General features: G+C 54.6%; 2 protein-coding genes and 1 long non-coding RNA gene across 6 annotated transcripts; 2 read left to right on the top strand and 1 right to left on the bottom strand.

The window, feature by feature from the left end:
* Positions 1-8,387: 8,387 nt before the first annotated feature.
* Positions 8,388-18,985, top strand: AGPAT2 (1-acylglycerol-3-phosphate O-acyltransferase 2). Of its 2 annotated transcripts, XM_075055876.1 has the most exons (6): positions 8,396-8,771; positions 12,844-12,977; positions 13,525-13,700; positions 13,904-13,999; positions 15,721-15,793; positions 16,729-18,985. In XM_075055876.1, exons 1-6 carry the CDS (start codon positions 8,584-8,586, stop codon positions 16,878-16,880), a joined length of 819 nt encoding a protein of 272 aa, XP_074911977.1. In that variant the 5' UTR covers positions 8,396-8,583; the 3' UTR covers positions 16,881-18,985. The 2 variants fall into 2 exon arrangements, with proteins under 2 accessions (XP_074911978.1, XP_074911977.1); XM_075055877.1 differs by lacking the exon at positions 13,904-13,999 and having other exon boundaries at positions 8,388-8,771.
* Positions 18,986-20,320: 1,335 nt separating this feature from the next.
* Positions 20,321-40,175, bottom strand: EGFL7 (EGF like domain multiple 7). Of its 2 annotated transcripts, XM_075055873.1 has the most exons (10): positions 40,008-40,175; positions 35,090-35,158; positions 28,807-28,992; positions 26,951-27,073; positions 26,595-26,707; positions 25,753-25,848; positions 24,136-24,300; positions 23,155-23,219; positions 22,637-22,799; positions 20,321-20,606 (listed from the first exon to the last, which is right to left on the bottom strand). In XM_075055873.1, exons 3-10 carry the CDS (start codon positions 28,884-28,886, stop codon positions 20,584-20,586), a joined length of 828 nt encoding a protein of 275 aa, XP_074911974.1. In that variant the 5' UTR covers positions 28,887-28,992; positions 35,090-35,158; positions 40,008-40,175; the 3' UTR covers positions 20,321-20,583. The 2 variants fall into 2 exon arrangements, with proteins under 2 accessions (XP_074911974.1, XP_074911976.1); XM_075055875.1 differs by lacking the exons at positions 35,090-35,158; positions 40,008-40,175 and adding an exon at positions 32,760-32,852.
* A 4,237-nt stretch (positions 40,176-44,412) lies between these two features.
* Positions 44,413-54,177, top strand: LOC142043964 (uncharacterized). Of its 2 annotated transcripts, none has more exons than XR_012654177.1 (3): positions 44,413-44,628; positions 45,008-45,173; positions 54,040-54,177. It is a non-coding gene; the product is annotated as an uncharacterized LOC142043964 (long non-coding RNA). The 2 variants fall into 2 exon arrangements; XR_012654176.1 differs by lacking the exon at positions 54,040-54,177 and adding an exon at positions 48,581-48,886.
* Positions 54,178-68,985: the final 14,808 nt, after the last annotated feature.

Here is a 68,985-nt window from a genome sequence, read left to right on the forward strand (position 1 = left end):
GTGGCAACTACAAGATTTTTTTAGCTAGAGTCATTAAGAGGCATTAATCAATAACAGGGGAAACAGAGAAAGAGAAACTGTTTGTTTCATGGAGACATATTCCCCGTGTGGATTTTAGCCCGCTGAGGTGCACATGTTTTATTTCCAGTGTCCAGGGAAGCCTGCCAGGAAAAGAATTCACCTTGTGCTTGGACTCTGGCACTTGGAGGAGATCCTGAGCCAGTTGCAACACACTGGCAGCTCCGGCCAGGCTGTGCAATGAGAGGGGACCCTCTGGGGAGTTCATGGCATCCAATTCCAGGTACCCCAGCATCCTACCTGGCACCCCAAATCGCCCAGACCCTCTGTTCCCACACAAGTACCCCAGGAAGAGCTGAGTACTAATTTCACCTGTCCAAAGTGCTGGGTACTGGTTTTACATCGTGCTTGTGCTAAATCCAGTTGCTGCCTGGCAGTGGTGTGATGGGTCCCAGCAGCTTGCTCAGGGATCCAGCCCTACGTTTGAGCTCAGGCCCTGCCCGGTGGCTTAGCTGGAGTTATTTGCAAGAGAAACGGTCTTTATGCTGGAAGTGCCCCAGGCTGCATCACTCCGTCCCGCCCTTCCCAACGGTGTCAGTACATTTCCATTGCTCTGAGGTGGCAACACCCATTTTTCTTCTCCATGCAGCTCCTGTGCTCAGCCCGAGCAAGTGTCTGTGCAGGTGCTGGAGCCCATTTTCCCTTGGAGAGCCAGAGAAGGAAGCTGGAAACGTGCTTGGGAGCAGGACGGGATCGCCTTCAAAGGTGACTGCAAGAGAGGCGGTGGTACCGGCTGCTCACCGCGAGCGGTGCATGCTGTTGCAGGCAGAGCAACCAGTGGCCCTGGGGCAAGCTCGGGCTGTGGAGGTGCTCTGGGCTCCCACATGGGCTGAGCCCAGCTTGGGGAATGGCCTGTGACACAGAAGCTGTGCTGATATTTCATTGCACTTGCGGTCTTAGCCCAAAAACCTTTTAGTACTGGTGCATCGCGAGGTGCTGGCACACCCTGTGGCACCGCACCGGCAGGTCTGGCAACATGGGAACACTACAGGGCATGCTGCTCGCTGCCTGTGTACTGGAGGGAGCACGGGGTGAGAGCACGGCTCTTGCTAACAGGACCTGCACCAGGCAGGTACCAAGTGATGCTTCAGAGTAAGGGAAATGCCCTTTTGGAGGTGGGGATGGAGATCCCAACAGAGATCGGCTTCCCTTTCCTCTCTGGTACACATCTTGCCTCGATTCCCAAAGCCCCAGTCTCCCGCTACTCCAGCTCTCACGGGCCACTGTGTGCCACTGTGTAGTGGTAATTACTGCAGCTCCCCGGGGGAAACGGGATCTTCATCTTTGCTGTAATTACAGCTACACGTCCACAGCAAAGGGATCAAAGGCAGCAGGAGAGGAGGGGATGAGGAGATTGCCATCTCAGAAGCAGGTTGCACTGGCGGTGCATGTAGCAGGCACACTCAGGCACACGCTGGCTGTAAGCACCTGACAGAGTCACAGCCCTGAAAAGACACACACACAGAGAGCTCAGCACCATCACCTGAATCTAGCCCAGATGGGGCAAGTTATAGTGCTGTCGGCTGGTGGCTCCCTAGATGAGAGTCTCTGATGTGGGAGATACAGCAAACCCCTCTTCAGTCCTAGGTTGCCCATCAAGAGAAGCCCTTGGGTAACAGTTTTGCCTTCCCTGTTCAGTCCATCAGCCTCCAGGTCAACCACCCAGCCCCTTCCATGAGCACAAAATCCATTAGAAACAACTTGATTTCCTTTATTTACACATGACGTTTGGGAAAAAGCCTAATACTATTGCAACTGGAAAAAAAAAGTAATTCCAATTTTACAGCCTTGGGCCTAGAGGAGCTCAAGTACTGCAGCCAGACGAGATGCTGTTTCCCAGGCTGTGTCCTGTGCTTGGTACGCTCTCATTTTACTCAGAGCCTAGCGTGGGATGGATGGTGCAATGTCTTGCAGAGAACATCAGGTGCAGGGGGATTTCCAGTCTTGGTGTACAAATGCAAATACAACAGTAAGATCTTGCAGCCTCATGTTTTCACTGTCTCCTGTTTTTGGCAAAGTCTGCCAGGAGAAAAAATAAAAACCAGTGCTGGGGGGCACAGTGGGGTGTAAGCCCTAGCAATAATCCTTGATGGATGGTGCATTGACTCTGCAAACACCCATCTCCAGCCTCACTGACAGCCAGAGGAGCAGTGCCCTGGCACTCAATGGGGCTGCTTGTGTGGCAGTCCTCATGTGGATAAGCATTGTGCTAAATCAGCCTTGTATCTTACGTGGATTTAAATAATTGATTGATTTTTTCAAGGCAGAGGTAAGACAAGCTCAGAGAAAGTAAGTCTTCAAAAAGCATAGCTGAGGAATAGGTTTAGGTGTGTTAGGAGTGGCAGGGCTGGGTGTCCCAAGGCACCTGCAGAGCACAGGGATGTTTGCTACGGGGCTGGCAGGGGCTGCGTGGGGCCTGAAACCTGCAAAACGCTCCAGTCCCTGTAGAACAGGACCATAAAACCACAGCCGGCTGGAGCGAACATCTGAGCAGATAACGCAGTTACTTTCTCAGAAGAGTCACTTGTAGGTGAGTAAAGATTACAGGAAGGAAAGCTCTGATTATCTAATAGACTTTTGCAATATGTTTTCTCTCTTAATTGCGTGTTCCCAGAGTCAGACTCCCTCAGGCTCTTTCTCTTTCCAGTGACCAGTGGAGGCTGTGCACGCAGAAGCCCAGCACCAGGGCAGTTTAGCAATCTCATGCTTCTGGTTTTCGTGCAACCCTGTTGCTACGTAGTCCTGAGGGTAACTGCAGCGCTCACATACAAACCACACTGAGTTAACAGCCTGGTTCCTCCCCAAGTGTTTACTCTGTTGTCACCACAGCGCTGACGTGTTATTACTTACACGCGCAGCAACTAAAGGGATGTGATCACGGGGCAGCAGGAGCCAACGCAGCAGTTGGGGGTCAGTCTGAAGCTCTGCCTGTGCAAGTATAGGTTCGGCCGTGGGCTTCCATGCCACCCACATGAGGAGTGGCAGGAGGGCTTCACCTCCCATGCACTGGTGCTCTTCTAGGCTGAAACAAGTGAGAGGGAAATGGGGTTCACCCACATCCTTTGCACAAACTGCTCTTAGCCGCCATCCTTGCCTTGCTGAGCAGCCTCCAGCAGGGCCTGCTGTGCACAGCAGTAGATACAGCACAGCCCAGGTCAGACCCCTTCGCTGTCTTTGCCAGGGCAACGCTTTCAGGAGAAGATTTCAGTGATGCCATCCTACTGGTGTCAGCCCTTAGGGCAGCCTTGCTTACCAATGCAAAGATGGTGCTGGTTACCAGCCCGTAGCCCTGGCTATGTGGGAGCAAGGTATAGCAGCGTAACTACATCCATATCGGATGCTGGTCTCTTTTGTGTACCCTGAGCTATGCAGAGGTGAGACTCAGCGACACCAGGCTCCGAGACATCTCTCAAAGTCAGCTGCTAGTTGAGACAGGTAAAGAGGGAAGAGAATGGATCAGTAGATGGATGGATAGACTGACAGAGGTCTGGAGGAAGTTATATCAGACGCATGGATCATCTTACTGTCCCCAGGTCCCTGACAATCGAGGCTGCTTTGCAGCACCCAGCAGGAGGGGTTGCTGTCTATGCGCTTGAGCAATCCGGGTCTTCGTGTCACCTGCACTATCAGCCCTTCCTGGGAGGGCTCACAAGCCATGCACATGCGTGCCTTGACATGGCCAAGAATGAAGAAGCCTGGCTGGTTGCTTCCTCCTCCCCTTGCTTTTAATGTCACCAAACCCAGCTGCTGCTTTCAACACATGTCCCTTGGCAGGAGGCGAAGAGAAGCAGGCCGCCGGGTAGAGCTGCCAAAGACGCCGTGGGAAGTCAAGGGCAGACGCACGGTGAGGCAGCGGGGAGCGAGATGCTGCTCTGCAGACAGACTCAGCCCTCCTTCGGCACAACCTCCCGGGGAGTCCTCGCCGAGCACCCACCCGCCTGGCCTTGAGCCTCCCGCTGCTCTACAACCTGCTCAGCCCTGCTTGGCGATGCCAGGCGATGGCCACGTCTCTCCTTCCTTCCTACCCCGCTGAGTGCTTTCGCTCTCTTCCCTTCTCCGCTCACCTTCTCCCTGCACGCGTGGGAGATATTCTCCCTGGCTCCATTTCTTTTCCAGTCAGAAGACAGTCATCAAAAGTGAGGTCACATGTTGTTTCCAAAGGAAGCAATAAGTTAAGACAAATAAAAGATAAAAAACACAGCCAGATTATTATAAGACATCATAAAACTAAGGCCAAGGGTAACGCTCTCAGCTTTATGGCTTTTCACGGACCGAGCCACAGAAATCCCACCATCAGCGATGCTGTGTGGACCCTTCTGCTCAGTGTGCTTTGCTGTTAGCAATCTTTTACCTTTTCGAGGTAGTTTTTTAAGGCAGCTTTTCAAGGTCCCCGCTGAGGGTGCTGGAAGGTACTGGGTGCCACACGCACCCTCAACAGGCAGCACCTGCTGTGGAGAATTTACTGCCTGCTCGGTGCTGGCTGGGTGCTTGCCCCTGCCAGTGTTTCTGGACCCCGCTCAGCTACCCTACCTGCAGGGTACACTTGCAACACATCTAAATAATTCAGTCAGTAGTTTAAATATGCAAAACATGCAGCAAAATCCAGTAAGCTGGAGTTTTTTTAAAAGAATTCGGAACTGCTTCGTTCTGGCTGCTGGAGTTTGGGATGGCAGGGAAGAGGTTGCCTTTACCTCTGCCCAAAACCAGCCATGTTTCAGGGGTGATGACGCAATTCCTGTTGCGTTACGCAGCACACTGAGGCTCACAGGCCCCTCTTCCATCAGGCAGTTTGTTATGATAATGTTAATGCACAGGGTGTCGTCATCTGGCAGCATAACCGCTTGCCTTATGAAATAACTCAGCGTGACAGCTCTGCTTGCTAGCAGGCAGGCCCATGTCTGGCTTCTAATCTGGCATCAGAAATCACTCCTCTTCCTTGAGATACAAACTAATATTAAACATTTCATCTGCAATACTCCAGCTAATCTGTTGGAGAGCGTGGGGAGAAGGGATTTACAGCCAACCTCCTTCAGAAGCCCACACATGAAGCGAACACGCAACTGCCATCCCCATCACGCCATCTCTGCTAATGCCGTTTGCCGTCGGCACTGTGGCCGTGCTGGAATTCGCAATTCAGTTTCCTAATGTCAGCTGGCGTTTGCGAGTCAAGCAGATCGGCTTGCACGATGCCCCAGTGACAGATCACCAGTGACTTTCTTCCCGTGTCAACAAAAGCGAAAGTCACGAGGATAATGCAGTATTGCTCCAGGCCAGCGTATGTTCAGCTGAAAAGGTCTCGATGACTTCCCAGGCATATGCTGGCTGGCACGGCACTGGAGCAAGGCTTTCTGAACAGCCTGCACGACGCAGGCCAGAGGGATTAATCTAATGCTGTGTCGAGATGCTAATACAATAAGGGTTCTTTGTGGCATTAGCAGGAATCATGAGACCAGCTCTGAGATGTCATTGCCTGGCAGCTGTAGGGAGTGCCGGTCTTGAGCTCTCCAGCAGAGAGAAGGAGCTTGTCTCCTGCTTCAAGCATTAAAGCTGCCGAGGGGCAGTGAAAATCCAGTGAGCTCCCCTCCGTTTTGGTGACAGCTCATTTGGGAACGGCCGCTACCTCTGTTGTTGAGTTTAGGGAGAGCCGAGGGAACCAGGGTTATTTGGAAAGGGACAATCACTTTTTCTTGAGTTTTCCAGAAGCTGCAAAGCTGTGGATGCCAAAAGGATGCTCGGGACCGCAGCGCCAGGGTCACATCTTAGCCCGGTGAAGTCACCGCCACCCGCGGGACTGGGGTTTTGCTATAAAAAGTGTTGCAAAACCTGCTGAGGCCAGTGAAACAGTTTGTGTCAGTTCCAGCAGACACGCTTTCATCTCCCCTGCCAGCTTCACGCCCACAAAGCTGTTGGGCCTGATCCTGCCTAACCCCAGCGCCAGTGGGGAAAGCTCCATCCTGCTCAGCACATTTGTGCTGGTGGAAAACCAGCATCAAGCACCAGTGGAGAATGCAGGCTAGACGAGGGGCAGGGAGATGTGGCGAGCGGGGATCTGTCACAAAAATTCGCAACTGACCCATGCTGACCTCGGTCAGCTGTGAATTTTCGCGACAGACCCGAAGACCCCATACCATGCCATGAAGGGGACCCCAAACCACCACGTAATGCCAAGAGGGCACCTGAAGCCCCCACACCATGCCATGAGGGGACCCAAAGACCCCACATGGCACCACGAGGGACCCTCAAAGACCCCATATGGCACTATGAGGGACCTGAAGACCCTACATGGCACCATGAGGGGACCCAAAGTCCTCCTCAGCAGGCCACGAGGGACTAAAAGCCCCCACACAGCATCATGAACAGACCTAAAGCCCCTACACCACACTGTGAGGGGACCCAAAGTCCTCCTCAGCAGGCCACGAGGGACTAAAAGCCCCCACACACCATCATGAACAGACTCAAAGCCCCTACACCACACCGTGAGGGTCCCAAAACCCCCACATAGTGCCATCAGGGACCCAAACACCCTCCCAGGGCACCATGAGGGGACCCCAAAGACCTTACATGGCACCATGAGGGGACCCAAAGTCCTCCTCAGCAGGCCACGAGGGACTAAAAGCCCCCCCATAGCATCATGAACAGACCTAAAGCCCCTACACCACGCCGTGAGGGGACCCAAAGTCCTCCTCAGCAGGCCACGAGGGACTAAAAGCCCCCCCATAGCATCATGAACAGACCTAAAGCCCCTACACCACACCGTGAGGGGACCCAAAGTCCTCCTCAGCAGGCCACGAGGGACTAAAAGCCCCCACACACCATCATGAACAGACCTAAAGCCCCTATACCATGCCGTGAGGGGACCCAAAGTCCTCCTCAGCAGGCCACAAGGGACTAAAAGCCCCCCCACACCATCATGAACAGACTCAAAGCCCCTACACCACACCGTGAGGGTCCCAAAACCCCACACACAGCGCCATCAGGGACCCAAACACCCCCCCCACGGCACCATGAGAGGACCCCAAAGACCTTACATGGCACCATGAGGGGACCCAAAGTCCTCCTCAGCAGGCCACGAGGGACTAAAAGCCCCCCCATAGCATCATGAACAGACCTAAAGTCCCTACACCACGCCGTGAGGGGACCCAAAGTCCTCCTCAGCAGGCCACGAGGGACTAAAAGCCCCCACACACCATCATGAAGAGATCTAAAGCCCCTCTATACCACGCCGTGAGGGGACCCAAAGTCCTCCTCAGCAGGCCACGAGGGACTAAAAGCCCCCACACACCATCATGAACAGACCTAAAGCCCCTATACCATGCCGTGAGGGGACCCAAAGTCCTCCTCAGCAGGCCACAAGGGACTAAAAGCCCCCCCATAGCATCATGGACAGACCTAAAGCCCCTATACCACACCGTGAGGGGACCCAAAGTCCTCCTCAGCAGGCCACGAGGGACTAAAAGCCCCCACACAGCATCATGAACAGACCCAAAGCCCCTACACCATGCCGTGAGGGTCCCAAAACCCCCACATAGCGCCATCGGGGACCCAAACACCCCCCCCACGGCACCATGAGAGGACCCCAAAGACCTTACATGGCACCATGAGGGGACCCAAAGTCCTCCTCAGCAGGCCACGAGGAACTAAAGCCCCCACACAGCATCATGAACAGACTCAAAGCCCCTACACCACACCGTGAGGGTCCCAAAACCCCCACATAGTGCCATCAGGGACCCAAACACCCTCCCAGGGCACCATGAGGGGACCCCAAAGACCTTACATGGCACCATGAGGGGACCCAAAGTCCTCCTCAGCAGGCCACGAGGGACTAAAAGCCCCCACACACCATCATGAAGAGATCTAAAGCCCCTCTATACCACGCCGTGAGGGGACCCAAAGTCCTCCTCAGCAGGCCACGAGGGACTAAAAGCTCCCCCATAGCATCATGAAGAGATCTAAAGCCCCTCTATACCACGCCGTGAGGGGACCCAAAGTCCTCCTCAGCAGGCCACGAGGGACTAAAAGCCCCCACACACCATCATGAACAGACTCAAAGCCCCTACACCACGCCGTGAGGGTCCCAAAACCCCCACATAGCGCCATCAGGGACCCAAACACCCCCCCAGGGCACCATGAGGGGACCCCAAAGACCTTACGTGGCACCATGAGGGGAGTGAAACCGCCCCCATGGCATCAGGAGGGACGCCCCCCCCCCAGGGCTCCATGAGGGGACCAAAAGCCCTCCTCACCGTGCCATGCGGGCACCCGAGACCCACACAGCACCATGAGGGACCCCCCCTCCCCAGGTCTCCACAAGATCCCGCCGCGCCCCGAGGAGCCCGGCCCGCCCTGAGGGGAGCGGCGGGGCGGCGGCGGGCGGGGCGGGCTGGGCCGTCCGCGCCGCCCACATAAAGGCGGGGGTAGCTCCACGCCGTTCGAGTGCGGCGGCTTCTTCGTCTCGGTCGTTTCCCCGCCGTTCATCGGGCGGGTTTGTGCGGCTCTTCGGCGGTCATGGAGCTGGGGTGGTTGCTGTGGGGGGCGGGGGTGCTGCTGCTGCTTCACGTCCTGATGGAGCTCAGCCCCGCCGTCAACTTCGCGCTGCGCATCGGCTTCTACTGCCTGCTGTGCGTCGTCGGCTCGGCGCTGGCGGCGCCCGTCTGCCTCCTCGTCAACGGCGGCCGAACCGTCAAGAACATGAGGTGAGGGAGGGGGTGGCCGAGGCGGCGTGGGGGAGAGCCAGCCCCGCCGACACGGGTGTCATGGCGGGGCCCAAGGTGAAACACAAACTGGGGAGATCGGTTTCAGTCCCAGGCTCTGGAGCGGGGGGGGGGGGCTGATGGTGGCCTCCTTTACCTCAGGGCTGTGACAGACCCTCAGGTGGCTGCTCGGGTGGCAGCGGGGTTGCCTTTTGGCTCAGGGAGGGGGCTGGGGGGGGGCTGCTCTGGCCCATAGCTGGGCCCTCACCTTCAGGGAGACCCGTTTGGGGATGAGTGCCCTTCAGAGGGGCCTGGAAGGTGTGAGGATGGTGGCGAGCGGCCATGCTCCAGGGGCTGGCCGGCTTTTGGGGGAAGTTACACGACAGCGGTGTTTGTTTGGGTTTGGTTTTTTTTTTTTACCCTTCCAGAAGCAGAGGCTGTGCCAGCAGGGCTGCCCGCTGGCAGACGGTGTTTAATATTCTGCCCTCGGCCTGGTGCAGCCACGCAGCCGCCCCGGGCATGCTTGTTGCTGTCAGGCCTTGCTGCCTGTGTCCTCTGACAGGATGCCTGGGGCGGTGGCTGAGGAGCTGCCGGAGAAAAGCAGCTCTTCTACATGCGAAGGCGCATTTTAAGGGCAGAGCCGGCACTTCTGCTGGCAGCACAGGAGAACTCGGGCTCTTTGCTCTCCCGTAGGCAGCTTTTTACCTACTCTAACCATCTGTGTCTACGCCAGGTTATAAGGGTGTGGCGGAAAGGGGAGCCCTGTTGCCTTTATATATCCTTTTGGATCAAAGGTTGGGCAGCGTCTCAGCTGGTGGAGCTGGACTTTGTTTTGCAGTGTGACTCTCGCAGGCAGGACTCAGGGTGGAGTGAATGGGCGCAGGGTACTGATGTGCTGCCTTGTGGGCTCAGCCCTGCCTGCCCAAGCTGATGGTTTGTGATCCACTCTGGTGCTGTGGCCCCAGACACTGGAAACAGCAGTCTGTCTCCAGCTTTGATTGCCTTGGCTCTCTCAGAAGCAGCTTTCCAATGCACAGCCAGCTTTGCAGCTGGGAGAATTTATGATGTCAGTCATAGAGGCATTCTTTTTTTTTCTTTTTCCTACCCCTAAAACTTTTTAAACCTCCTGTAAACTTAAAGGAATTCTTTGGGAACAAGAACTCCTTGCACTGGACATCTCCTCATGTTGAAACTCAGAGCTGAATTTTGGCCAGAACCACCCTTTTCCTGTAACTTAAGCCCATCGTTTCCATGTACTGGCACGGGGTGATGATCCTGGTCATGTATCCCAGCCCCTGGGAGGTCTGTGGCTGATCCAGTGAGCTCCTTTCTACAACATCCCAGTCTGCTTATTCCGGCTTGGGAAAGGGGGTTGGAGCAGAGCACGTGCTGGTGGACAGACAGTGATAACAGCGTCGCTGCCTGGTGCAGAACACCCCGTCCTTGCTGTGCTCCTGGCTCCAGTGCCAAGCTGGTGTGACTTGGAAGAGGTTGCCCTCTATGTCTGATAGAGCTGTTTATCTAGCAGCGAAACCTCTCGCAAGAGCTTCCAATCTCGTAAGCACACTTCATTAATCCTTGAAAATCAGTGTATCCTAAAAAGGCCTTTGTCACAGGCTGTGGAGCAGAGCACATGAAGCTGTGGGCTGTTGGCTTTCAGACTCAGGCTGTTACGGATGCACTGAAAAGGCACGTTCCCTCTCATTTTTTCTACTCTCTCCTTGTGTCTGGCAATAAGTGCATCAGATTTACAGCTCTCTGCAGCTGTGACTGCACCAAGTCAGGATCCTTCATACCAGCAGAGAAGCTGCTTGCAGGGTTGGAGGGGAGTAGGACCCATCTGCTTAACCCTGTGGATGATGTGGCCGGCTCAGCAGGGCTGCCAGTCACCCGGTGGTTCTTCACTTGCTCTAAGCTCTGCCCCTTTGCCTCTTTCAGTGGCTCAGGCCACATCTTGTGCAAGGAAACGCCTGCTCCTTACTGGCAGGAGGAAGTTGGATGGTTGGTCTTGAGTAATGTGTAACCAGCCTCTCCCGGCAGCTACTGAGCAGTGTGACTTCCAGAGCAGTGACCTCTTTTTTGGTTGGCAGTCAGAAGGGAGGAGAAGTGGGATTTAGGTCAGTCTGGTGGCATGGCATCCCCCATGACCTCACCGATTTATGTCACCCTGCCTCGCCTTACCTGCCCCCTCATCTCTTCACCTGGACTGCACTCCTCTAACCTTAGTGCAGGCCTGTGGTGCCTGGGGGCTCTGCAGCCTGTGCACCTCCCTGTGTCCTTTCCCTGAGTGCGGCCCTAACCTTTGCAGCAAGTTTGAATGCTGAGGGACCGATAGCAGCAGTATCACTCAGCTGTGTCACCTGCGGACGTTGGCCTGGCCTGAACTCTAGCTTCAAAGCCAGCGCCTGGACCATCTGCGTGGTGGGGCACCCCACAGAGCTGTGAACCCTGCTGTGGGTAGGAGCATGCTGGGGAAAGTTGTGTTGACAGAGGCGTGTGGTTGAAGATGGCAGGCATGGAGATACTTCTGGAGAGCAGATGCTGGGAGCTGCTGCCAAGCCAGGATGAGATGCTGGCCAGGTGCTCATCTCCCACCCTGGGTAACAGGGGTGCTTTCCAGGCTGGTGGTGCTACACAGCTCTCTGGCTGGATGCTGTGGTGGGGGAGAAGCTGACGCTGTCCCTCAGTCTCCTCCTGCAGGGAGGAAGGCTCCATCCCCTGTCTGCCAGGGAGAAGGTGGGCCCTGAGGCAAGGCATCCAGATCCTTGCCAGAGGGCAGGTCAGCTCCTGAATCTGCTCTAGGGGAGAGCAGAGCTGGTGGGTGCTTCTGGGATCTTTGTTCATGTGCATGTTCCTCTGCCTCCTATCCTGGCAAATGGCTGCTCCCCTGCCCAAAATAGCCCCTGTGTGCTGCCAGCTTCTGGCTGTGTCCTTTGGCCCAGTTGGAGGGTCCCCAGCTCCCACCTGTCTGGGGGTGGCACAGATGGGCCCTGCTCCCATGGGCTGGCAGGGTCTGGGCTCGTGAGCCTGGGCTGGCCGTGCTCAGCAAGGGCACAGCAACCTGCTTGATGCATTGGCAGGGCTGAGTGGAGCTGCTGGTGTCTCCTGCCAGCTGGGCCCCCCAGCCCTCGGCACAGGGGAAGAAAGCTGTGAGCTCTGTGGACAGACCTGTAGATCCACTGGGGAAGTGAACTGACAGGCAGAAGCTATTTGCTTGCAGGTGGGTTTGCCAGGGGCACCTAGCCTCTGCCAAGCTACGTGGGGAGCATCCTGTTTGCCGCTTGCATCCTTGTGTTGTAAAGGGAAGTGTTTTTCACTTTCATTCTCCTCTGTTCTTGGAATCCCCTGGGGTAACAGCACCCCGTGTTTGTTTGTATCATTAAGCAGCATCTTCTGGCAGTGCAAGGAGCGGAATTGGTGGAGTCTTCCTTGGGTGACGGGTATGCAGGCTAATACCCATGTGCTGGGGAGTGGCAGCTCCTAGGAGAAATGTTTGAAAACCTTGCGGGGCTCTGCTGATTTCAGGAAGAAAACATCGGTAACGTCAGAGCAGACTACAGCCATGGCATAGGGGGAAGCAAACAGCACTAAATGCCAGAAGCTGGCAGCACACAGGGGCAGCAGCAGGAGTGGTCCTTGATCCAGTGTTGAAACCAGTGTCCATCCCTCCTGGATGTTGGAGGGCTTCCAGTTTGCCCTGTTTGCAGGGCTCTTGCAGCTGCACTAGGCTGGACTTGCCTCTTCTGAAGAGCCTGTAGTGAGCCTGGTTGTGAGCTGATGCTGTCAGCTTGAAGGAAGCATGGACTGTCAAGTCTGGCTGTACTGGCCTCAAAGTTGCAATCAGCTTCCCCCAGGCTTCCTGTAAAATTCCCACACTGGGAGTGGACAGGGCTTAGCATGCAACTGATGAACCTCATGCACATGAGACCATGCAGGACAGACACCTAGGTGGACCACAGGGCAAATGAGACTGGATGTTCTCTCTCACAGAGCTCTTGTCTGCTTCCACCCACCCTGGGTATAGCAGACCCTGTGGCTTCCCTGCCCTGCTGCTGACTGCTTTTCTCTTCTGCAGAATCATCAAAACTGTGGTCAAGACTTTCAAGTATTTCTTTGGTGTGAGGTTTGAGGTGAAGGGACTGGAGAACTTCGAGGTGGAGGGCCCTGCTATCATTGTGTCCAACCACCAGAGCATCCTCGACATGATGGGTGAGCAGCTGGTGGGAGGGAGGGAGCAGTTCTCTTGCTCACCATCAGAGAAATCCTGCTCATATCTCTTGGCCAAGCAGCCCCCTGCCCTGGCCAGTCTGTGCTACTGAGCCAGCTGGTCCAGCTTTCTCTGTCAGTGCTGGTTGCAGGAAGGGTCTCCCCTCACTCTGAGCTATCACACCCCTGTGCAGCACCCCAGGTACTGCTTCAGGTGCTTCTCAGCTGCCTTTTACATCCCTGCCTTGCTGATAGCCTGGCTGGCCTAGCACATGTGTCAGTGTGCCTGGTGACCCTGCTGGGCACCCTGGGGCCAAGGAGCAAGCTGCCTCTTGAGGGGTCTTGCTATGACCTGCAGCCACCCTGCCCCTGTAATTCTGCTGTGTGCCAAGTCTCCTTCTGCTCTGTTGATGGCAGCAGAAGCCAGCAGAGAAACAAGGCACTGGCCTGACCCTGGTACTCTCCTCCACACTCCACGTTGTGTTTCTTGTCCCATCTGAGTGCAGGTGGGGGCGTGACTGCTGGGTCTCACCCTCTGTTGTCACGTTAGGGCTGATGGAGGTCCTGCCCGACGATTGTGTCCAGGTGGGCAAGAAGGAGCTGATGTATGCTGGAACTGTGGGGCTCATCATCTACCTCGGTGGTGTCATCTTCATCAACAGGAAGAGCACAACCAGCGCCAAGATGGTGATGGCAGAGGTGGCCAAGACTATGGCAGCTGACAAAGTGAGTGTGACTGTGGGGCTTGGCGGGGTGGCATGTGTCTGGGTGTCCTGGGGTGGCATGGGGGGATGTGGAAGTCCTGGTGCTGGCTCACCTGGAGTTACAGCCACCTGCAGCTCTTGACAAGGCTGGCTGGTGGCTCAGCCAGCAGGAAGGGAGCACTGCAAATGGACTGCTGGAGCAGAGCCTTATCTCCCCATGTGCAGGTGAAGGTGTGGGTGTACCCAGAGGGCACAAGGAACTGCACTGGGGATCTGCTGCCATTCAAGAAAGGAGCATTTCACCTGGCTGTCCAGGCACAGGTAACAGCGCTTTGCTCCCACATGGGGACCCTGAATGCTTTTGCAGTGGCACTGTAGACTGGTCATGCAGTGGTACGGTTTATTTGCTCTCAAGTGAGCGGTGCTCCCAGTTGACAGCTGAGCTCCTCAGCCAAACCACCATTAGGTGTCATAAGTGCTGCCCAGCAGGAGCCTTTTCCATGCCCTGCAGGAGTGACTTGACTGCTGTGGATGGATGGCTGCAGACAGTGGAGAAGCTGCCTCTCGTCCTCTCTCCTGACTGCCCCAGCACTGCCTTCCCAGGGTCCCATCTGGAGGGCAGAGTGTGGGGGACAGGCACACTTGACCCCTTAGCTCTAGGCTTTGCAGGCAGCCGCCTGGCAGTGTGGTGGTGCAGTGTCTGTGACCTGCTCCTGGGAGCACAGCTGCGGCACAGAGCTTGCTTCTGGCAGGAAGCCTGGTGGGCGCTGCACTTTGTGAGCTTGCCTGGTGAATCCTAAAGCTGTTGATGCATTTCTCAATCCCCCCGGTTGCAATAGTGTAGTGTTGATTCAGAATTGTTAATGCTAGTGCTTTAGAACAATATCTGGGCTTGGTCTGTGTGGAAATAGCTGCTCCCTCCCAGACAGCCATATGGTGCTGCTTAAATGCCTTCTCCAAAGTGACAAGATCCATGAGCAGTTAGTGGAGGAGCAGACAGACAGCTCCTTGGCTTCAGAAAGCTAGATCTCTCTGCACTCTTGAAGGAGTGGTGGTGCTTGCCTGGGCAGAGCTCCGGGGCAGTGTGCCAGGGATGCTGAAGACCTGGCTGCGCTACCTGGGCCCAGGTGGTTGCTGGAAGCTGGGCCACCCTGCTCGGCTCCCAGGTGCTGGGGACTAGGTGCTGGAGAGGTGGCTGGGAGGAGATGGGTGTCTTGCCTTCCTGTGCATGCTCTGCCTTGCTTCTCAGAACTAGGATGACTTGAGGCCTGAGGGGAAACTGCTTTCCCTAAAAGAGGTGTTATAGCAGGGATCCTGGAGAAGGGAGTAGGTGCCGGATCTCTTGCTGGGTTCAATTGGCCAAGCCCAGGGTGTAGCCTGCATTGTACTATCCTCATTCCTGCCAGGGTGATGCAACCAAAGCAGGAGCTGGCTGCTGCCAGAAGGAAGGGACAACAGTGGAAATGATACCCACCTCTGCTAACCCTCCCCCTGAGTCACTGACTGTAAATTGTGTCTGTGTTATCAGCACTGAAATAATGACTCTGTGCCTGCCCTCCTGGCTGTGTCTCTGCCTGTCTGAAGCTTTCCTGGGAGCAACTGATTGCAGCTGGCGACTCCTTTTCTTAGAAGCTGAAGGCACACCAGCTAGCCTGCCCCAAACATGTGCTTGTACAGCATGGCAAGGCCTGTCAAAACAGGCATCCTCCAATGTTTGCAGGTCAGAAAATACCTGAGTTTTGAAGCCTGGCTTGGGATGAGAAGCCCTGAGAGCCAGTGCTGACCTGAGGCTGAAGTGTAACTTGGCCCTAGTGCCTTGAATGTCCCTGTGTCTTGAGTTGCTGGGGAGTGGTTTCAATCCCATTTGACTCCTGACTGTCCCAGCCTTTCGAACTGGGTCTTGCTTGTGGGGCTGTGTGTGCCCTCTATGTCTGAGAGCCAAGCCAGGTCAGCTGGGCTGCATGGGATTTGCTGCTTATCTCTGGCCTGCCCTGAGTTGCTGCAGTGCAAGTAACTCCTCTTTTTTCCTCTTCTTCCCCAAGGTTCCAGTGATTCCCGTGGTGTATTCCTCCTTCACAACCTTCTATAACCCAAAGAAGAATCTATTTACATCAGGTACCAAAGAGCCTGAGGGTCTTTACAGTCACTTGGAGACAGGGATGATGCCATACCCATGTGGAGATCTGGTTCACAAGGGTGTGGGAGGGAAGCGGAGCTAGGGTGAACAGGAGGAGTCTTTCTGGGAGATGTGTGGAGTCAGTTCAAAGCACTTGGCACCAGAGCCTGAGCTGGGTTAACTCTGGAAAGAATGTAATTAAGTACAGTGAGGGATGTTTTCATTAAAAATTGGATACCACCTCTCCTTCTCATAACTGGCACAGCCCAAGTCATTTGGTGAGGGCTTGGGGGAAGAAGCAAGCATGCTCTGCCTCCTGACCTTTCAAAGCCAGGACCTCTCTGCAAGCAAACCAAGGAAACTGGTCATATCAAAGCTCTGAAGTCTGTCAGTACAAGTGCTGGGCAGAAAGTTGGCTTTCAGTCAACTTGGAGCAGTAACTCCCATTTCTGGAAGGAAGCCATGCTTGTCATGTTACCTGCCTGAATGGCTGGAGCCAGCCAAAGGTAGGAGGGTTAGACAGAAGCAGATGGAGGGAGCACTGGGTGCAGGCTGTGCCTGGCATGGCCCTGGAGTTGAGTGGATCCATGGCCCTGGGCTCCCCCTACTCTCTTGGCCAGCAGATGGGAGCAGAGCAGGGACACCGGCCTTGGAAAAGGGCAAGTTCTGGCTGGTCTGTCAGTTTGGGGCACAATGGATATACTCTGTTTGGTGCAGCTGTTCAAGGGCCATGTCTAATACCCAGAGCAATCTCTTACCCCTGAGACCAGTGCAGCCTCTGCCTGTGCTCCAGGGATGAATGCCTGGAGCCCTGTGGGGGGGATGAGGGCTGTGTGGGGCCTGTCCAGGGCAGGGGGAGCAGGGGTCCTGGGAGGGCAGAGAATGGTGCTCCTGTGGCACGTGGGTTTCTCATAGGCTCTTCTCTTGTTCCCAGGCAAAATCAAGGTTGAGGTTCTGCCTGCAATAGAGACCAAAGGCCTGACATCAGGTGATGTCTCTGACCTCACTGACAGATGCTTCCGCACCATGAGGGAGACCCTCTTCAGGCTGTCAGGCTGTCCAAGTGAGGCAAAGGACTCATCCTAGATGCCTCTCCAGTGGCATCACCGTGTGGTGGTGGCTGAAGGGACCTGTCTGTTGCCAAATACCGAAGGAACTTCTCTTCCTCTGCAGTGACTTCTAACTCTGGGAACACCATGGACTGGCACACGCAGGCTGTCGAGCCAGGGCTGAGTTTCCCCACTGAGTGGATTTCTCTTATGGGTTCATTATCTCGCAATGAAATATCTCCTTTTTCTGAATTTCTCAGGCATCAAACTTGTGCTACCAAAGGGCTGAATGACCAGAGAGGTGAGTTCCCACAGCTCAGGCAGCTAGTGTGGGGTGACAATGAAAACCTGGCTGGAGGCTGGGCTCTGCCTCATATGAGTGTCCCTGCACCTGTGTTCCTGCAGGCTCAGCTAGTGTTGGCCTGGCCCCGTACTCTCCCAGTTGGAAACCACCAGGCAGCGGTTTGTATCTGCATGACCTTGGTGCTGCTCAAACAGGGCTGAGAATCAGATGAAAGTCCAGACTCTGGTTCTTTGGCAGCACTGGAGGTGTGGCATCCTCCCTGGAGCACTGCTATCCAGTGTGGTGAAGCTCATGGGTGGTCTCTGGGGCAGGGCCTCTCTCCTTGAGAGACACCCTAGGGTCACAGCAGCATCTTGTACTGGGGCTCTGCGTTGCCCAGGTACTCTCGAGCCAAGTCTTTTACTTCTGAAGGAAGTACCCAGGGCCAATAACCTCAGCTGGGCTGCAGATGGGAATGTGTGGGGCCAGTCAGCCTTATAGTGTCTCTTCAGGCTTGATTGCCTTGTCTGAACAAGTGTCCTTGCTCATTGAGGGGTGCAGCAGTGGAGAGGGAAGCTGCAGTCTGACCAAGCCAGCATATATGGTCTGGGCAGAGTTTAGCTGAATGCTGTCCAGCCTTGCTGGTTTAGTCATCTTCTAAATGAAACCCCACACTTGTTTCTACCATTCAGAGCCACCAGCTTGATTTTAAAAACTGCACAGATCTGTCAGAGTCCTGGGCAAACCTGTCCTCACGTGTGATTTGTTTGTGGCATGCCTCTGGATGCCATGTGTGACATGTACCTGGGTTGGCTCAGAGCTTCCTTGGTGTTGGGAAACTGCTGCCAACTCCCTGCTGTGGTGGTGGTTCAGCCTGGTTGCAGCAGGCATGCTGGTGCCTACAGTACCCGCTGCAGATGCAAAGGGCTCTGTCATGCTCGTTTTGCCACTTGTCATGGTCAGCACTGGCCGAAAGATGGTGCCTATCTCTTGTGTCTTTGCTGATCTCAGTGGAGCTGCTGCTCTGGAAGGCTTGTAAAACTCCTGCCCAGCTGCAGGGTGGGTGAGCTGCAACTGTAACAGGGCTTGGAAGGCTTCAGCTCTCCCTTTGGGGGAAATGGACTCCTTTCCCTGTTCACATAAAGGGGTTTCCCCTGTACTTTGGGGTGAGGGACCAGCAGGGCTCCTGGATCCCTTGCTGGGAGCTGCAGAAGCATTGATGCCCTCTGTGAAGAGCAAGGCTGGGTAAGGTCCATGGTTCCAGGGGGTAACCTTCACCTCCAATTTGGGTTCAGGGAGGCTTTAGCTCTCCTTTTTGTGGTGCAGGGTGTATATAACCTTGAGATAAGCCACCTGGGCTACTCGGGTAACCAATGCAACTGGCTTTTGCAGCCTGTCTGGGGCTGCATTGGTGGAATTGCAGTCATATGGCATTTTGGTGTTAAAGCCTCAACTGGGAAAGGCAGGGAGTTCCTGTAGAGCCAGCGGTCCCCAACGGAGGGAGCCCTCGGGCTGAGCTGGTGCTGGTGGGGGCTAGGGGGCTTTATCAGAGGGGCCTTACAGTACAGACTCAGGGGTCAGACCCGCTGTGGGATGGGTCGGGGTGGGAGGATGGGAACCAAACCAGCACTGTGTAAGCAGCAGATAAAGGGCTGTCATGGAGGTTAAACCCAGGAGGGTCCTGGGAGGGCTCCTGGGGGGGATAACCATGTCCATGGAGTGATTCCTGCAGCATCCTTCCCTGGGAGGAGGGAGCAGTGCCTCTGTGTGCAGTTGTCTGCTGTTCACTTTTAATTGGGTTGAGAATAATGTTATGTGCTTTTTAAAACAAAAAGTACACCTTTGGTTATTTAAATAAAGGAGACTCCTGGTCTTGTGTGGGGGCTGGGGGAGGAGGGCTACTGCAGGAGGAAGAAGGGTGCTGACCTGTCAGCTCTTGCGGGGGGGGGGGGGGGGGGGGTGGGTGGGTGGGTTTGGTGATTGAGGAGCAATGGCAGGTCCCTGTCCCCACCCTGTGCCCCACAGGCAGAAGCGCTGTGCTTCTGCACCCCAGCCTCACACTGAGCCACAGCCTGGCCTGAACTAGGAGGACAAATGCAGGCAGGGACCTGCCCAGGGGAAGAGGAGGGTGGTGCCTGTATAAATGGGAGCCCATGTCAAAGCAGGGCCCTGGAGCAAGCACCAGCCCACCCAGTAACAATCACACAGCCTCAGCGTGTGCAGCAGGAGGCTTTATTTTGGTACAAGCCCTGCAGCACCTTGTTGCCTACGTGGCTCCTCCTGCATCTCTGCTCTAGGCAAGGAGGAAAGCGTACCAGGTTGGTCATGTCTGCTCTGCTCTAGCAGTGTCCTTGGGCTTGAGCAAACGGTGCTGGGGGGAGAGGTAGGTACATGTTCCGTGGGCTGACAGCACAGTGGCTGTTGGGTCTGGGAGAGACTGGCTAACCCAACAGCCGGTGCTCGTGCCAGTGTAAACACCTGGGCTTGCCAGGCCTCGGTCCTCAATGCAGGCATGCAGAGGGATTTTTCCCTCCCTCCTTGGCCTCACCCTGTTGGCGCTACTGAGTGGCATGGGTTTGTCCCTGTTCTGTGCCGATGATGGGAGTGTCACAGGGAAAGGTTTTTCTGTAAAAACAGACTCTCTGCACCTTCAGGTCCATGTAAAACCATCAGCCTTGTTACTGCTCTGTAGGGCCCAGGGATGGTGCAGAGGACTGCGAGCAGGAGCAGGTAAATTCAGAACAAGCTGCTGCAGCTGTCATGCTAAGAAGTGGTGAGGCACCAGCCCACCTCCAGCACTCATGGAGGGAGGCTGGTCCCAGAGAGCAGAACAGAAGCGGCAGGGATGGGCACCCGCTCCCTGTACCCAGCCAGCGCCGTACCTTTGCAGGGACCAGTCGCACCCATCCCCTGTCATGATGCCTGGCTTGGGGTTACCCCCTCTGCCATAAGTCCTTTTTGGCCGTAGTCCTGCAAACGCAAGACTTGTCCCTGCCTTCCTTGGGTGGGAGCAGCTGTCCTGCCCGGGCCAGGTCTGTGCTTGGCTGGGCAGGCAGCACAACCAGCCCTGTGCCCCCTGCTCCCTGGGAGATGGTGTCCCAGGGTAATGCTAAGTAAAAGCCAGGCAAAGCTAAGCACCACACGGCTCACGTACAGCTTGTCTCTCTGGCACAGCCAGACCGGCGCTAATGGCACGAGGTAAGGCATTTATTTTCTGCCTCTCCATCAGGAAGGGGCTGAGATGCTGAGGGCTCAGAGTCCAGTTTGAAAGTAACTGCGTGACCTTTGATAAGGTGAGTTGGAAGAGAAAATGATGGAGATGCTGATGGGAAACCAGCCTTCTCCTGCTACCCTGTGCCTTCCTGTAGACGATGTGGCTTCAGCCCCAGCCTGAGGCTGGAGAGTGAGAGAAGAGCTGCGGATGCATGCATCATGCTCCAGTTCCTTGGGTGCTCGGCTAGAGTTCATTCTTGCAGGAACCTGGGAAGACAGAAAAAAAACCCCCAACAATCCAGTAATATTGTTAGCTTGGGTTTGCTTTGTCTCCTTCCCTGAGAAGGATGAGGTTGACCTCAACCTCTGTGAGTGTCACCCACACTTGATGCTTTCCCTTTGCCAAGCAACCCCAGGCTGGCTCTGTCCTGCCACATTTGGGAGCGTCATTCTCACCTCCCTGGCATGCTGCAGTCCTCACCAGCCTTGCCTGGGCCTGGGAAGTCCTGTGCAAAGTATCCCAAGGCTGGAGGTGGGGGGCAAAGCCAGTGACAATACCACTGGCTGCCCCAGGACGGGAGGCTGGGACCAGCCTGTCCCTGCCACGGATGCAGCCGGTGGCTCTGTGTGACAGTAATCAGAAGCAGGTGCTGCTGGTCACCAAAGTCCCCAGCGCCCAGGGAGCTCCTGGGGTGGGGAAGGGACCACACGGGGTGGCTGTGGCACAGCCACAGGCAGTTGTGGGTCTGTCTTGCTGTTAACTGGCTGTGTCACAGCCAAGCATTGACAGTCTGTGCTGAATTGGGGGTAATTCAGACTTAGAGGGGCTAAAATGGTTATGGCTTAGAAAGATCCGGTCTTATGCCTTCACTGGTGGTTTAAAGAAAAGAAAATTATTTTTAGTCCTTGCACACATCCCCACTGGGCAGATAATTGGAGGGTGCAGTTGTATCTTAGCATTCAGTTGTAAAATGCTTCACAAGGCACAGAAAATGGATGTCTGCTTTACTCTCCATGGGATGCCCTTCAAGCCCCAGTGCTTGCTGGAGTATGAAAGGACAGTCTTGAGTCCTCCAGGGACTTTCAGGACCATGAGAGGGACAAAAACAAGTTTTGCTTGCTGGAACGGGCTTGGCAGAAGTTAATTTCAGGACTTTGGAGTCATCCCTTGGAATAAATCCGTGTTACCTTGTGATACTGCTCACATTCCTCAGTGCTGTCACTAATAATATGTATAGGGCAGTACTAGGAAACTCGTTCTGCTGGAACACTCATGATGATTACCCCTTTCTGAGATGTTTTTTAAGTGTCTATTTGCAGCTACTTAGTTTTCAAACAAGTTCTTTGAAGTCTTTTATATCTAAGCCATTACTGCAAGCAGTGAACTGGGACTGGATATGCCCTGAAACACAGTTTCCCCTTAAGTCTTTCCAAGCATCCTCACCCCTCTGCCATGACCACCAGGCTGCCGCTGCACACCACCTCCTGAGCCGTCCCAGCCATGCCTAGTTTCTGGGTGTGTTTGACTGGAATTATTTAATGGGAAAAAGAGCTGCCTATCAAATAAAGTGTTCATATGGTTTGTGCTCTGCTCCGAGTCAAGCTGCAGTGCTCCAGGGAGAGCTCTGCACATACCTCAGGGACCCGAGGAGATGCTGCCCTGCTCTGCCGTGCTGTGGGGGAGCGTGCCAGGCAGGACCTCCCCCACCTTCAGCCATTTCACACGAGAGCTCTCACCAGTGTCTCTTCTTCAGATGTTTGCTACTTAAGAGACCCTCTCTGGTCCACTGCTTGGCAAGGGACTGGTCTGTAGACTTCAAAAAGAAATGCCTAAAACTTCCCAGGCTCGTAAATCTGCCAACTTCTGCATGGTCCCTGCACTTTCCTGATTGACTTTTTGGGCTGTTAATTTCGTAAGAGTTAGGGTTTCTTTTCTACGGACTAAGTTATAATGGTACAGGAAGGGAACACAGCCGGCGAGGGTGCAGATTGCGAGACATGACCCACTGCTCATAGTGGGCTCCCTCTGATTCTGCCCCAGAGCCACATTTCCATGTGCCGATCTTATGATTTGGCTGCTACAAGGACAGTCAGATGGCGCAGCCATAGAAACAGCTTTGAAATGAAGCTAATGGGCTGTTTGTGTTCATCTTTTATTAATTACAGGCTGCTGAGTTTGAGGGAGATAGAGATTAATAGTGGTTTATGTGTTACTGATCTCGTTGGCCTGCATCTGCTCACCGTGGCCAGTGTGAGTGGAGTGAAATACTTCAACCCTGCTTTTTCCAGGCACTTACATGTCTCCAGCCGCTCCTCAAGGAAAGAGATCTGCTCGCTCAGGGAGTCGATTCTGTCCAGTTGCTGGAGGGAGTGGGACAGCCGGCTGATGGGGTCTGCGCCGACATCCTCCGGCGCAGATGGCATGAGGTTGTGGAAGGGGGCCAGCACCAACTGGAGTTTCTGCAGGGAGAAGAAGAGCCGTAAGCGTGTCCTCCCCAGCCAGGAGGATCACCCGGTGGGACATAGCATGCTGCCTGCCGGGGTGCACCCCACCGGGGCCGCACGCCAGCCGGCTTGCGGGGCTTTGGTTGCATTCAAAGGGCCGCTGGGCTGGAAGAGCTGCTGCGTGGGTGCTGCCGGCAGCGTGGAGCACAGCTGGGATCGCTGCGGCGTGAGGCCAGCATGACGTTAAAAATAGAGCTGGGGCGGAGGGAAACCCTGGCTGCAAACAGCCCAGGGTGGGAGCTGGCTGAGAGCAGCCTCGAGCTGCAACAGGGCAGTGAGGGCAGGACAGAGGTGGGTGCTGAAAGCTCACCTGCTCCAGCGCTTCCACTCTGCTCTTCAGGTCTTTCATTTCTTCCTTCATTTCACTGGGGGGACCTGAAAAAGTGACCAAGAGAAGGTCAGTGGGTGAAAGCCCATTGCCTGAGGTGAAGTGGAAGGTGCTGGGGAGAGACATTGTTGCAGGGCTCAGGCCAAGCTCTGCTGCTTTCCATTCCTCTCCTAGTGAACCCCCAGGGTCTGTCCTGCTGGGACCAGCCCCCAGAGCATCAATGGGATCCAACGCCTGCTGCAAGCACTGACACCTAGTCCTGCTGCTAACGCGCACAAGCCTCTCCTTCCTGCTGGAGTACCTGCAACGAAGTGGGGAATTTTTCAGGGAGTGGGGTGATGCTTAAAGGATAAGACGTCTGGTGAAGCCTGGCCTTTCGTGCCTGTGTTGTCAGAGTGGCTAGCACCCGGGTCTGCCCTGTCCCAGGGTGGGCATGAAGGCTTGTCCCTGCTGAGGGCCCTGGACAGGGGATAAAGGCAGGTGGCTTGCGGGGCACGTGCAGATGGTGCCCTGCTCTCCCAGGTGTTTACTGCGTGATGCCTGTGCTGGCCACAGCGCATTATTACTCACGGTACGAGTTTGAAGTGTCACAGCGCGTACCAAAAGTAATAATGGGCCGTCACCAGCGGCGCCCGCCGCTCCTCATGGCTCCGGACTTGCCCTGTGGGAAGGATGATGATGATGGAGAGAACAGCCACATCCCAGACACCGCATGCCACGGCCAGGCTCTGTCACCCTTGCAGATGGAGCAGTGGCTGGACTTGTGCACAGAGGAGGTTGTTTGGGAGGTAGAGGGACTCCTGGGTCACTGAGAATAAAGCTGAGGGGGTTTGGCTGGCGTCCTCTCTCCTGTCTTTTGCCACTCCTGCTCCTGCCACCCTGTGATGCTGAGTGTTAATCCCAGCTTTCATCGAAGGCCCTGAGCAGCCAGGGCTGTCCTGCAACAGGGCAGGGACAGGTTACCTGCTTGGCTGAAGGTTTCTGGCTCGGGCGCTGGCACCAGGGGCTGGCACACCTTGTCGTCGGCAGCGAGTCTGAAGCCATCCCGGCAGGCGCAGCGGTAGCTCCCAGCCGTGTTGATGCAGAGCTGACCGCAGCCGTGGCTCTGGCCGGCACACTCGTCCACGTCTGAAACCACAGGTACGGCTCAGCGAGGGCAGGGGCGGTGAGGAGGTGCCGAGAGGCGCGGATGGCTCAGCCAGGCGAGCAGGGGTCCCGCTGCCCCTGCTAGAGCCGCGTGGGCTCACGCAGGGTGGGGATGCAATGGGACCCCGGACCAAGCTGACATTTGTGCTGGGGACAGCTCTGGGTGCTCTCAGCACTGCAGGGTGTGAGTACAAGACCCGCCGATGCCTGGGACAGCATCTCCTCTTGCACCCAGCTGGAGTAAACCTGGGCTAACCCCGAGGGGGATCTGGCCTCCCCACCTCCACCGGCTCCCCCCACAAAAGAGCCAGAAACAAAAGCTGTGGTCAGAAATGTCCCAGCTCTAGCTGGGCAGGCGCAGGCAGTGCTCAGCTCTCATCCTGGATTTATGGCCGGGGTTTTGGTTCCAGCCAGCCGTGGCGAGGAGCTATCAGCCTTTCAAGTGTGTACAAAACCCAGTAACCTCTCCTCACACGGGGGAGTTATTAAAGCTGTTCCCACAAAGCAAAATGAGCTGAACCGCTTCCCACGCCCGGGCGAATCTGTTTTAGGCAGTGGGAAAATCCTTTCCCCCCTGCACTGGAGCCGGAGCTGTCAGCGATGTGCTCAGCTCTGCCTGGCCCAGCATGGGTCAATGCCACATGCTCCTCCTCTGCTTTACAGGAGGGCGAAAAGCTGGGAAATGCTGTGGCAGGGGCTTGCACCACGCTGGTGTGCACCATGCTGCCTGATTTCCCTGTGCTCCGGTGAGGAGCACCGGGCTGCGCTCATGCTGGAGAGGAGCTCTGTGCCTGGAGATCGCCAGGCTTCCCCTCCACCCCCAGATATTTTCAGTTCACAGATTTAGTCTCTGCAGTAAATGGGTGTCTTTACAGCGAGAATTTGCAAAGCCTGGGAGATGGGTCATTACAAACACACAATCTCAGGCCAACCCCACAAGTGTAAAACTGCTGCTCTGCAGAAAGCCTTTCACTTGCTGCACAGTCATGGCAGAGTACAGCCTCTGCTCGCACTGACCTAGCGCGGAGCAGCAGCAGAGAGAAAATGTGGATGCCAGGGCTGCACATGAGGGCTGGGAGCACTGAGGCAGCCAAAGAGAGGTCAGAGCTCCCCTGGGAGCCAAGCTTCCCATCCTTTCCTGGCCAGACCATCGGGCAGCGCTGCCCTGGAGCAATACGTGTAGGTGTGCGTGTGGGTGTGCGTGTGGAGGCGTAACACACTGGTTTCCCTCTGTGGTCTGAGTAGCACCAAGCATGTGCCAAGGCCTGGTGAGGAGCCATGGTGCTGGTCCCCGTCCCCCACCAAGGATTCAGTCTATGGGCAGAAGACCTCCAGAGCCCCATGGCAACTCTGAGGCTCCCCAGAGAAGTTCTCCTGGCAGCAATGGGGCAGGCCCAATTCAGGGAGCCTGGAGGGGAGCGGCACAGCTCATACCTGTCTGGCAGGCTCGCCCCGTCCAGCCAGGCGGGCAGGCGCATCTGCCGGGGAAGGTGCAGCTCCCACCATTCTGGCACGGCACCCAGCAGAGAGCTGCAAGACAAAACATGGGCACAGCATCACCGGGCAGCTCTGGGGGCCCTGAGCTTCCTCCCCTGCCACCGTGGGTATGTGTAGACACACACACAGTGCACACACACACACAGCAAAACACACACCAGCACCAGCCCAGGGTCAGGATGCTTTGCCCCAGCCCCGGAGCAGTGGAGTTGAGCTGACTGGGGTGCACAGGGCACAGGATGGGTGGGATGAACAGGACCTTGGTTTTGCAGCCTGGAAAGAGGCCGAGGCGCCTGCAGCCAGCACAGGCGGCAGGGAGGAGGGCTGACGGGCAGCAGCAGGCACTGGGAAGCCCTTGGTGCTGCGCTCTGAGCCCATCTGGGGATGGACTAGCTGCTGATGTGGTTTGCATTTGTTTTGTGCTGTACATCATGATTGCCTCCTGAAAGCATTTCTCTTCTATTACTGCTGATTTATATGGAAAGGACTTACTCGTTTTATTTATCCTCTGGTAACTATAAAGTTAATAGGCGATCCCAAAGGAAAAAGGCCTGCGAGGCAGCAGAGAAAGCCTGGGAATTAATCAGAAATTGAACCACATTTGTTGTGATGCCGAAAATTTAAATGCTTTCCTACAGGGAGAATCCGCCTGACAGGCAGAGTGCTGCTAAATGAGAGAGCTGGCTGCTGGGGCCTCGTCCAGGGACCTGAGCTACCCAGGCGATGGGGTCTGGAGGAAGGGCGAGCGTTGGCACCGGGTTGGCACAGCAGCCTTTTACCTCTGTCGCAGCTGAGTGTGTGGCTGTTAGCTCTGCTCCAGCCGGGACAACACGAGGGCACGGGCTGGGGCAGCTGCTTGTACGCCTGCCGGTAGGCAACCCTGTAGATGGTCCTGCAATGCAAGGATGGGGCTGAGCTGGGTGACTGAGCATCTGCTCCAAGCCCCCCATCCCATTCCCACGTCAGTGGGTCAGGTCCCCTGTGCTGGCACCCCCTGCCCAGGGGCTGGAAGCCCCTTCTCTAGGGATCAAGGCAGGACTCCCCCCTTCAGCAGCCCACATGGGTCACCACCTCGCTGGGACGGATCCAGCTCCCTCTCAGGGACCAGGTCGGTGGTGCAGGCGGCTGCCCTCACCTGTAGGTGCTGCAGAGGCGGTGGCCCTGGCAGGTGGTGAGGTAGGGCTGGTAGACGGGCTGGACGTGGGACTCGGTGTAGGCGGCCGTCCGGCTCTGCGGCGCAGCGGCACAGACTCTGCGGCTGCGGAGAGGGGAGCGGGTCAGACACCGGCTGAAAAACAACCCACTGCTTCTCCCTTCGGGGCAAAGGGGCTCCACTGATTTACATCAGCCCAGGACGTGGCCTGACAGTCCCTCCCTACAGAGGGCTATCTAAACAGCAGTGGCTAATTGCCTGAGTGACCCAGGAGGCTACTTCAAGCTGTTTTGGGGCAGCAACACAAAGCTTGACCACTGCAGGCTGCACAGGCTCTTCCTCCCCAGCCCCTGCACGAAGGCGCTGATGTCTCCTCGTACACTCACCCCAGCACAGTCCCTCTGTCCCGGGGGAGCAGTCAGGGCCCAGATTTAGGGGAAGATTTACTCAAAGCAGTTCTCCCTCCATTCATCGCCTCCCTTTCACTAAAATCACTCACTTTCTGGGTGGCTTTTTCCTTTCTGAGACTTTCGCAGTCCTGAAATGGATGTCCCTGTGGTCACCAAGAAATTAATGATTTCACAGGAAGGGTCAGGCCCACCGCAAAAAAGTAGAGGCCAGATGAAAGTCACCTTCCAGTCTTCCTAAGATAACTGTGATCCAGTCAAAAACTTTCCCAAGGTTAACAGCCAAAGTGGTCTTGGTTAAAAATTCTTTTTTCCAACATTTTCCACCCCAAGCAGGTCAGTTCCACTGAGGAACTCGTCTACTTGTCTCAGCCTCCCAGCCCAATTACAAATTAGAATAAAAAGCCTGGGAATTAGCATGGACATCAGATGGCTTCCATTAACTCCAGAAAACTCCTCTCAGCCTCACTGATTAATGCTATAGAACACGCAAGTTTTAAATGGCAATTGTTTGCTTTGCAAAATTTAGAATAAAGCTATAGCTGCAGCCTGTGCGTGCAAATGAGGAATTCAGCCTGCGGTTTTAGTCACAACCAGAATGCAATAGGTTTAACGCTAGAGGAGAGTATTTCAGTGTGAAAACAAACTTTGTAGAAAATGTGAGCTGTATTTGGGGAGAGGGTGTTGAGCTTGAGGTCCTTTTGGCTGGGGAAGAAACTGGGGCACCGAGCTCTGCGCTTCCTCTGACCCAGTGGGAGCTGAGCTGTGCCTGCCCAGGCTGTGCTGGGATCCAGGGCATCGTGTCAGACCCATTTCCCGCAAAGGGAAGGGGAATCTCTGGAGCTGCCGCTCCTGGGCTTGCGGGACCACGGATTGCAGCTGCCGCAGCATCCCAGGGAGCACAGGGCACAGCAGGCAACAACAGCCGGGGCTTTCCATGCCTGTGTCCCCTGGATGGTGCATCCGCTCAGAGCTGGGAGGCTGCATCCTCCTTTAATGGCTTGTTTGCAAGGCTCGATTGGTGTGATAGCAAGACTGTGCGCATATTTTTGTGCAAGGATGTGCTTGAAAGAGACAATAATAATTAATGAACAGCTCAGGGCTTGATCAGCTTTTGACCCTCCCGGACAAAAAGCCCAGAGTGTCTTTGTGTCCCCTGCATGGAGCTAAATGGAGTCAGGGCATTTTCTCTGAGAGGTTTTTTTGCTTCAGTGACAAAACAAACAAACACCAGCGAAGGGCTGCCGAGTCCCGGCTGCATCAGGAGGACTCAGCAAAGCCTTTCCCTGCCTCCTCACCAGCCCGACGAGCTGCCTATGCACATGCAGCCAGCTGGCTGAACAGGGCTCTTCATCACCCAGAGAGGATGCGCCTTGCCGTGACGTGCAGGTGGGCAAACCCGGGAGATGCAGACAAAAAAAGGGGGCTTACCCTGCCCGGGCAAAGCCGTCCGTGCTGGTCACACTGAGGATGAAGAGGAATCCCGAGAGGAGGCAGCCGATGCGGCGCATGTCCTGTCCCTCCCGCTGCGCCCCAGGCTGTGCGGCACGACCGAGTCTCGCTCTTTGGTGGGATGCGCTGGCTCCTACCGCATGTCTCACCCTTCAGCGGGGAACCCTGCAACCAAGAGAAGAGCGGTGTGAACGTGTGGCATCTGTCCCCATCCGGCGATATCTGATGGAGCTGTGGGGACAGGGCCAGCCCCCACTCCCATGGTAAGAGCGATGGCGCTGGGTGTGCAGAGACCCTCCGAGGGCAGCGCAAGGGGCTGGGGCAGGAGCACACTTGGTGGCAACAGAGCAGCGTGACGTGCCAAAGGTCAGGGGAAGAGGGGACACGAGGGACCAGTGAACCCCCTGGCAAGGCGGGTGCTCCTCCAGGCATAAACCAGCTTTGCTCCACTCCAGTCACCGGCGTGGCAGTGATTTACCCCAGGGGGATGCCTGGCCCAGCACATAGGAGATGCTTTCACGGTGCCGGGGACCAAGTGGTAGGGAAGGGACCTGTGTGGCTCTGAAATACGCTGCCAATTCCAGGCAGCATGGGCAAAACAATGGCCTGTAATTCTTAATCCATACAGAATTGTAAAGCTGCATTTTCCCACCACATAACACACTGAAATCTGATCTTCTTCTCTTTAAAATACAAGTTCTTGCCAGAGAAAAGAGCTGTAAGGGCCATATGTACTGTCTGCAGAGTCAGTACTAACCAAGTCGCGAATAAAGAGGCTTTGATTTTCTAGCAGAGGACAAATATGAAACAAGGCTGAAGGAAGTCAATAATGATATCTAATTTAAACAATATCTAATTTAAACAAAACAGTTGGCCTCCGGATGGCAGCAGTCAAAGCAGGAAGAAATAAAGAAACCCACCTTAAATATATGCCAATTAAAGAAAGAATCAGTCTTTCCAATTAAACCTTGAGAAAGGAGTAGCTTTATGGGGAGGCAACACAAAACGAAACATCCTTCTGAAACTGCAAATATGGTAAGCTGCAAATGAACTTTCTAAAATCCCCAGGTGATGTGGGGTGGGATTGGACTGGAGAGTTGCAGGTTCATCCCCAAACTCCTTTGGGACATTTCCTAACTCCGAGCCAAATTGTTAGGGATAACCATCCCAAATCTGTAGATGCTGCAGGTCTCAAAGCCCTTCTCCAAGGGACTCAGTAACATCTTTTCCTTTGTGCAGGTGAAGAAACTGAGGCATGGAGAGATGCAGACCCGCATCTGGAGAGAAACCAGCCTGGTGCCTTCCTGCCCCTTAATATCAAACATCTTGTGCATGTTTCCATGCAGTGATAGCACTGAGTGAGGCAGACAGCTGGCTGAGCAGCCCCTTCCCCTCCTCACCCAGCCAGGGACTCCTCTCAGTCCATGAGCGGGGCACATGGCTCTGCCTGGCTGAGCAATAAGAGGCTTCGTGTCACAGCAAATTGACTATATCGCTATAAAACACTTGGTCCCTGAATTCAACGGGACTGCAGAAGCTGAAGGTCTGGCTCCAGGACAGTGAGGGATAGCAACGTGCCCACCCTGCTCCTACAGCGGTACGAGCTATTCCCACGGAGCCGCAGCCCAGGAGGGAGCTGCAGATGCCTGGGCCCATCTTAACCTCCGTACAAGCCCAGCTTTGAGGATGTAAGGAGGATTTTGGTGACGTAAAGCCTGTAGTCCTCCATTTTCCTCCAAACGTAGCAATAAATTTCATCTTCTAATGATTAATATATGGTAGCTCCACCATCAGGAAATCAAATCTTGGTTGACCTGCAGGAAAGTTTTAAAAAAATAGTGAAGAAACCTTCTTTCTCCCCAGTCCTGGAGACATCCCAGGGACACTAGCGTACAGAGGCGTACTAACTCCCCACTGCTCAGCCAACCGGCTTTTCCCAGGGCTATGCTGGGACACATATTTTCCTTACAATCACAGATCCCTAGACTAGCGGTGCTTCTCCAGAAGTCTGTAAGTCAGACTCTGCCAACCATCTCCATTCTCCCACAGGATTCTCGTGACCGCTGTGGGAGCTTTCCCTGTGGGGAAGGCAAGAAATGCAGGGCACAAGCCTAAAATATAGACAATTTGTTTTTTCGCTTTGAAATGGAGCGGCATTGCCCTACCTCAAGTGGTCAGAGTATCCCTCTGGGTCATAAAATTATGGTTGCTTCATACCAGAAAAAGTTTCAAAAGTGGAAAATATGATAGTCTGTACTTGTCTTTTTTATGAGCTTATGAAAATCAGCCTTTTTAAAGCCACTGAAGATCCTCCAACCTGTTGCCACTACCTATTCTAATACTCCTCTTTTAAAGCACATAACTTAAGGAAAATCTTTTCATGCTTAAGAAAAAAAAGAGGTTTTTGTCACTGCCTTTCTAGTCTGTCAGATGAAGGGGTGAAGCCCTATGGTCTGGCAAGTGAAACTATGTGGGTGCATCTCAGCTTCTGCTGTTTCAAGGGGCAGTGGTCTCCTCGGCCAGCCATGTGCTCCTCTGAGTCTGGGGGTCCCTCTCCCACCAGCCAGAAACGTTCTCATTACTCTCCTGAGTCTGCTCTTGCCTAACCCACCACAGCCACCAACGGGAAAATACAACCCACCGTGTGGGTGAGCACGCTTCGTCCAGCTCTGCCCATGGAACCAAGGCTAAAACTCCAGCTGATGGCAGCAGTAGGGATCGGGGTCTGTCTGCAAAGTGGTGCAAGAGAATCCAGTGCCTCAAAAGGATGCAACTACCCTCAGGGGAACACGACAGCTGCTCTTTTTCAAACAGCCCGGCCTGGTTCTGCAGGTGAAACCGCTGCTCCCAACCGCGCACTGGACCTGGTCTGTGCCCTTAGAGCCTAACCCTTCTGGAGAGGGTCAGCATCAGCAGCAGGGAGATGGATTTTTCCCTTATGAACCACCTCCAGCTGTTCTCTGCGCAGGCTGGCATGCAGGCACCGCGGAGCACAGGCACAGGGGACCTGGGCGCGACTTGGGGACGAGGGAAGGGGATACTGTGGAGCGGGCTGTGGGGGTACAGCACCGCGGGGCAGGGCGCAGGGATGTGGCTACCATCAGCAGGGACACGGCTACCAGGGACACGGCTACTGTCAGCAGGGACACAGCTACCATCAGCAGGGACACAGCTACCAGGGACACGGCTACCATCAGCAGGGACATGGCTACCAGGGACACGGCTACCATCAGCAGGGAGAGGGCTACCATCAGCAGGAACACGGCTACCAGGGACACGGCTACTGTCAGCAGGGACATGGCTACCAGGGACACGGCTACCATCAGCAGGGAGAGGGCTACCATCAGCAGGAACACGGCTACCAGGGACACGGCTACTGTCAGCAGGGACAGGGCTACCATCAGCAGGGACAGGGCTACCAGGGACACGGCTACCATCAGCAGGGAGAGGGCTACCATCAGCAGGAACACGGCTACCAGGGACACGGCTACTGTCAGCAAGGACAGGGCTACCATCAGCAGGGACAGGGCTACCAGGGACACGGCTACCATCAGCAGGGACAGGGCTACCAGGGACGCAGCTACCATCATCAGGGACGCGGCTACCATCAGCAAGGACACGGCTACCAGGGACACGGCTACCACCAGCAGGGACAGGGCTACCATCATCAGCGACACGGCCACCGCGGAGCAGAGCGTGGGGCTGCCCACCCCGGTCCCCCGGCAGGCCGCCCCCGGCTCCCCCGGGCATTGCCCCCCCCCCGGTGCAGGCGGAGCCCCGCCCGCCGCTCCGGGCACTGCCCGCACCCTGCCGCCGCAGCCGCCCCCCCCTCGTCCCCGTCCCCGTCCCTCCCCGCCGGAGGATGCGGCCGCTGCCCCCCCCCCCCTCGCCCGCCCCTTCCCCGGCCGTGCCGGGCGCCCGCCGGGACTCACCGGTGGCGGTGCCGGAGCCGCGGAGTGGGAGCCGCGCCGCGGCCCCCCGCGCACATTTCCTCCCCCGGCCCGAGCCGGTCCCTCCGCCCCGGCCCAATGAGCTCCCGGCGGGGAGGAAAGCGGAGCCTCCCGGCCGGGGGGGGGGGGGAAGCGCCGGGGCTCCGGGAGCCTCCGCCTGCCCCCGCCCCGCCGGCCCCCGCCAGCCGCCACCTGCCCCCCGCGCCCCCCGCCGAGGTGCCCCGGATCCCCGGGGGGACGTGTAGGGATGGGGCAGGACCCCCCCGGGGAAGTCTGGTCCTGGGGGGACCCCCCACCCAGAGAAGTCTGGTCCTGGGGGGACGTGCAGGGACGGGGCAGGACCCCCCCGGGGAAGTCTGGTCCTGGGGGGACCCCCCACCCAGAGAAGTCTGGTCCTGGGGGGACGTGCAGGGATGGGGCAGGACCCCCCCGGGGAAGTCTGGTCCTGGGGGGACGTGTAGAGACAGGACAGGACCCCCTGAAGAAGTCTAGTCCTGGGGGGACCCCCCTCCCAGAGAAGTCTGGTCCTGGGGGGACATGAAGGGACAGGCTGCAGGGACAGGGCAGGACCCCCCCCTCCCAGAGAAGCCCAGCCCAGGGTGGGGGGTGCATACTGGCATTGTGCCCCATATGTTGTCGCTGCCACCCTGACCCCGGTGGTGGTGGGATTGCAGGGGATCCCTGCCCTGGCATTGATCTGGAGCTTTACCTGCAGACTCCCTACAGCAGGCTGAGCCCCGCAGCCCCGCCAGCCCGTTCCTGCATGCCCCATGCTACAGGGACACAAGGTCCCTGCCCCCCCCCCCCCCCAGACCAGCTCGCCTGGGTGGGCAGGGGATTAATGGCAAGAGAAGGAGATCCCAGCGTAGCCCCCAGCCCCTCGCCCAGGGGTGTTCAGACTCCCAGGTGAAATGGCCCATCCCCAGTGCAGTGGCCAGGGCAAATTTATTTCTCCTTGCTAAAAAATACTGTAGCTGGTTCTGCACTCCCCAAGAGGACATATAATTGTAAGAGGAGACATCAACTTTCCCTGGGTTAGAGACCTAACACACCATACTGGTCCATAGCCTCCCACCGTGCCCTGTTAATCCCCCTGAGCTCATTACAACAGCAAAGTCCTGCAGAAGCAGGCGATGAACCGCCAGGACGGGGAGGCTGGTTTCCAGCGAGCCCTAAAGGATGCTTAAAGTATTCCTCAGACGCCCCCGTAGCTGTGGAGCAGTGTGAGGATTGACCCGGAGAGACGCCCAAATTCAACACACAGACCCACGCAGGGTGCAGCTCCGCTGGCTTGCCAACACCTGCCCGGGGACAGATCAGGCAGGCCGATCCCCCAGCTGCCTACAGGCTTCTCCAGTTAAATGCCTGGTTATTTATCAAAGCAAATTCTGCAGTTCAGTTTGTGCCAAAATGCCACTTGTTTTGTCTACATTTTTCTCTGGGAAATTAGAGCATAGAGGCTTATTGTTTTTAAAATGACTTAGACGCCTGCCCGCGCACAGAACCAGCCTTAAAGATAGCAGGGGTCTGATGTGCAAATGAATGGCAGGATACAACCCCCTGGGAATATTTGTTCCCATTAAGCTTTGCAATTTTTTTGAAAGCATGTAGGCATTTAAAAGAAATATTTACCAGTTAAACAATAATGGCTCCAAAAGAGCAACTGAGATCACTGGCCCATCCCCTGTATTTCCTCGTGGGTACACTGAGGTTGCTGATTGAACTGGAGCTGTCTCAGATCATGCTGCACCCTCCGGGGCAGCTGATGGGTGCTAAATGTGCTGGTGTGGGGCTCTCAGGTGGACCCACATAAAAGGAGCATAAACTGCTTTGGTGAGATCCTCCCTCGGGAAGGGAGCAGAGCAGAGGGGAATCAGCTCTGGGACAAGCTGGTGAAGACGGAGCTCCATTGCCAGGGAGGACGGAGCTCATGGGAGACAGAATCCCTCCCAGCAGCAAGGGAAAGGCTTGCTGATGCTGGTGGAAGCACAACGCCGCGTTACATGGCATGTCACATGGCACAAACAGGTTTGCTCGCTCTGTCTGGATCCAGGCTACCTCTGGGGAATGATTTCAGCTCACTTAATCTCATAAGCACGAAGCACAGGCAACTTTTCCCAAGAGCCTTGAAGGGACAGTAATTATCTTATTATGCAGAGAGTGTTACTGTTTATTCTGGTGTATTGGGGAGATGAAGAGCCTGATACTCAACTTGTTTAATAATTGCAAAATGCATTTTGAAGCCAATGGAAAGCTTCTCCATCTGACCATACTGAAAGCACAGGATCTCATTTCGCAGCCAAGACACTCACCTTATGCGCGGTGCTCCATCATTTGTCCTGGGCAGGGATCCTTTCCTTAAGGAGCACCTTGGTTTCTTACTGTCAGAACAGAAAAAGCCCACTGTTACACTCCCCTTGTCATGCAGGCAGAAATCAGTGACCCAGCCCTTGCCCATGGACACGGTGTGGCGTTCCCTGCACGCTCCCAAAGGTCCTTGCGGAGCAGGGTGGAGGACGAAAGCAGGATCGTGGCTACAGAGTACCCGTGTGTGGCAATGGCACTGAGCTCGCACCGCAAAGGCTCGCTGGTGTGCCGGAGAGACACGGACACCATGATACCGGTGGTGGGGCACAGGGAGGCCCATCCCTGCCCTGCTGTGCAGTGCGGGCTGCACAGCGGGTGTTTTAGGAGCATCCTATGGGTCCTGATCCTCCCCTCGCTCACACGAGCTTGCGGTGTAGGTCACTGTGCTGTGACTGGGGTGGGAAAGGCCAGGCAGACCCACGGTGCCTTTGCACCCTTCGGGGTTGAGCAGGCAGGGATACGAGCAAGGGCTGAGCAGATCAGAAGCTCTGGTTCCACCTAAAGCAGTGCCAGGGCTTTGCTGAACACCAAGCTATCCCCTCCAGCAGTTTCCCCAGTGCCCAAGGCTGGGATTTTCCAAGAACCCAAGAGAATGGGGTGCCACGTTACCACTGACACTGTGTATCCAAGTTGGGTGTATCCAAGTTCCCTTACACTGATTTGTGATCCCATCTGCTGTACCCCAACACCATATTTTGCCATCTTCAGTATATACACACACACTCATTTAAGGACAAAGACCCCTAACTGCCCAGGCAACCTTGGCACAAGTCCCTGGGATCCCGAGTGTAAATTTGATGGTGAGAAAGGGGATGGACTCATTGGCACCCAGCGTCCCTCACGGCACTCATCTTTCAGCTCCTTGTGGGACAACACCACCCGGTACAGGACTAAGCAAGCCGCCTTTCAGGGTCTCCATTAAAGCCTTCTCAGCCAGTTGGCAATTATTCCCTAAGTACACTCAGCATTTTAAAATTCTGCAAGTATTTTAATTGCAAAATGTTTGCTTTTCAGTTCCATTTACTGGGTCAAATCTTTGCTCAAGCAAGTGCCCATGTCAGCTGCTTAAGAACTGCATATAGCCCATTAAAAGAGCATTTAATCCTCTGCTCTCAGGGAGGGTTCAGTGTCTTATATGCTAATATTCATTATGAAGGGAGGAAATCCCCCAGGACACTGCCTGGCAAAGTTCCCTTGAAAGTAGAGGAGTTATGCCAGTTCAGAGTGGGGGAAGATCAGATCTGTTGGCTCTGTTAATATCGGTGTGATGAGCTTCTGACAAAGGCAGTATGGGATTTTGGCTCCTGACTGCAAGTTTGTCTGAATTTGAAGTCCTCCCTGGACCGGTGTTTTACATGTTTCCTCCAAAGCTTTCTTCCTTGCACACTAGAAGAGTACTCCCACGACATCTAATATTAATGCTTGTCTCCAGGCCAAGAAAGAAATGTTTCTGCCCAACCTCCCTCTCAGATTTAACAGTGTCGAAATCTCCTTGTCTCCCACTGGTTTTACCACCAGTGTGAGCTACGAGGCACGCTGAGTGCTGGCCCAGGAGCAGGTCTCAGGCTGAGCACCAGGCTGGCTGCAAAGGTGAGATTTTCACCCCCCTCCCCATTTCCTAAAGCCCATCCCGCAGATCTGCCAAGCACATCGCACCCGCCTGGGCAGTGGAGACAGATCCGAGATGACTCTGAGAGCATCCGTGGTGGATTGAGGGCTGGAGGTGTGTGCTGGGCTTCCAGCCAGTCCCCTGGGTGGTAGGTGAGCCCGGAGGGTGTGAGGGTGCCTGGGGCTGGGGTGGGGGGACTCAACTTTGCTCTGGCTCTGTAGGCGTGAAAAAGGAATGATTAACAGAGGAGAATTAATAGGAGATCAGCACTAAGGTTCCACATCAGGAACCCTCTCTTAAGAGAGGAGTGCTTACAGCCCATCACAGTAAATGGGACATGCCCGAGCACACGAGCGCTTCCCCAAACTGGGGCCAGAGGTGCTGAAGTGGCAGATGGAGATAGATGGATGGGGAGACAGACTGAAGAGTGACATACATACAGATGCAAAACTTTTCAGCTGCTACAAGCCATGGCTGACCCCATACCTGCTGTGTACAATGGGCTCTCGCTGGCCTCCGCAGGGGTCTTGCACAGAACTGGAAGCACTTGCTAAAGCAATAGGAATTTTTGGTGCTTCTGAAAAAAGGGGGAATGGCTTTTCCTGCTTTAGGACAAACTCTTCGGCTCAGGCTTTTTATAAGGCTGCTTGTAAACTTTACACTTAAGTTTAGGCTTTGGAGCAGCCCCTGTTCTGCAGAGTTCTGTAAGGAAAAACAACCTCCCACAATTCTATTATGTCCCATATTGTTCTCGGTTGCGTCAGCTGAAGACCAGTTATCTCAGCGGAAATTGAGAGGAGTCCATTGATGTCAGTGGGATCAAAGCAGGTCAAACCAAGAAAAGTACTTGGCCCATAGCTCTCAGTCTGTTGACACCAGTTGCCCAGTGCTATGCATATTACAACTGAGATCTGATTCCCACAAAGTTGGGGTTTTTTTGCCTGAGTAAGGACTTCACAAGCACTAAGTGTCTCAGGATTGGTATGTTATAACTTAATGTGACCACAGAGACATATAGCAGCCTAGCTGTAGCTGTGCAAAAACAAATGCGTGAACAGGGCAATATCCTGTAGCCAGGTTTATTTTCTCTTATGGGCACGCAGATGAGTTCTTATTTACATTTAAAGGAGGCAGTAATGGCTGCTGTGTAAAAGCTGGGAAATGATTCATCTCACCCAGGAATAAACTGAATTTCGCGGCTTTCTGTGAAATTTCCCTGGCAAAAAGCGGCATTAGTCAGCAGGGAATGGTCCCCCACCCCGCCGTTCCCCTCTGCGTTTTCCCAGTGAATCACTCCCCGAGAAGTGCATGGGAAGCGCGATGGGAATCGCTGTGATTTGCGTGCACGGCTCAGTCCCTTCGTCACAGCCATCCCAGTGAGCAGCTCAGGAGAGAGCATCTCTCACAAGACTGCTTTTTGCTCTGGTTATCCTTCTCTGTCAGGAGAAAGTCTCCAGCTCCAGAAACCTGCACTAAGCGGAGCTCCCCTCTGCAGTCACCTCCCAGGCTAGTGGCAGGACGGGAATCCAAGCATTCACTTTGGAAGAGAGGACGGAGAACGAAATAACATTTCTGATCATCCTCTTCTGCTTGCAGAGACCCCTTTCTTTCTCTGCCTGGTCTGAAACATCAAGTTAAATCTTCCCTTGTGTTTCGCCATGCCCTTCTGCTGCTGGTGTGACTGTGAGTCAGGTTCGTTTACTCTAATTTGTTGCAGTTTGTAAATCTGTCTCCCCAGAGCCAGCCCCATCTGCAGCAGTAGAGTCTGGGAAATGGCTCAAATGAGCCTGCAGCCCAGATTCAATTTCTCTTCCTTACCTCTAGGGAAACTTGTTCAGAGCTGGTAGTTTAACAGCGTAGTGGGGGACTAACTCAATTGGAAGAATGAATGCTGGGTCACGGGGAACAACATTAAAAATCTGACAGGGCAGACTCAGTGTTTTCTGCTGCTACCCAGACGAGAGGCGGATTTTCGAGAAGGCTCAGGGTCCAGCCACCGCATCTGGGCTTCTGTCTCGCACAGCTTCCCAAGCAGTGGCAGAGCTTCCCAAGCCGCTTTTAATTTTATCACTGACAAAGCCTTGTTAGTTCTTCTTATGTTTGATTCTCTGCCCAGTGAATTGATTCCATGAATGTTAGACCCTGGGAAAAAGTTTGCTTGGTTATTTCTACCGAGAGCCATTCACTGGTGTGGTCCTGCTCCATATTCCCGCACAGCCAGCCAGTGCCTGGGTATCCCAGCTGCTCCTACCCACAGCCAGCCTTTTATCCCAAAATACCCCAGGTGCGTCACAGAAAGCCTCCTGCCTGCATTGTGTAATGCCACAGATTAGGATGGCGGGACCCACGGGTCTGCAGGTAGCTGAAAACAGATACCATGCAAATCACCCGGCTCCATGCTTATAAATTAGAGAGGCTTTGCTGAGCTCCTGGTGTGCACACACCGGCACGCTCCAGGCTCGGCTGTTAGCCAGGGCAAGCCTCAGGTCTGTGTGACAGCAGGGATGGTCCCTGCCCGCAGCCACATCCAGCCCCGCGTCCTGCCTGCGTCCGGGGGCCAAACTCTGCTGCGGTGCAATCTGAAATGAGCAGCGCGGTGTCACGGATCAGGGTCCTGCTGCCCCGAGAGTGAGCGGCACCGCCACGTACTGTGCAGAGAGGAGATGGGGGGAGCACGGGCAGAAGGATGAACGATGTAGTGTTGTATCAGAGGTGTTCAGAGAGCAGGCAGATGGAAAAAGAGAATGAGTTACGGGAAGAAAGGAGATTTGCTGAGAATTTCCAGCTGTCTCGCAGGTATTTGTGCAAGTGTTTGCAGCCTTCCTCTACATGCACAGGAGGTAAAATTTACCCTCTGAGTTCTCCGCTCCTAGAAAACAGCCTGAGTGCCAGTGGGGTGAATTAAAAAGAATAGTGCTGCAGGTTGAGCTCCGCTCTGAGCAAACCCAGCGCTGGAGACGCTCCTCAGCTCAGCACGTGCGTGGCTGACAGCAGAGCCAGCCTCGCTGGGAGCAGCCGAAGGATGCTTTAAAAACCCGTCTGCTCCCGCAGCCCTTTGCCAGTGCTGTGTGTTCAACCAGCCCCTGAGGATCCCACCATCATCTCTGCCTGACCAAGGGCAAAAACCCACCCGGAGCTTGCAGGGTCTGGCCCGGCGAGGACACAATCCCACTCCTCCCAGCGCCAGCTCCCCATCCACCCCATCCCCGTCCACCCCGTCCCCGCTGCGGCGACGGCTGCGGCTCGTACGGTACCTGCGGCGCCCCGCCGTCCCCCGCTGCGCCCGGAGCAGCCCCGCCGCCGTCCTCCCCGATGGCTCCCGGCGGCCATCTCCGCTTGACCGCCCTGGGTCTGGCCGGCCTGGGCACCCGCCTCGCACCCCCGGCATGGCCGGCCGCCGGCCGCGCACAGGCAGGAGGTGGCTGCCGAGGTGGAAGGGCGGCTTTTTATGCTTTTCTTCCTGTATAAATCAGGCCGGGGATGGACAATCCCAGACAGGACTTCCTGTGTGTGTTGTGCGCTGATAACGGGCGCCGCGAGGAGAACAAACACGGCCGCCCCGCGCCCAGAGGGGGAGAGGGGCCGCGGGGCGGCACCCCTACACCGTGCCCCGCCGGGGGACGGCCACGGGGTGCCGAAATGGAGAGGAGGCAGCCACGCGTCCCCGGGGACGTGGGGAGGGAGAGGGCCGCCCGCCTGGGCTCCCCGCCTGCACCTCACGCCAGGCCTAAGATGGCTGCTGGCCCCCCGCCCTCCTGCCTCACCGGCACGGGGCACATTTTGGCAGCCCCCACCACAACCGCCTCTCATTCCCCCTCGGAGGGGACGGATGGGGGGCCAGTGGGGAACCCCGCAGCGCTGGGGCCTCCCTCACAGCCTGTGGCAAGTGTGGCGAGGCTGGCGGCCATCTTCTCAAGAGGGGTCCATGTTGACGTTAGGTACCAACGGAGCAGGTTCTGGGGTATTTGTGAGCCCCTGAAATTTGGGTTACAACACAGCGGTCAGCCAGTTTGTTGGATGGCTTCTCACCCCCGTCACACTGTCCCTGCGTTGGGAAAGAGCGAGGTACACGCAGTTTGGGCCACTAAACCGGCAGGACGTCATCCAGCAAAGATGGCGTCTTCAGCACTGGGCAGCAGAGAGAGGCGTGGAAACAACTGCCCCAACTTTGTAATTTTCAAGGCTGTTCTGGTGCCAAGCTCACCGTGATTTCAAATTTAATATATGTGTGACCTTGGTTCTGGGTAGCCAAAGGAGGAATAGTACACTTTTTAATTGGAATTTGAAACTTTGATCCAGACTTTATGGCAGGAAAGGAGGTATTTTGGAACACGAGCGCTGTGAAGGTGGTAATTATTTCTTGATTCTTACAGAGGACACGATCAGGCTGCCAAGCGAGTGGCCCCATGGCTGCCAGGCCGTTGCTGCCTGCTGCTGCCCACGGCAGCACGTATGCTTTCCTCCTGGCTCGGCAGAGCGCACGGCGTGGGTCTGGGGACGCGTGTCGTCTGGGGCTCCCCTGGAGCCGAGCCGTGTCCCCGGCTCGTGCCGCACACGCCTGGGTCCTCCCGGTCTGGGCAGCGCAGAGTGCTTGTGCGCAGGCTTACGGTGAGCAGAGGATTACTCCCACCCTTATTCAGCAAAATATTACTCTGGGCAAGTCCCTTGGGAGTTGCAAAATATTCCTGTGTTTATTTATATAAATGCATGGCTAAAGAAAGACCCCACTTGTTTTCCTTGGCAGACGTGTTCTTAAAGGCTGTTTTCTGCCGCCCATCACTCTCTCCAGCAATAGGTGACTTTATATTGTGTGCTGCCTGCTGCAAGCATTGCCAGCTGATGGACTCCACGGGAGTGCATCTGTGTAGGGGAGTCACTTCTAGGCACAAGTGTGTGTTTGTGCTCAGTTGTGCACAAAACGCCATGTGTGTTTGTGTGTGCGTGCTACATTAACCTGTAGGGAGGGTCTATCTCCATCCATTTTTGTGCTCAGCGCAGAGCTGAGTTTTAAGCAGCAGCTTGCTATGGAAAGTTACGGGGCTTGCACGGACAGCACGTGCTGCCTGCGAGAAGAGGCAGCACTGGATGCTCCTTTCAGATCAGAGAGGCTGGACACTGGAAACTCAGGTCCAGAGCCGACAGCTTTCTCCACCATCAGCAGACACAAAGGCTCAATCCTGCAATGTACAGAGCCTTCACAAAGGCTCCTAGCATCCTCCCACAAAACTGAAGCCTATGAACTTTGGGAAAAACTCTAGACCCAAATTTTACCAGTTGCAGCAACCACCACTTGGTCCTATGCCATCTCTCCTGTATCCTCTGCCCCAGGATGAATGCAGGTCCTGGTGCATGGCTGGGACATCAGCCACCCACACCTCCATGCGCACGCAGAGCCAGGCACGGAGCGGGGCTGCTCTGGCCTTGGCAGCGGAGCTGCAGGAGTGAAACGGGATGTGTGGAAAACGTTTCCTGTTTACCCAGTCTTTAGTGTCTTTAGTAGTAGCTGCTGGAGCGGGAAGCGGTCAGCAGGGGCCATATGAACGGGTATTTTTAAATTTGAAATTGTGACGCTTCGTCTTGCAGAGCCGCCGCTAGCCTCCTGTGGAAGTCGGTGTTGGGGAAAACCTGGGCATCAGCCCAAGGCTCAGTTACGGTGTGCGGGAGGGAGGGAGGGAGCCACAGGGCGTTGGTGCCGCACACCTGCCCATACGTGACCATGCCCACAGCCCTGCCTCTGCCTGCACGTCCCCGTCATCCCCAAACCTCCTGCTGGCATCCCTTCTGGCACACGCTGAGGCGCAGGCTCCCCGGCAGCCTCCCCAGCCCATCACAAGGTCATCTTTTTGGTAGCCCACGGTGGCAGGTGGTAGCGGGCAGAACACGCAGATGGGCAGGCAGCCCTGAGCCGGGACACGTGCTTTTCCAAAGGCTGTGCAGCCCGCTCCGTTGCTCTGCCCCGGCTCAGCAGCATTCAGGGCCTGTCAGGCGTGAATTGAGTAGGGGGATGGAGGGGGCTTTAGCTCCTCATTAGCACTAGTCAATTAGTGTGGCATGCTGCTCTCCCGTCAGCTGATGTGGCTGCCGTTGAATACCCCCTGCCCATGCTGATCCCTTTAAGTTTGAGGCCGTGTTTGTTTTACGATCGGTTTTCCTCCATGGTTTTGCTGCAGGAACTTTTCTCTTAAGTGTGGCTTTTCCCTCCGAGTCTCAGCTACTCCTGAGAAACTAAGTCCTGCCTGGTTTGTTTTACTGGCCTTTTTGTGCTGCTCTCTGCTAACCTGCTGCCATTCACTGTGATGTTGCAGTCAGTCAGGGTCTAATCAGCATACCAGCGAGTATCAGGGAAAATGCTGTCCCACAGCAACATTTGATACTTTAAATAATAAAGTCAATTACCAAGCAGCACTCAAAATCAGATGGCAAAAACTCTGCCTTCAGTCTGTACAGGTTTTGGCAGTGCATTGAGCCGAGGGCAGCCCAGCCCTGCCTGGCAGGGATGCGCAGGCTGCTTGCAGAGGGACAGGGTCAGAGCCTCGGCCAGCGTAAAGCGCTGCTGCACCCCCACAGAGCTGGCCCAGACCTTTGTCGGATTTAGAAACACCATGCCAACTGTTTCCAGGCTTGGGCCACTCCAAAGCCTTGAGCGATGACTTCTTCTTGGGGAGCACACTGCATCTGGGAATGGTCCCTGGCCATCGGGCAGGGGCATGGGATCCAGGCCACCCGGGTGCTGTTTCCACCCTCTTCCTGTATTCTCCATGGAAAAACTATTTTACCGTCCCTTGCCTGCTTTCTCATCAGTGGATAATAAAAGCACCAGTCCCATCACAGGGGTGTTGTGCTGCTTGCTCGAGTAACATCCATGAACTGGTTTTAGATTCCTGCATGAAACCTGCTACATAAATTTAACTGCTAATTTTAGGTGTCATGAGCTTTCACTGGGTTTAATTCTTTTCTCAGCAGAAGAAGCAGATACTTGCTTGAGCCTGAAAGTGTAAGAGGAAACAGTATTTCAAACCTGAACCTCTTTGGGGAGCAGGGGAGGAAAAGCAAAACCTTTCACTGCTCGTCCTCCACTGAACCCAGGTTGCCATCCTCATGCTTTAACAACCTCTTGATTTCTCCAGCTGCGGAAGATGCTGCACATGGGATGCACAGGGCACCTGCGGGGACCTGGAGCCAGGTGCTGGCGCTGCTCTGCAGCGTGCCCATGCCATTGCCAGGATGCTCAGAACTACCAGTACCAATGCAAGACCCCCAGCAGTCAGGTTTCAGCACTGGGGGCATTTCTTACAATGCCCTGTTCAGCCCACCATACCCTGGATGAGCTGCACCCCAGCCAACTCATCCCCTTGCTGATATTTATTGTGAAGCACCAGGTCTTGCATGCCCAGATCTCATGAGCTTCTGGGGAGGAGTGGCACCTCTAAAACCTACCTGGCCGTTTTCCAGCCTGTTCTTCTGGAGAGGATGCTGGTGAAAACAACAGGGGACAGAGTTAGGCAGAGTCCAGCCCGGAGATTACGGTGTGCCTCCTGCACTCCGGGGCAGGACCAAGAAGTTTTGAGGGTGCCGTGGGAATACCCGCGTAGTGCAGACGTAATTAATCAAGTTCAGAGATTGTATTCTCCATTAGCGCTTCTCGCTGTGCAGGGAGAGCCTCGGGAGTCTGGCAGGCAACCGCATCCTGGCTGGGAAACAGATCTGTCTTCTCCTGGTGAAAATCTTCTATGAAAAGGAATTTTATCCACGCTTTACAGAGAATATTGCAGATTTCAGAGAAATCGGAATTCAGGAGAAAAGTTCCTCTGAAACTATCAAAGTCCCCCAGTTCAAAAATTGAGTTTTGAACTTTAGAGCCCTGAAATTTGAATGGTTAGTTGAAATTGTATTTTTCCCACTCAAATTTCCCTAAGGGTTAAAAAAAGCATAATTGTTAAAACAAAACCTTGCCAGTGAAGTATCTGGGGAGGCACACGATGATGCTGTGTGATGTCACTGGGACCCCCCCGCCAGGCACAGAGAAACAGCACTGGGGAAGGCTCTTTTGGCAGAGCTGTTTGGGGAACATTTGTTCCCTCAGCTCTTTGATTATTAGTCTTTTCATTTAAAAAAAAGATCATAAAGAGAGGTATAGAAAAGATGCTTTGGGGTAGCTGCCTCTTCTGAGGTCTTTGTTGTTTCAACTTGCCCAAGGCTTTTTGTGTCTCTAGATTTTTTATATCACAGTAAATGCTTATTTTATCTCCGACAGTAAGAGTCAAAAAGACTCCTGATTTTCAACACTTGGGAAGCACCGTGCAACATCATCCAGGGATGGCTGGATCCACTGCCACCACTGCCAGGACTGGAGGCTGCAGATGCCACTGGAGAGCGGCTGGGTCTCTTCCCCAGGAGAAGTCAGCTTGGGCCCACTTTGGGTAAAGACCTCCTCTTTGTGCATGTCTCTCGTTCCTCATGGAAGTCTCCACTTTTGCAATAAAGACATTTTTCAAGGTGTCCTGACACCCATAAGGTGTCCTCTCCCTCCCATTGGTACTAGCAGCTGCTCATTAACACCAAAGGCTAATTGCTACCAATTTGTTAATTAGATATTCAACACCATGTTGCACAAGGAGTTAGGGTTGTGATGACAGAAAGCTAGAGGCTGACCTCGATAATGCCAACTTTAAGTAGTGTTTCCTACAGAAGATTGGCAGGTTCTTCCAGGGTGTCTCTAACCTTGAAATAAGCCAAAGCAAAGGCTACGTGCAGGACACAGCCCCCAGCCAGGGAGGTGTTTCTGTCGCAGGCAATGCTTGAGTGCATGCTTAAAACTCTGCAAGTGCTTCTGTGCTGTGTCAGAGGTGCAGGGGAACCTCAGCGCCAGCAAGCTTGTATCATCGAGGTCAGCTTGTCCAGGCCCATAAATCAACTCCAGCAAAATTAAGACTGGCATCAAAAGATCAGCCAGACCTTACCATAAAGCACCTTGTACATCTGTACTTTCCTGAATCAGAGCCGCCTCAAGACACTACTGAAGCACTCCCACACACGTAGCTGCCAAGGACTGTGTATTAGTTACCAAGAGAGCCTGTGTGTGATTTCCCGTGAAAAATACATTCCTGTAAGACTCGTGGTGGGCAGCTCCTGTGCAGGCAGGCTGAGTGGCACACCAGCCCTTGGTGTGCTTCATCTGAGCGACCCTGTGGGCTCAGCCTCCCCTCTCACTCTTGCTCTTGACAAAGAGTTCAAGGAAAGCCTGATAAGTGAGGGGGAGAAAGTGAGGGAGATAGGGAGCATAGACGAAATATTGTGCAAGTTGCTGTCTTGCACACAGGCAGCTAACCCTGGCCTGGGGGACAAACTCCCCTGCTCTGCAGCAGTGCAGCCTGGGGTACCACTGGGAGCCCTGTGTACCCAAGGTCGGGGATGTGGCCATCCCTTGCTGCTGCTTTTGTGATAGCATCAAGAACAGAGACAGGAAAAAGCCCAGAGCCTCTCTTTTGCTAAGCCAGCTTGGTAAAATGTTCCTTTATCTGCCCTTTGGTGTGAGATAAGGTTTCAGTGTTGTCCTGGTGGAGCAGCTTTGTATCGCTCACAGATACCTCCCCTTGCAGCAGAAAGGTATCAGGCATTCAGAAAATATTTGAGCAAGACCGTATCTTTTTGAAACCCATGTGCAATGGAAAGACACACAGGGTGGATTAGATCTACACTGCAGGGGTTTCAGTGTCTCCTTGTCCATGCAAGGACAAAGCAGGTTTCTCAGCTTGGAGAACTAGACTGTGAGGGCCTCTCTCATTGCAAGTCCCTACGGAGAAGAACTATCACAGACCAAATAGGGACCCAAGTGCCTGGGGTCCTTACTGGGCTAGGAAAACGGCATGTTCCCCCCCGACTCCCTGAGGTACGAGGAGATGCGGTCCCTGCACGTCCCTGGTGCCTGCCTTGGAGCCAGCTCCCTCCAGCACAGAAAGATGGGAAAACATTTTCCACCGCCAAAATTTCATACAGCTAATCCAGCTGCCCCTTTCTTGCACCAGGAGCATCTCTACAGATGGATACAATTACAGTCATTCTTCTATTTTTACTGTCCTTTGACAACAGAGTTCAAATCCAAAATGCAGAACTTTTCTTTCAGCAAAGATCCAAAATATGCATTTTTAATTCTCCTCACAAAGTAATACCAAATGATCAAGCAAGTGAGAACCACCACAGACCTGCCTTCATTCTGAGGATGCAAAAAGAAAATGTCCTCTCCCTGCTTCAAAGCTTAATGGGTTGCTTTGGTGATACACAAACATCTTGAGAGCTAATCAAGATTAACCTTTGTTTTAATGAGTCAGTGAAAACTGTACTTTATTGCAACAAGCCACGTACCTTAATGTCCTTGACATAAGTGTGTGTTTGAAAAGGATGAGCTGGATTTCTCGAGGATGATTTATCACCACCTGGGAGTTCAGCTCTTCTCTTTGTGCTCTCCCCTCCCTTACAAGGGACCTGGTTTGGAAGACCTTCGGTGACCATTTATTTCTATGAAATCCTTATGCAACACCATCAGGAATGACTGGGAGGAAAAGGCATATCATGAAAATAGAGGATAAGGAATAAAAGCCATCCCTTTGTAAGGTCTGACAAAAGAGCCATGCACCACACCAGAGCAGTTGTGTGATTCAGGTGGTGCAGAGGCACAAACTTCCCAGTGCCTAAAGCCGGAGGCTTGAGCAGCACCTTCATGCTGGCTTACACAACGCTGGCTTCTGGGTCAAGGCACCAAAAGGGGAAACATTTCCTTCTCACCACAACAAAGCTATCTGCATGGCACAAAATGGTGTTAGATCCTGAGAAGGCAACTTCTGGGCTTCTCCATCTTCCACCAAAGTCCTGAGGACTAAGAGCCCTCCTCCTCCCTGCCTGCAGCTGACACTCCCTTTCCCAGCAACTCTTACTGGTCATTACAGACAACAATAATTGAAATTTTAAAACTGCCCAGTTGCAGAACAAAACACAACCGATTAAAAGTTTTCTATGTCAAAAATACTTGGTGTATTGAAAAATGCACTCAAAAGGCCGGTTCTGATCTCATTGTGTGGGACTAAGTCCAGAGGAGGTCTCCATGGAGAAGACCTAAAGAATGGACAGGACATTACACTAACAGCATCCTACAGAAATGATTAAGCCAAATAACATGCAGCTGAATAGCGCTCAATGTCTTTTTTGTAAAATTAATAAGGCGTGTAATAGATCAGCCCATTAGTGGATCTAATACCTTGGCTTAAAAGTCCTACCCAAGAAACTTTCATGGCTTTTCTGCTGACTTCACTGGTTTTCAGCAACATAATAGAGAAGTGGAATTGAGCCTAAAAGTCAGACAGTGAATGCAGAAGTCAAGACTTAGGAAAAAGATACAAAAAAAGAACTGTTGATATGTCTCTTCTCTGACATGTTGCAGTGTATCAAAATGGCCACTGCCTTTATTTTGTTTAATCACTTATCTCCATGGAGGGAAGAGGAAATTCCCAAGAACGCATGATCGTTAAAAATATTAGCCAGGGCCTGGTGATTATTTTTGGTAGCTAAAAACTTCCTGACTGAAGTTTTTGGTTTGCATTGGACTTCAGTAAATGTTTTAGTATAACTTTCATAAATACCCATTATACTCAAATCAGTGTGCAGTTTACAATTCAACTGGGAAGGGCGGGGATATGTTTCTCTTTCTTTTGTTTTGCCATGCAGCATGCTAAAGTGCATAGCGCTACACTGAATTAGCATTTAGCTATTTTCTTGTATCCTTAAATAAAGGACTAGTTCACACAGTCAGAAATCTCTGTTTCCTTTCGGGCAGGAAAAAGGAAGTGAATGCGAGGAGCAGATTTGAAGCTTGCTTGCAAGAACAATTGAACTCCCATCCAGAGGGGAAGGGGATCTGCGTCAAGAGGAATTCACTTTTTTTTTCTTTTTTTTCTTTTTTTTTTTTCTGGAAGGGAAGAGAAAATGACCTTTAGTTTAAAAGCCTGAAAGAATAAAGGTCTGAGCATTTAGAGCTGCCTGCACAAATATAGTCATAAAGGCTTTTTCCTGACAAAGGGCTCCCGCAATTGCTCGCGCCATCCTTCGGCGGCGGGGCCCGACTGCAAACGCTGCACCGCGTGCTCCCCAATTAGTTATCCTAGGTGAAGGGCGTCACTGAAACCTGTCAACAGTTCCTGGCTAGGAGGGACCATCCCTGGTTTTTTCTGCAAAATATTTACCATTTTTCTCTTTGTCCCTCCCCAGTGCTGCCAGGCTAGTGGGTCAGATGAGATTTGGTGGATGTGATTTAGTGGATCCTCTTGCCTTTCTCCCCAAAAGTCCTATTATAGCTGTCTGTACAAGCAGGTAGGGCATCAACTCAACCTGTTATGTGGTCAAGACCTCACACTGGCCCCACCTTTTTTGGTCCCTTTTCAGTCAACCAAAAAACCCTCTCCCAGCTTCCCTGGAAAGAGGATGTGAACTGAGACCTCAGGGGCTTGACTACGTGTCAGTACACTATCTTTGTGGTCTCGTCTATAAGTCCTAACCATTTCAGTCCTCACCATTTTAGTCTCCATTTTAGTGGGCCCTGAATATCCACAGAGTACTTTTCTCCATATTTCTTTCTCTCCCCATGCAAGCCAGATTCCCGAGGAAGCTCAAGACCTGGTGAATACAGGGGTTTAGACCTTGATAGGATGCTTAAGCATCCTATCTCCAAGAGCACGAAGCACTTTAGGATGTTTGAGGCAGTCAGCCCCAGAACCAGTCGAGGCGAGTACCGCAGTCTGGGACCTCCCCATGGTACCCAGCGCTTTGCCAGAGCAACCCTGAGTAAAGAGCTTTAGCTTATAACCCACTGCAGCTGAGGGACTCATCGCCCTTCCCTCCTTCTCACCACTTTTCACAGCATCAGTCAGACCTGTGCCAAATCTCCAGCACAAACCTGCATGAGGGGTTTCTACCCTAAAACCAGAGCTCAGGTTAACAGCTCGCATTGTGCAGGCTGCAGCAAGAGCATCGCTTTCCCAGGCCCGCTTTCCTCCAGGGCCGCAGGTAATAAGCAGGGGCCCAAGGGAACACAGGGGATCCAGCTCCAGTTTGGGTTCCCACATACTCACACAAACTCCTCGGAGCTGATTTTCTCCCATCCAAGCAAAATATTTGCTCAGAATGTGAAGCTGCGGCTGGGCAATGTCAGCAGCAAATGTCAGCAAGTGTCAGCAGGAAAGAAACTAATTAGACAAAATGGGCCAAATTTCTCCCGGGGGGAGCTCCTCTGCGATCACTGCAGGAAGGATGATTGTGGCCTAATGGTTAAATACATTATTTTGTGCTCTCTTTTTGCCTTCATCCTGGTTTTATCCAGGCAGGCAGCCTCACTGAGTTTGGCCGGAGCCAGCCTGCCTGCCCAGCGGCTCACCTGGCTCCGCTGACTTACCCCGGAGCAAAGCAACCCGGGTGCAGAGTCCCCTGACAGCACATCACGGACACCTCACAGCTGAGCTCGGATGAAATCACCTCTCGATACTAAAGCTGCGGTTCTACAAATAAATCTTGGCAGGCTTCCACTTTTCTTCTCCAAAGTTGTCCGGCCTCAGTGCGTACAGCTGGAGGGATACCCCCGCCAGCACTCAGAGGGACAAAACCGGAGCCGATGGAGAGCCAGAGGGACAAACACAATCGCTTCTGAATGGGTCGGGCATCGTCTCTGCTAAGGTCATATGTCTGCAGAGCCCGGCGCTAGGCAAAGGTGCATCTGGAAATGCCGTGGCTTCGATGACTCACTGCATGAGGAAATGGTGTCATCCTCCAGCTCTCTGCAGCAGGTCTGGTCCCTCGCCTCCACTGCCGCTACCACCTCCAACACACATTTTTACCTTTTACTACCAAAAGTTTCAGACCAAGCCCGCCCAGGTGAAGCCTGAGTGAAACTCAGGTTCTGCTTATGGGTCTGTTGACACCAAGGGAGCCAAGCTGGGTGAGCCCATCCCCACGTCCAGCCTGGGATGTCAGCAGAAGAGCGGTGTGAGTGGTGTATGGAGGAGGCAAGGATTACGGTGCACCATGTGCATAGGAATTTGCCAGCCCCGTGGTTTTCTATTCTTATTTCTGTTCCCCTTAAACTCCCAGCCAGCACCTTGGTGCGTAAAGGTAATTCATTAACCTGCAAGAATGAGGAGGCTTAAACTTTCCCCTAGTCGCTGCGACAGCTCACAGTCATGCCGGTGTGTCGGGGACAGGCTCTCGGAGCAGTGCCAGCAATGTGGGGGATGTGTACATAGCTCTGCAGGAATGCACCCTCTGAGCAGGGGCTCGAGGAGAAGGAGGGCTGCAGAAGGACAAGGGAAAGGCGCAAAGTCCAGGAGAGCCCAGAGGGCACCCTCAGGGCATGGTCAGGGAAAAGACAACACAAATCCCAGTTCACCTTGCTCGTACCTGCTGGCTTTCCCTGGTGGGACAATCCCCATCAGCCAAGAGAAAGTGCTGTGTGACCATCAGGCTGATGACACAGAGGCACCGATGGTTTGCAGTGTAAAAGCCAGTGGTGGGTTATTTGAAGAGCAGGGAGCTGGTGTTGGTGGAGTTGGATGTGTAAGGCTGGGTACCAGCAGGTTTTTTGTTCCCTTCACAGGAAGGATGGGTTTAGCAGAGTCACGGCACTGGGTTTGCAAGTCCAGGACAGACTGGGAGGACAAGCGCTACTGTGGTGGGACCAGGCAGGCTGTGCCCCATGGGGACTCCGAGGAAAGGCAGATCGCCACAGGGTCATAAGTACTTGTGCAAGGCCAGGGATAGTGGCAGAGCTGGAGGTGCAATGAGAGAAGCCCTGAGGTCCACATCACCCGTAGGGCTGCAAGATCCCCTGTGGGATTGGAGTAAGCTCATCCCCCCCCACACTCCTTGCTTTGCCCATCAGAAGGCAGCAGAATTCAGTCCCAACCAGGGCTGTGCACAGACATCAGGATTTCTACCCCACTCCAGGCAGGCGAGTGTCACCCATGTGCCCCAACAGAGAGGAGACAACTCGTCTAGCAGAAACGCTGGGAACGACCCAACTTTCACTGAGCAGTGAAAGGGCACTTTTCCTCTAGTCCTGGAGGACCCGGGGCTCAGTGAGGCTGCTGGAGGCTGTGCCAGCCCAGTGTGCTGCAGGGAGCCTTCAGTTGCTTTATTCATAGAAATCCACCCTGCACACCAGCCCTGGAGCTGCTGCCTCCCTGGCGCCAGCCCAGAGAGGGTCTGCACTCCCAGCGAACGAGCAGGTCAGCAAAGGCACCGCAGCCAATGTCACAGCAGGAGCGATAACATCTAGATCAGCCAGTTGGTAGCAGAGAAATAAGTCATTGGAGCAGCACATCGTCACGTGCCCGGTTCCTCCTGCTGCACAAATGAAGACTTCAGTTCGGATCGTGCATCTTATTTTCCATAAACATACCAGATTTTGCATCCGGGATTTGCAGGAGAGCGCTGCTGGGACAGTGTTTTGAGCTCAAGTATCAGCTTTAAATTTGAGCTTCAGTGAGACTAGTCCCAGGTACAAAGCCACCAACACTCAATAGGTTCTATATGAGCACAAAAATCAGTTGCATCAGGATTCCTGTGGCACAGTGAACTAAATTATTTGTCTGTAACTTCTGAATTCCTTTTTTTTCTTTTTGGGGCTTTGTTTTGATTTTGATTTATTTTTCTGCTATCATAGGAAGCAGCTCGGAGATTGGTTGTGACATACCCTGGGCTAATTCAGTGGAAAGCCTGTTTTCGAAAAGAAACTTTTGCCATCTTGCTCCCAGCTTTGATTTGCCTGTCCCTGCTTGCTTGCCAGAGCTTATTCTGAGAGGTTAATAGGAAAGTTTCTTTGTGCGGAGCCAACCAGCTATTGTGCCCAAGTGATTCTGTTCAAGGAATAAAAAGCACATTCACTTTGTGTTCGAGGAGATGACATTTGTTTGATTGGTGTGCTTGAGAGCTCGGTGGGGAATACAGCAGAGAAAAAACATTCTTGTGAGGAGCCATTTCAAAAGAAAAGAAACAAGAATCCAGGAGAGATAAGAAAAATGAATGTTTGCAGAATCTGGGAAAGCCTTGTGCAGAGGGACGGAGACAAAGTACGAGAATGCACTTTATTTGTGACAAGCTTTCCATCCTGGGCAGCCAAACAGGACATCCTGCTTCAGTTCTCCTTCCTCTCTTTAATTAGAGTTGTGTTCAGGACACTGCCATTAATGTCGTCTCAGCATTTCCATGACAAAGCCCTGTTTTTGCGGGACTTTAGGAACTTGGCCCTAGAAAAATCTGTTATTAGTGTAGAACTGCTCAGCCCACAGACTGTGGCAGGTTTGCAGCCAGTCGCTGTGACATTTCCATCACAGGGAGCCGACACCAGCTCAGAGTGAGGTGGCCCCGTCCGGGATGTGGGACCAGCAGAGGAGACCGTATCCCATCTCTGGACACACTGGGGTTAGCAGTGGGCTGTGCACCCCAGTCGGAGCCCAAGCAAACGTCTCTGTTTCAGATCTGAAATGTGGCAACTCTCTGAAGTCCATAATGTCACCAAAAACACAACGCCCACATTTCCAAATCTGTAAGTCGCTGTGGAAACTTCTGTGTTCAAATAATTTTAAAAAGCCTGAAAAGGAAACCGGATTCTCCAGCAATGGTATTTTCACTACCTGGAAGTAGGGCCTGGCTACAACCCCCCTGGTTGCACTTGCCCCAGAAATGGAGATCCCTAAAAAAATCACTCCAGGAAGAGCAGATCCTTGCCCAGCCCGGGGACATGCTGCCGCAACTTCCCAAGGCTCCCTGACCCCTGCGGCCGCTGCAATTTCATGCTGAGCAGAGGCATGGAGCGGCAGTGACAGAAATCACTTGCTTTCCCGCTGGCTTCTTAATTGCCTCCCTTCCCCTTCGCTCAGGGTTGGCAGCTCGGCTCTCGCAGGGCTGAGGCTATCGCCACTGCTCTTTATCAATCCCATGTGCTGGAGAAGCTGCTGCAAATGGTGCCTCGTCAAACCTGCTGTTTGCAACAGCAAAGCAAATGAGACCAAACACGATTGTAAAAGTAATAAAAGCGGGGTTGAAATCACACTGGAGCCATGCGCGATCTCCTGGCTGGGGCAACACTGGCAAAGAACCTGGCTGACAAGTGAGCTGTAAAAAAAAATTGTTTGAAAGATACTGAAATGCACCTTAAACACCAGTTTAAGGGTGAGTATTGAAGCCTGTTCTAGTGATAAACCTGTTTCCCACTGTGTTTTGTTATACTGTATAAACTCCTTCCTTCAGGTCTCCATGGCAGGACCTGGGATTTGTGCACTGGCTCTGAGCACATGGGCAAGAGAAATCCTTATTCCTGTCCCACCGCTGGCACCAAGGGCCCCACGACACCAGGCCAGGCAGACCGTGCTTCACTGAAACAGAGGCAGCAGGAAAGCAGGAGAAGCTATAGCTCAGTCCAGCCAACACCTTTGGGGCTGGTTTTGGCTCAAGACATGCTAAGTGTTATTAGCCAAAATAAAACACTTTTTTCATGGTGGAAAAAACAGTCTTTCCAACTGAAAATATTATTGCAATTCTTCCACTCCTAAAGGGAGAGAAAACAGATTCCTTTGTTTCTATTGAAGTCCCAGGTGCATCGCTGGCATCCAGAGCTGAGCATGCTCTGGAAGAAGCTGTAAAGCAACATTTCAGCACAGGATACTCCAAAGCAGACAGGGTTAAGCTAAACATCCTTTTACTGCTACTCTTTCGCTTCCCATTTCAGGGAAGATGATACAATGGTCCTGCACCCTGCACTAACGCTGTGCTGGGGGGGATCCCCTCCTTGCGCAGTTGTCCCCGGGTCCCCCCAGGGCCAGTTTGGATGCAGGAATGGGGCTTCATTTCTCTCCTAGAGCCCTGCGATGTGCCGGCTTCCTGCAGGTCCGTGGCACGGCTGGGCTGTTTTTTCCCCATCCCAGGCTCGTGTGCCCGCCGGGGGACCACATGCAATGCCCTGCCCTTTCCTACCCTCGCTGCCGCCCCGCGGCGTGGGGGGCCGGGAGCCAGCAAACTGCCAGAGACGCCGCTACCGGCTTTCCTCACTCAGGGTTCTGCTGAGAAGCCAAGTCAGAGAAATGATCTGATTTAAATGAACTAACAAGAGTGAGGAAACGGTGGAAAGCAGCTGGTTTGGGGGTCTTCAAGCTGACTGGGGCTGTTTGACCGATTTCTCACCCGCTGGAGCAAGCTAGTTTGGGTAAAAGGCAGTTACCCTCCATTGACACCCTGGCTGATGAGCTGCTCCACATACGAGAAGCCCACCCGGCTTCTGCACTTTAGCTTTGGAGATTTAGGATGTGCTGGCACAGGGACCCACAGGGCTTCCTCAGCGGTGCCCACCGACTCCAGGCAGCGCCGGGAGAGGCAGCCGGGCTCCGTCCCCCTGCCCGGGGCCCACCGAACCACAGCGCGGGGCAAGGCAGGGCAGGAAGGGAGCCGGCGGAGATGAGTGTTTCCTGACTCTCCGGAGTGAAACAGAAAAGCGCTGTCACTCAGCGGCCCCCACAAGTGCAGCGGCAAGATAACTCCAGATAGAGCCGCCATCACTTCCCCCCTTTGTCCCTGGCTTTTTTCAGGCCTTCCTGAGCAGAAACGTCCCATCTCCGAAGGAATGTCGTTGCTGCCGTCCGCCCACGAAACGCCGAGCGGCCGCGCTGCCCACAGCACGCTGCCGGCTCAGCTGGGGCGTGGATGCTCCGGGCAACCCGGTGTGCAGAGCGGCCAGCAGCCCCGGGCTGGGAGCTGCCACGGGAGCCTGAGGAGGACACGCAAGTCATCCCAATATGGTGGAAACAGCCCGCCACGTCCCTCGGTTTTCCTGGCCTGAGTCACTCCTGAGTGCAGGAGATGAAAGGCAGTTGGGGGCTCGCAGAGAAAATGCCACTCAGGAACCCGGGGCAGCCCCAGAGCCCCAGCAAGCAGCCCCAGTGCTGACTCCTGTCCTGCATGTGCCTTCAGCTCCTGGCACAGCACTGGTCCCTGACAGCCTCAGCAAATGCCCCAGCCCATGGCCGGAGGGTGCTCACAGGGCATTTCATGGCTGTGACAGTCCCTGCCACTTGCCTGTCCCTGGTCTGGTGCCCGCTGAGCCAGCCCGGGGCACCCCCCAGGGACTGCTGTCCCTGGCAGGGGACATGCATCCCCTGCATAAATCCCAGAGGGACCCTTCTGATCTGAAAGGAGCGCTTCCACCTTTTAAATTAGGCTATATTTTTCCCCAGGCTCCTCAAAAGCGGACTCTGGGTTTGGCTCTTTGGATGCAGCTCACCCTATGACCACCCCTGTTTCTGTTCAGTAAAGATCTAAGTCAATGCCCTTTCCTCCCCGGTACAGGATAACAACAACCAGCTGGTCCCTCAGCTCTGCCCAAAGCCCCAGAGCTGCTGCTCGTCATGGAGCCAGTGCTGCATTTGCCTTGAGCTGAGGACCGGGGCAGGATGACCCTTCCAGGGATGCTGCAGGATGGGGATGAGGTGGGAGCCCCGGTCCCCAAAGCCAGGAGCAGGCAGGGCAGATGCAGGAGCAGCACACGGTTGTAGAGGAGCAGCCCTGCAGCAGATGCTTTTGCTCCCACAGCAGCACAGGGCAAGGGGGGGCTTGATAGGAACAAGAGGGTGATGGGGCACCCCCAGACAGGGCCCTTGGCTAGCACAGCATCAGCATCCCCAAAGCCAAGGCTGGAATGCAATGAGGCCGTTTGTATTATCTCCCTCCCCCGCCTCTCAAGGACAAAATAATCTAGCTGTCCTAGAAACAAATTTTTCACCAAGGAATTCTTCATTAGTGCTTGTTTCCTCTCCCAACCCATTTCCTGGAAGCAGTTTGCGCTGACAGAGGTGGGCAGGAGCTGGCCACGGGCCGTAGCGGAGCTGCTGCGGGATGCACAGGCCACGTGCGTGCATGTGGGTGCACAGACATTCCTTCCACGCTCAACGGCCTGTGGTTACAGCCACGCTGGGGACACGCTGCACTGCGGCTGGCCACCGGCTCTCCATGCCTGGAAACCCCAGGTAATGCATCTTTGTTGGAACAAGACTTTTTTTATGTTTATCATAAAGTGGAGGCCCAAGCACCTTGAAGACAGGTCCTGGTGTACATAGTCCAGAGCCCACCCAGCATCGGAGCAGAGCGTACACTGGCACGGCATGGACAGCCGTGGCTCCCGATATAAAAGCTTTCCTCACAGGCGTTTACAGTTCAGCCATAAATATTTGCTCCTGGCTGCAGTTTTCCCAGGCAAGATTTCAGCCCAAGAGCGATTGCTCACTGAGCTAGTTCTTCTCTGGTTGTTTACTTTTAGAGTTCCCCAGAGTTAAACACAGCTTTATTCCTAGAGCAACTGGAATGGCAATATCTGTTATCACCAATTATTATAATAAACAAATTATGGATCTTGTGGCAACCAAATCACAAAAGATGATCCTGTGACTGGTGCCACTGATCAGACACTAAACTCAAGAGAGCAGAGGTCCTGCCCTCCCCTGTATGGGCCGAGGCCGTACACTCGGACAAGGGCTTCAGGGAACATTTATCAACCTTCTGAATACCTCGTGCAGAGTCTGGGGTTTGAGGTTTGTGGGTGCAAAGCAAAGCTCTGGTCTCCCAGGTTGGAAGGCTACAAAAACTGTCTGTACAGTTTGGTTTTGACTGGCTTTGGGATGTTTGTGCATAAGCTTACGAGCCCAAAGCAGATGCCCACTGCACAGGACACACTAAATTAAATTATTCCCCCAAGAAACTCTATCAAAAGTACTGCACTTTGCATCTTTCCTTTTGAAACCCTACCTGTGAGCCTGAACTAGCTGCCACCCAGCCCAGCCCAAGAGCAAAGCTGTTCCCCGCATCCCCTAAAGTAACCCAAGTCCAGATGATTCGGGTGCAGACACGGGACCCAGAGAAAGACTGGTGGAGGCGGTGGGACTCCCACGCCCCATGGGTGCAGGAGGGAGGGCTCACATCACCCTGCACATCACTTCCAGAATCAACTCATGAACCTGTCCCTTCCCTGAGCAGCTCCCACCATGGGGTTTTTACCCCTCTGGGCTGAGCGAGGACGTCCCTGCATCCCCCCTCTGCCTTCAGTGGCAGCCAGCCTGCCCCAGGGAGGGAGCGAGCTGGCAGCAAGAGGAAAAGGATATGGTGCTTCTGGGAGCTGCGGCCGTTTGAAGGCTGCAAAGGGAAACAGGCCAGAGGGTTATCCAATCTCTCCGAGCAGACATTTCCGCCTGGCACGCCCCAGCAGCACAGTCACTCCGCTTCATTAATAAATCACTAATCCCGCCTGCTGTGGCCGCCTCGGGGAGGAAACGGGAGCTGGTGTGAGCGGGGCCGGGAGCGGGGCGCGTGTGCGTGTGCCTGCAGTGGTGTGCGCACGGGGAGGGGTGCAGGTCGCAACCAGGAGCCCCGTGAAGGTCCTCCCAGGCAGGCACAGTCCTTTCTCAGCTCCCCTGGGTCTGGCCGCGGGCGAAGGATGCTAAGCTGGCACCTTGGCCATGGCTCCCTGCGGTCCAGATGACCCAGGACCACAAGCAAGTGTGAGACAACCTGGAGATGGGCAGAAACCTTCCTTCTACCAACTGTCGCCAACTCCATTCTCCCTTCCCAGGTGCCTCTCTATATTTATAGAATGCCAGAGCTTTCCGAGGGCTCCAAGGCTCTCCAGGACACTATTTCAGCCCTAAACAATGCGAGCAGCATTGTTTCCCCAGGAACACAAATACGGTTTATACAAGGGCCACCTGGCAGTCTGGCGGATTATCAGCGGGTGAAGGCAGGGCTTTCCGGGCCTCGGGGCGGTGGCTGCTCTGGGTGAGCAGTGGGGCCAGTGCTCCGGTCCGAGGGGGCACACGGACCCAGGCAGTTCTCCGAGTAGGCACCGCTCCCCCAGATGCAGCTTGCCAGGACCTGCGCAGCCATGGGACAGGCTGATGCGTCCACAGGTAGCGATTCAGAGCCAGGAACCAGAAATCCAGCCCTGGCACTTCCCACCACAGCAGCCCAGCAGCAGCAAGGATTTCAAGCTCCCGCCGCACAGGAAGGCATCCTGGAGCAAAACCCGTGGCTGCTGCGGCATGTCTTTATGGAGTAAACACTGGTGTAACAGTGCGGCGCAGATGTTTGAGCACAGATAACACAGGGCGTCCTGCTGGACCTGGCCATGCACTGCTCCCCATCACGGCACTGTGCCCACTGGCCACATGAACGATCCCTGGCCCTTTCTCCTTTGGCACACAATGCAGGGAGCCAATCTGCACTGCATGGGGCGTCTGGACTAGCAAAGGTCTGATTCACAGCCTAGGCATCCCCCAGGGCACCCAGGACCACCCAGGCAGGTGCGGGGCACAGCATGGGGCAAGGGCCCGCATTGTGCACCCACCCTAGAGTCAGCATCAGCGGGATGTGTTTATATTGGAGCTGGAGGAGCAGTATGTGCAATGGGCATTACCTTCTGCTTGGATACATCCTGACCCATTCCCCGGTGGCATTCACAGTGCCCCGACCCTAGCAGAGTTGGACACGGGTATGTCAGGGGTGATGGCAGACCCCGTGACACCCAGTCCCACTTGGGGTGCAAGGACTCCCCACAAAGACACCTTAGCTAATGAAGGAGGACAGGGTCGCCTGGCGTGTGGCTGCTCGAGACCCGGCCTCCAGCAGCGTGATGCAACAAGCCTCGGCCCCACACCTCCCTGGGACATGAAACACTAAATGAAACAAATTCCTGCCACCAGCGCCGTTTCCTGTTTTCCTGCTACAACAGATCACGCTTCCCCGCAGTCCTTGACCCTGGGGACCACGCTAGAAAGGATGCGACAAACGCCCCCCCAGCCCAAGGCGTGCAGGGCTGGACTAGGGGGCTGCCCCGAGCGCCCCGAGCCCACGGCCTGTTTGTTTGTCCATCTGTGCAGACACAATAGCCGCGCAATGCCTCCAGAGCAGGCACGGCTGCCAGCTTCCTCTGGGGAGAGGATCTGATAGCCGAGGAGGGGGAAGCAGAGCCACAGAACAAAGCAAAGCCCAGCACGGGAAAGCAAAGCTGAGCCTTTGATTCAAACCCTTTTTTCCCTTCTCCAAGCACGACGACAGGGTTGTCTTCTCACTTGCACTTCCCCACAACTGCAGCTAGATCTCCTGCTTGGCTGTAGCAGATGGAGCCAGGTCGACCAAAGCTCAGGGCTTGCTGCTTTCCCTGCACGTGTGAAAGGGCTTTCTCCGCTACTGGCTCCAAACTCCCTTTCTAGCACATATTGCCCCATTGCACAGGCAAGGAGACTTGGCTTCCCAAAATGTCGGGCAGAGGAAGGTGGGATTTCTGTGACAGCAGAGGAAAGCAGCTCTCCCCGAACTCCTGCCTCAGGCTGTGCAGACCTTCATGGACACATCTTTAGGGAAACATCCCCGCCAGGGCAGGTTGCTGCCTTTTACCTCCTTCAGAGAAGCACCAACTCCTCTCCCGGCTAGGAAATGGTGCTATTGTAACTTTTCAAGATTTCAAAGTGTAAAGTAAATGTTGATCAACCTAAAATGATGGGTGTTTCACTCTCTTTTGCTTGGGTTGACATGACATTTCAGCTCTGGTTTTGTTTCATTTTTCATCTATTATGGGAGTGTCAAGAGTCAGAAATCCCTCCACAGACCATTCAAACCCAGGTCTCCCCCCGCCAGCTTCACAACAGGAAACTCCCCACGCACACATTACTGCAATGAGGACAAGCCAGAGAGCAAGAAACGTGAGCAGGGCTCTGGGGAGGGGGGAAATACAAGGGCAGTGGGTACCAGTCTTCAGCCAGTATCAAGCAGACCCAATGCTTGTGACCATCCTTGCAAAGGGGGACCGCGGCAACTGTTTATTTTGGGGCTGAAGGGCGGCTTTGCAAGCACAGATCTCCTTTTCACTCAAAAGTGCTCGGCCGGACCACCCGGCAGCACCAGACTGTCTTTCAGAGACATCATGAAAAGCTCTGCAAGAGGGCTCAGCTCCCACAAAGTAGACGTGAGGACATGCTGCCACACAAATGCTCTGGCCAGCCCTCCGAGACATCCTGCGACCACACATGGCTGAGCGCTTTGCAAAGCACAGGTCGGCAGACCTGCTCCCACTTTGCAATCACAGCCAGATAAAACTCTCCCCCTCCCAGTGTGCCGGGCTCACAGCTCCAGTTACAACACACTTAATCCTTGAGCCAGTTTGACATTGCAGCTTCGGGCTGATTCCATGACCCAGTTGTGAGACAGTGAGGCCCCACTGAGCTCAGAAATGTTAAATACATTGTAATTGGACCCCTGGTGCCTCCACTTTTCTTTAGACGAAGAGGCCCTGGTAAGTGAATTTTCCAGAGCATTCCCGTGCCGGTGTGGCAGCCGTGGCTCTGGAGTGCGGCTGATTCTCAAACCTCCCCGGACAGCAGTTTTGGAGGCTCTTCTCCATCTGCCTGTGGCAGCAGCACTGTGGTGAGGTCTGGGTTGGCCACATCAATTGCAAAGTGAAGGAAATCAAATCCACCCGTTCCTGGTTTATCCCAGAAGGAAACGGGAGTGGGGCTAGATAAGGAGTAAACTCCCTGGGGAAGGGAGGGGAGAGCTGTGCACTCCCTGTTCCTACTTTTGCTTTTTACTTTTCTGTACCTTTAATATCAAATCTCCCACACAATGCTGCCAGTGTGCAGACCCCAGTGAAGGGATGCTGCATCACAGGCCAGGGAGCCTCCACCAGTAACTAGCTCTGCCTTTATGCAGTTTTAAGTGACCTGCCAATACACATCAACCAGCTGCTGTTGAATGTCACGGGTAAAACACTTCTTGTCCATCCCGGGGAACCAAAGAGAGCAGTGATTTGGTAACACATCAGCCCTGATGTGCAAGAGGCTGCATGAGGGGACAGCAAGGGCACTCATCCCTGCTGCCTGTCTGTCTCTCCCGGTGAGCCACGATCTGCCTTTGCCTGGGGAGACTGAAGGCTCCTTGGGGCAGGGTTGTCTCCATGGCCATGGGGCAATACTCCCAGGTGCTATTTTGATATAAAGACTAGCGCTTCCCCCAGCTCTGAAACCCTTTTGCTCTTTGCTAATGCAGGTGAGTGCTCTTCTCGCAGCTGCCGTCCTCTCTGGAGGGGCTTTGAAGGCCATCGTCACAAAATCAGCAAACTGGGGCAAAAGACTCTGGAAGATATGCAGGCAAAGGAAACAGATGCAAAAGGAGCCCTGTAACAGCCTTATTTTGCTACCAAACACTGCAAAACATTGTGTGGACAAACCCAGCAGGAGTGTGAAACATCTCCTCAGCCCCTTGGGGGCTTTAAAAAAAAGCCAGTTTGTTCTCCTGAAGTTTCCAGACTCACATGTCACAGCCAGTGGGTCGAGCTCTTTGGAGAAAGTGAGTCAGAAGCTGCTTGTTGGCACTGGCTGTGTTGGGGAAGAGCTGCGGGGACAGCAGGTCCAGTGGGCGATGGGGTGCGCCCGTGTGGGAAGCAGAGAAGCTCCAGGCATATTTCCGACATGGCTGTTATGGGCTAGACCTCAGATTTGGTAGCCATTTGCATAGACACAATTTTGATGCTCCTGAAAATCCCAGAGCATCTTCCCTCAGCTGTGAGCTGTGCAGGGCCAGAGCCAGCCCCCCCACCGATGGGAGAGCTTGTGGCTCCGCTGTGGCTGTTCATCTCTGGCCGTTGGAGGGTAGGACGTGTCCCAGGTCTAGGGTCAGCAGAGAAGGGCTGCCTTGACATGATACGCTGAGGCACTTCAGGGAGCAAGATACTCTCATCGTTTGCCTTCCTTTGAAGTAAAAACCCTTGCAAAGGGAGGAACGCCAGAGCCTTCTCCAAACGCACTTAATTAATTCAACATGTCACATTAACAACATCAAAACAGGGCAACTACAGCAGATTCTGGGCCTCATCTCACACCCACCAAGCCAAGAGGGCTCCGCAGAGCTTCCCCTGGAGCTGGGCTGATCGGCTGCGGTGCAAAAACTTGGGCAGGATGCAAAGGACTCAAGGCACGAGTTGTGCCTCGATGGCATTTGTACAGCGTTGTGCACAACGGGGCCAGCTCTCCACTGACCACTGGCAACACGGACTGCCCAGAGCGCCCTGCATTTTCTTTGCTGTCCTGCTTCCTCCATCTGGGAGGTTTGGTTCATCCCTCAGTGTTTCTATATCCATGAATTTGTGTGTGCCCTTTCCCAGGCAGCTGTCGAGGAACAGCGTAAAGGATGCCTATGAGTGTAACTGTACCCCAAGGTCACGCTGTTGTCTCGCTATGCACCGTTGCAGGCAGCAGCCAGGTCAGAGGGATGGCTCTTGCTGAGTGGGCTTGAGCCCCGGCACCCAGCGGGCACAGCCACCCTGGCGCCCCAGGCCCCCCAACCTCTCATCACCTTCCTCCCAGCAGCTGGCCCCGGCTGATAACCCTGGAAAGCTCCCTCTGACCCGAAAGAACTGGGAGGGGGAAAGAGGTTGACTTTTAACCCCCTGCTGTGCTTCATCCTCCTCCTAAATGTGCTGAACTCTCCCCTGCTGCCTCCTCTCTACACCAAACCCATCCATCTCCCTGCTGCTGGAGGGGCTGCTGGAGCTGGAGGTCCCCAGGTCTTCCCACGAGCCCATCTTACAATGGGGATGAAAGAGCTTCGCTTACAACCACAACCTTGGCTGGACCCACAGTTCCCTCCTCACCCTGCCCTGCACCGCAGGGCAATGGGACCCCAGCAGCAGGTCCCTGGCCGTCCGCCTGGGGAGGCTTGGTCAGTCAAGGGGACCTGGGGTGGAAAGCAGTTATGACAGGGCTGCAGGCAGCGCTGCTCCGTGGTTAAACCACAGACCTCGGCCAAGTCACCGAGTGAGACAGACCCTGACCCCTTCCCCTTCCAGGCTGTCTAAAAGGAGCTGGCGAGCAGCCCCGCACCCAGCAGGGACCTGGCGATAAACGCAGGGCTTTGATGTGGAGGGGAAAGGGAGCCATCCCATGCAACGCCTTATCTCCCTTTTCTTCTATCCCTGGTGTGAATGAGTGGTGTGGGAAAACACGCTTTCCAAAAGGCATCCCTGGAAAGGAGGGGCTGGGCAGAGGGACCGAGTACCCCAAGAGCCACAGGACGAGGGGGCAGTGGTTGCAGCCCAAGCCCCCTGCAAGCCATGCACAGGGAGGCACTACGTGACAGCTGAGAGCCGCCCACCCATCACACCAGGACGGCCGTGTCCCCAGGGCCACGCAGGAGCTCAGACACAAAGCTGGGACACACAGGCTGATCAGAGGAGACACCAAGTGGCTCGGTGGGGCCCTGATCCCCCTGCCTCCTTCTGCCCTCCTCCGGTGTCCGTGGGAGGTTTTCCTTGGATCATTCTCATGGGCTGCGCTGGATAAAGCCTGCTTGTTCACGTGGAGGCAGACCTTTAACGAAGTCCCCAGCGTGGTAGGGATAATTACGTTGTGCTCCAGGAACTGCCCTCATTATTTGTTATTAATACTGAACAGGGTGTTCCTGGTCCAAAGAATCACCCTAAGAAATCCCAGCCCTGATCCTGCCAGGCGCTCCATGGGAGTCGTGCAAAAGTGTTTGCAGCGTCTGGGACTAAATATAGACACCATGATGTGATGAGGAGGAGGAAGCAAGACCCAAGAGTCGGGAAGGGGAGTGACACGCGTGCAGTTCCTTGGGCGGAGCGGGAGTTGCCTGTACACGCTGCCTGTGTCTGCCTGTACTGCTCTCTCCCAGCACGCTTAGCAAGGAAAAGCACACCCCACCGTGGCTGCTTGCGCACTTGTTAGGGTGGTTTTGCATCGATCTCCGACAGAAAAGCACCTGTCTCAACTCTCGATGCCATCCACCGAGGGAACAAGGACACTTTCCAGCAGGAAAACCCTGCAGTGAGGGAGCGTAAGGGCTGGGAGCTGCCCTTCACATGCCACCCCTCTCCAAAGGGAAGAGGCGGCAGGGAGGAAAGGAGATAGCTGCTGGGAGGAGGTTTTCCCCTCCTTCACTCTGTCCACTTCGGAGGGGCGAAAAAGTCTGGAAAAGGGATGTGCTTTAGTGCAGAAAAATCAGTGTATCCCATTGCCCCTCTGGACAGCACAGGCAGGAGACAGCTCTCCGGGGAAAGTCCTGAGCTGCTGCTGGGCTGCTCAGCCCCTGCCACGGCTGCACAGCTGAGTCCCCACCTCGGGGTCACACACCACAGCATCTGGGCTACAAAAGGCAGCAGGGAGCGTGCTGGGGGACCAGAGGCTTTTTTTGGACATTGTTTTAAACCTCAGAAACACATTTCAGGAAACTTTAGAGGAGTAAATGTATAAAGCAAGGAGGAGCAGCATCTCCAGGCGGCAGGAAGGTGGAGTGGGAGAGCCACGCTAGTGGGAGCTGAATGGTTTAAGAGCCGAGGTTTCTTTGGTTTTGCAAATGAGAGATTCAAATTTTGAAAATGAGTGAAGCTATCTGCTTGTGTGGGTCAAATTGAGGCAGCGGCTTCACAGAGGAAGGGGAAGGAGGATGTATGCAATAAAAACCTTGAAATACTTTGCATTAGGGCTTGCCAATAAAAAGTTTAATTCTGGAGCTGCTACATGTTTTATTTCATCGTTTTCAGATATGAAACGTGCTTTTGGGAAGTGGCATTTTCCCTGAGAAATTGGTCCCAGCTTAAAAAGCAAGAGAAAAAGCCTTTAAAGGATATTAAACAGCCCCCAAGAAAGAAAGAAAGGAAGGTTTTAATTTCATGTGGAACACAACATTTGCACAATGAACCAGAAAAGGAAACATGGCAGAGACTCTCTCTTTGGGTCTGAGCCTGTCTGACTTTGTCCTTGCGGTTTTCGGTTCAGCTACAGAGTAGAAACATCCGTTCCCGTCCCCGTCTCCCCATTTCTCGCCCTGAGCTCTCAAGTGCAGCCCTGCTGCAGAGACAGGCATGGGACCTCACAGCCTGGCAGTGCCCATTGGAGGTGCAGTCGGGTGTGATTAATTCACTTTGGGTGCTGCTAGTTAAGAGCCTTCCACAAACCCCAGCTCTCAACTGCAGCTGAGGTTGTTGCTCTTTCAGGCTTAGCCATGTGTTTCTGTTTATTTGCTCTGTGTGCCAGCAGAGCCCCTGCGTCCAGATACATTATGTTTGCATATAAGCTGCAAATTTGAGTTTGATTTGGCGGGTTGGAGCCCTGGGGGCCTCTTGGCTGCCTTTGAAATAGTTGCTGGGTCTGAAAGGTCTCTAATGCGTGGGGCTGTGTGGTCCAGGAGAGGTGCTGGGTGGGTGTGTGTGGGGAGAAGGCCAGGAGGAAAGAGAAAGGAAAAGTATGGTGATAATAAAGGAGAACATCCAGACAGGAGAGGGACCAGCAAAGCCAGTCTCCTTGGGGCTGCACCCAGCACAATGCGACACGGAGCCCATCTCATGTCAGGGACACGGGACCCTCCGTGGCCCGCAGTGGCACAGCCAGTGCCCAGGTCACAGAAGACACGAGCCAGACCCCATCTTTCCACTTCCTTTACTGAGGATGTACATGGAGCTCAGCATCCCCAGCCTGACAGTGAAACTCGCTCCCTCCAGGCAGCAGAGACAGAGCAGGCTCTAGTCACCCAAGCAAGGCAGTGACCTCCTCGTCTCGTCCTCCAGCGCAATCTGATGGCGGCTTTCGCAGAGCCCAGCAGCTCCCGTCCCCGTCCCCCCGCTCTCCCCCCAAACACGCAGGACCGCCGTGCCCTTGCATCCTCCAGCGCGCCCGTCTGAAACACCCAGCAGGAGGCTGGGAACGTTTGGCTGCTCTCCCAAGGAGATTTTCCTTCATAAAACACAAGGCAGGCGGGGGCTTTTCACATGCCGTGGGCACGGCTGAATCTCTTTTCTCGGCAGCCAGCGGGAGGAAAATGGAGGGGGGACAAGAGACGGGTCGGCCCGTGCCCCCTCCTGCAGCCAGCGGGACAGCCAGTGCCTTTGTTCAGTTTTCGGAGGCAGAAAGAGGACGTTATGGGGGGGGTTAAAGATATAATGATGGCCCTGAATGTGGTGAAGGAGCAGCATGGGGTGGGAAGGCTTCGGGCTGCCAAGGCTGGGGCCAGGCGAGGTTTGGTCGTCACTGCTGGTGGCTCTGGGCGGGCTGGGCACAAGGACAGGGCCAAGCCCCTCACTTTGGGCATCTGTAGGGTAGGGGTCTTCCTCTGGGTCTGTCCTGTTGCGCTCATGGGTGGTATTCAGGGGGGAGATAGGGCACCCAGCCGGGTCCCCACACATGGGCCATGGGGCTCCCACACAACCCCCAGGAGCCGGGGCAGGTCTGGAGAAACCCCGGCTAACCCTGAGGAGAGCGATGGCCCTGCAGCTGAGCGTTTCTGCAGCCAGGCCCTCGGAGAGGGCTGGGTTTCCCTCGTGTGAGGAAATGAGCTTTTTTTTAAAAAAATGTTACAAAATAAACCAACACTGGTTTGCACTGTGGTGTTTCTGCACTACCTCACCCCAAAAGGCACTCGGCCTGGAGGGGAGCCCACTCCTGCTCCCTCCCTCACCCAGCCCCTTGTTTCCCTCCTGAGGAGATGGGGGACGGCGGGGACTGGGACGGGGACTGGGACGGGAACGGGGACTGGGACGGGAATGGGGACTGGGACGGGGACTGGGACGGGGACGGGGACGGGGACGGGGACGGGGACGGGGACGGGGACGGGGCCACCACCCGCCCTGGGGACCCGCCGGGGGGAGCCGGGGCAGCCTGGCTGCGTGTCACTAGATGGCGGTGCCACCTCAGAAATGGCCGTGGGGGCCGGGCGGGGGCCAGCCTGGGGGGTCTCCTCTCCTCACAGGGGGGACCCCGGGGGTCCTCCAGCCCCACAGGGCTACTGGAGGGCTCCCGTGAAGCCCCCGTGCCCCCCCCCCCGGCACCCCGTGTCCCCACAGACGCCAGTGGAGGCCGCCATGGAGACCTTGCCGAGCCAGCTCATTCTCCCGCCGTGGGGGGAAGAAGTCTGTGGTAAAACAGCCGGCATGAGGCCGGAATGTGCGTCTCTGCAGAGACTGCAGCCATCCCGAGGAGGAGGAGGACACGCGCGGCCATCCTGCCCACACTCCCCCTGATTCTCAGCCCAGCGCGGGTGCACAAGCGGCGCCAGAGAAGGAGGGCTTCGCGCCAGGCCATGGCGGGAGGCACACGGTCCGGCGGCACCGTGGCAGGTGGCAGCATGGAGGAGAGCGCTCATCCTCCCCAGGCCCTGCCGCTGCCCCCCAGCCCCGCAGCCGCCCGGATAAAGCCAGGAGTGAGGGGCTCTCACTGACGCTGTCTTGCCAGGGAGACAAAGGGGCGATTGTGGCTGGGCTGGGGCCTCATCAGCTGCCATTTTCCTCACTGGGAAGGGCCGGGACAGACTGAGCTGGCATGGGTCCCCGGGCCCTCGCAGCCCCACGGGGGATGAAGTGGGTCAGCAGGGTGCTCATGGGACCCGGTGGTCTGGCACCGCTCATCCACCAGTGTGAGACCCTGCCCGTGGGTATTTACCCAAGTATGGAGTGTTACTGCCATCACCCAGGACAGCAGATGGCATGCAGGGATGAGGAAGGGGCGGCCCATGTTGCAGTCGCCCGTGAGTAAATAAAGACGTGATATACCTCACCTCGTGAAGCTGGAGGCTTTTATTTTTCTGCTCGCTGCAGCCTCACCTTACAGGACCATTCCTGATGCTCAAGACCTCAGCAGCCATGTTGTGTTCAGGACGGCTCCAGCACACTCCTCGCGTGTGCACGTAGTCACCTCCCTCCTGCAAGCTTTACTTTCTGTCTCTCTTTTCTACCCTCGAATCTGAGTCTCTTGCAGCCTGAAGGGCTACTTCTGCTCCCAGGAAAGAAGAAGCATGAATTCATTAGACAAATCCCAGGGAATTCATCTAACCCCACTTACCAGCATGTTCATCTGCTAGCTGCTGAGTTGCCCATGATGTACATTAAAGTTGCAAGCAAAATACACTCAGCTGGAGAGAGACAGTAAGACAGGCTCTGAGTTAGAAGATGCAAGAAGGATTTTCCTGAGGGAGGCCTAAAGCAAAAAGCCAGTATCTTCTGGGTCATGAGCAGACTCACGTGGCAGGATAAAATTCCTCCCTCCCCTTGCCAGACTGACATACTTTTTAATTCACTACATTTTAAACAAGCAGAATGTCATGGAAAAAGAAGTCAGCCTGCCTCAAAAAGCCAGCGGGTATGTGACATAACCCTGAAGA

Source organism: Buteo buteo, chromosome 23 (genome assembly GCF_964188355.1).
Source record: "Buteo buteo chromosome 23, bButBut1.hap1.1, whole genome shotgun sequence".
In the NCBI taxonomy this organism is placed as follows: Eukaryota; Metazoa; Chordata; class Aves; order Accipitriformes; family Accipitridae; genus Buteo; species Buteo buteo.

Bases quoted from the DNA above. Each gene is read 5' to 3' on its own strand.
- AGPAT2 (XM_075055876.1), top strand. From the start codon at position 8,584: ATGGAGCTGGGGTGGTTGCTGTGGGGGGCGGGGGTGCTGCTGCTGCTT. The intron at 13,701-13,903 runs GTGAGTGTGACT...CCCCATGTGCAG, and splicing joins AGACTATGGCAGCTGACAAA to GTGAAGGTGTGGGTGTACCC. The intron at 14,000-15,720 runs GTAACAGCGCTT...TTCTTCCCCAAG, and splicing joins ACCTGGCTGTCCAGGCACAG to GTTCCAGTGATTCCCGTGGT.
- EGFL7 (XM_075055873.1), bottom strand. From the start codon at position 28,886: ATGCGCCGCATCGGCTGCCTCCTCTCGGGATTCCTCTTCATCCTCAGT. The intron at 22,800-23,154 runs GTGAGCTTTCAG...TTCTCCCTGCAG, and splicing joins GAGTGGAAGCGCTGGAGCAG to AAACTCCAGTTGGTGCTGGC. The intron at 20,607-22,636 runs GTAAGTGCCTGG...CTGTCTTCCCAG, and splicing joins TGAGGAGCGGCTGGAGACAT to GTTCCTGCAAGAATGAACTC.